The 55,750-nt window shown below is 33.9% G+C and overlaps 10 protein-coding genes and 1 long non-coding RNA gene across 29 annotated transcripts; 5 read left to right on the top strand and 6 right to left on the bottom strand.

The window, feature by feature from the left end:
- Positions 1-3,173: 3,173 nt before the first annotated feature.
- On the top strand, positions 3,174-4,495 carry LOC110653983 (uncharacterized). 11 transcript variants are annotated; one of them, XM_021809803.2, is made up of 4 exons: positions 3,174-3,367; positions 3,558-3,635; positions 3,794-3,949; positions 4,263-4,495. In XM_021809803.2, exons 1-3 carry the CDS (start codon positions 3,229-3,231, stop codon positions 3,937-3,939), a joined length of 363 nt encoding a protein of 120 aa, XP_021665495.2. In that variant the 5' UTR covers positions 3,174-3,228; the 3' UTR covers positions 3,940-3,949; positions 4,263-4,495. The 11 variants fall into 11 exon arrangements, with proteins under 11 accessions (XP_021665495.2, XP_058002051.1, XP_021665492.2 ...); XM_058146068.1 differs by having other exon boundaries at positions 3,558-3,659; XM_021809800.2 differs by having other exon boundaries at positions 3,558-3,659; positions 3,791-3,949.
- A 1,858-nt stretch (positions 4,496-6,353) lies between these two features.
- Positions 6,354-11,511, bottom strand: LOC110654071 (probable boron transporter 7). The gene is made up of 14 exons (XM_021809945.2): positions 11,306-11,511; positions 10,486-10,739; positions 10,321-10,403; positions 10,021-10,213; positions 9,777-9,915; positions 9,512-9,677; positions 9,257-9,423; positions 8,834-9,007; positions 8,634-8,729; positions 8,435-8,551; positions 7,957-8,276; positions 7,532-7,811; positions 6,909-7,049; positions 6,354-6,797 (listed from the first exon to the last, which is right to left on the bottom strand). The coding sequence occupies exons 2-14, from the start codon at positions 10,587-10,589 to the stop codon at positions 6,762-6,764; spliced, it is 2,016 nt and encodes a 671-aa protein (XP_021665637.2). The 5' UTR covers positions 10,590-10,739; positions 11,306-11,511; the 3' UTR covers positions 6,354-6,761.
- A 2,428-nt stretch (positions 11,512-13,939) lies between these two features.
- LOC131179347 (uncharacterized) lies at positions 13,940-15,206 on the top strand. The gene is made up of 2 exons (XR_009148368.1): positions 13,940-14,371; positions 14,941-15,206. It is a non-coding gene; the product is annotated as an uncharacterized LOC131179347 (long non-coding RNA).
- A 6,599-nt stretch (positions 15,207-21,805) lies between these two features.
- On the bottom strand, positions 21,806-28,403 carry LOC110654072 (probable 1-deoxy-D-xylulose-5-phosphate synthase, chloroplastic). 5 transcript variants are annotated; one of them, XR_002494675.2, is made up of 11 exons: positions 27,927-28,400; positions 26,988-27,107; positions 26,731-26,895; positions 26,412-26,562; positions 25,477-25,745; positions 24,985-25,267; positions 24,200-24,492; positions 23,750-24,028; positions 22,950-23,234; positions 22,456-22,669; positions 21,806-22,358 (listed from the first exon to the last, which is right to left on the bottom strand). XR_002494675.2 is itself a non-coding variant. In XM_021809946.2 (10 exons), the coding sequence occupies exons 1-10, from the start codon at positions 28,065-28,067 to the stop codon at positions 22,520-22,522; spliced, it is 2,136 nt and encodes a 711-aa protein (XP_021665638.2). In that variant the 5' UTR covers positions 28,068-28,400; the 3' UTR covers positions 22,365-22,519. The 5 variants fall into 5 exon arrangements, 4 of the variants coding, with proteins under 4 accessions (XP_021665638.2, XP_021665639.2, XP_058002047.1 ...); XM_021809946.2 differs by lacking the exon at positions 21,806-22,358 and having other exon boundaries at positions 22,365-22,669; XM_021809947.2 differs by lacking the exons at positions 21,806-22,358; positions 27,927-28,400 and having other exon boundaries at positions 22,365-22,669; positions 26,731-26,911.
- A 353-nt stretch (positions 28,404-28,756) lies between these two features.
- LOC110654073 (EG45-like domain containing protein) lies at positions 28,757-32,204 on the top strand. Of its 3 annotated transcripts, none has more exons than XM_021809948.2 (4): positions 28,757-29,652; positions 31,413-31,540; positions 31,629-31,929; positions 32,039-32,204. In XM_021809948.2, exons 2-4 carry the CDS (start codon positions 31,420-31,422, stop codon positions 32,043-32,045), a joined length of 429 nt encoding a protein of 142 aa, XP_021665640.2. In that variant the 5' UTR covers positions 28,757-29,652; positions 31,413-31,419; the 3' UTR covers positions 32,046-32,204. The 3 variants fall into 3 exon arrangements, with proteins under 3 accessions (XP_021665640.2, XP_021665641.2, XP_058002050.1); XM_021809949.2 differs by having other exon boundaries at positions 31,387-31,540; XM_058146067.1 differs by lacking the exon at positions 28,757-29,652 and adding an exon at positions 29,774-29,903.
- A 1,748-nt stretch (positions 32,205-33,952) lies between these two features.
- On the bottom strand, positions 33,953-38,077 carry LOC110653970 (26S proteasome regulatory subunit 8 homolog A-like). Its single transcript, XM_058146371.1, has 10 exons — positions 37,996-38,077; positions 37,751-37,900; positions 37,534-37,643; positions 37,226-37,453; positions 37,015-37,077; positions 36,662-36,825; positions 36,270-36,414; positions 36,056-36,154; positions 35,684-35,794; positions 33,953-34,253 (listed from the first exon to the last, which is right to left on the bottom strand). The coding sequence occupies exons 1-10, from the start codon at positions 38,075-38,077 to the stop codon at positions 34,095-34,097; spliced, it is 1,311 nt and encodes a 436-aa protein (XP_058002354.1). The 3' UTR covers positions 33,953-34,094.
- Positions 38,078-38,191: 114 nt separating this feature from the next.
- Positions 38,192-40,163, top strand: LOC110654076 (probable histone H2A variant 3). Its single transcript, XM_021809951.2, has 2 exons — positions 38,192-38,476; positions 39,598-40,163. The coding sequence occupies exons 1-2, from the start codon at positions 38,369-38,371 to the stop codon at positions 39,892-39,894; spliced, it is 405 nt and encodes a 134-aa protein (XP_021665643.2). The 5' UTR covers positions 38,192-38,368; the 3' UTR covers positions 39,895-40,163.
- A 422-nt stretch (positions 40,164-40,585) lies between these two features.
- On the bottom strand, positions 40,586-43,284 carry LOC110654075 (3-ketoacyl-CoA synthase 11). Its single transcript, XM_021809950.2, has 2 exons — positions 42,791-43,284; positions 40,586-42,527 (listed from the first exon to the last, which is right to left on the bottom strand). Exon 2 carries the CDS (start codon positions 42,364-42,366, stop codon positions 40,828-40,830), a length of 1,539 nt encoding a protein of 512 aa, XP_021665642.2. The 5' UTR covers positions 42,367-42,527; positions 42,791-43,284; the 3' UTR covers positions 40,586-40,827.
- Positions 43,285-46,310: 3,026 nt separating this feature from the next.
- On the top strand, positions 46,311-49,489 carry LOC110654077 (uncharacterized). Of its 3 annotated transcripts, none has more exons than XM_021809954.2 (7): positions 46,314-46,718; positions 47,066-47,108; positions 47,212-47,292; positions 48,104-48,166; positions 48,251-48,346; positions 48,529-48,606; positions 49,212-49,489. In XM_021809954.2, the coding sequence occupies exons 1-7, from the start codon at positions 46,567-46,569 to the stop codon at positions 49,296-49,298; spliced, it is 600 nt and encodes a 199-aa protein (XP_021665646.2). In that variant the 5' UTR covers positions 46,314-46,566; the 3' UTR covers positions 49,299-49,489. The 3 variants fall into 3 exon arrangements, with proteins under 3 accessions (XP_021665647.2, XP_021665646.2, XP_021665645.2); XM_021809953.2 differs by having other exon boundaries at positions 46,431-46,718; positions 47,212-47,304; XM_021809955.2 differs by lacking the exon at positions 48,104-48,166 and having other exon boundaries at positions 46,311-46,718; positions 47,212-47,304.
- Positions 49,490-49,884: 395 nt separating this feature from the next.
- On the bottom strand, positions 49,885-52,023 carry LOC110654078 (uncharacterized). The gene is made up of 3 exons (XM_021809956.2): positions 51,758-52,023; positions 50,776-50,898; positions 49,885-50,384 (listed from the first exon to the last, which is right to left on the bottom strand). The coding sequence occupies exons 1-3, from the start codon at positions 51,909-51,911 to the stop codon at positions 50,170-50,172; spliced, it is 492 nt and encodes a 163-aa protein (XP_021665648.2). The 5' UTR covers positions 51,912-52,023; the 3' UTR covers positions 49,885-50,169.
- A 1,312-nt stretch (positions 52,024-53,335) lies between these two features.
- LOC110654079 (V-type proton ATPase subunit c''1) lies at positions 53,336-55,382 on the bottom strand. Its single transcript, XM_021809957.2, has 4 exons — positions 55,070-55,382; positions 54,897-54,974; positions 53,850-54,020; positions 53,336-53,739 (listed from the first exon to the last, which is right to left on the bottom strand). Exons 1-4 carry the CDS (start codon positions 55,195-55,197, stop codon positions 53,568-53,570), a joined length of 549 nt encoding a protein of 182 aa, XP_021665649.2. The 5' UTR covers positions 55,198-55,382; the 3' UTR covers positions 53,336-53,567.
- Between the last annotated feature and the right edge of the window lie 368 nt (positions 55,383-55,750).

Raw genomic sequence — 55,750 nt, 5'->3', positions numbered from 1 at the left:
AGAGGACCATGTTAAAAAATTTGTTCTACACGGGAATTCTGCGGACTCTGTTTGGATATAAAAAAAAGGAAGAAAAAAATAAATAAAAAAAAATAAATTATAATTAGAACATTTCCTTATTTTTCTTTAAATAAGGAAATGAGAGAAAATAACTCTTGTTATTTTCTCAACAAGAGCAAAAATAATAATAATAAAAAAAATATTTTTCATTTCTCACTCTTTATTTTCCTTCCCCCTAAAAGCTTTTCCAAACAAGGTGTTGGTGTTTCTGTGTTTCGGGCGCTGGTCTTTGCTATGTTTATCGGTTTTTTCTTGCCTTTTTGGGGAAATGGGGAGCTCCTCCTCCTCTCTACTTGGGTATGAGCTTAACTCTCCCCTCGCTGGGGGGAAGGCGTTGTTTATAGTTAGTTTGGTAGCTATATAGTTAGTGTGAAAACCATATATCCAGCTGTCTCCTTGACAGTCCATCAATTGCCACGTTTACATGCGCAACCTAAAAAACTGTGCCTCGTGTTTCGATGTGCAATCACCGATGCTCTACATAAATTAGAACTTTGCATGATTTACGGTAATCTGATTTGAATTGAAATATTGAATTAATTTGAGTTAAAATTAGAAAAAATTGTTATAGTAAGAATTGAGTCGAATTAAATTAAAGAAATTATTTTATCTTTTTAGTTTGATTTTAATTTTTTTATTAAGAATCGAACTTAAATTAAATTGAAATCAAACTCAAAAATTAATTCTATACATATATTTTATAATTTTAATAAAATTATATATATTATACACATTAAAATAATTATATATATAATTTAATTTATTATTAATTATAAGTATATAACCCAATATTAATTTTTATTATTTTTAATTATAAATATATTAAATTACTTTATAATCATTAATTATCTTAATAAATTACATTTTCATCACGTAGCATATTTTTTTTGTTAAACATTATATAATTGAAAAATATATATAATATAGCATAATATATTTATTAAAGTATATGTTATGAAGTGATTTAATTAATATATGTGTGATTTTATGAGATTAATTTATGACCTACTCAAAATGTCAATGATGCGATCCAAATAAAATATTTTGTGAGGTATGTAGTCATAATGAAGAGTATGAGCTAAAATAATATTTAAGAGTCAACGTTAATAATTGAATCTGCTAAATTTAATATTACATTAGTTATCTTATTTTTAATCTGAAAAAATTCTAATTATAATTTACAAAATTTTTATAAACAACATTTACTATATTAAATTAAATTTATTTTAATACTTCTTATTCTGAATTAAAATTTAAATTAGTAAAATTTGTATATTGTCCAATTAAATTTTAATTTTAAATATTTGATTGAAAATATAATAAAAATTTTATTTAAAGCAAAAAATATAATTTTGTACTCTTGGTTTAGGATACATTAATTTTAACTCATATTATAATTATTGATTTGCTATTATTTTATAATTTGGATGAAAATATTATACAACTTATTATGTGTAGGATCGAACGCTTAACACCATACCAAATGTTTAAGCTTTTAGCAGAGGTGTAACTCTAAACCCTTATAGTATAACAGTCTAAGCGCCATAGGTCGAAAGAATCTGGGCAGGATACTAGTTCACTGAACTATCCCCACTTATTGCCAACAATTCACTCCCAGTACTTGCCAGGGATTCAAACTATTACTTTGGTTGTGGAACTAATTGTAAAATCGAACGTTTACCATCGTACTAAAAGTTTAAATTTTTAGCAGAGGCACAACTCTAATCTTTTATTGTATAACAGTCTAAGCTCCATGGGTCACAGGGACCTGGGCAAAATGTTGGTTCACTGAATTATCCCTACTGGGTGCCAACATTATAGATATTTGATATTGTCTTGTATTTTATGTGAGAATTTTTAGTTTAATTTTAGTATTTCTCTTGAATAAGTTGTTATATTTATGCTAATTTATTAATATTTTATTTTGATATTAGTATTGCTATTTTAATATTATTGCTATTATTTTTATTGATATTTTGATATTAGAAATATTAATTGTTTTTATTCTTTTAAAAGGAATATAATGATACTATAATTTTAAGTGTAAAAACCGATATAGCTGAATTAAGTCATAATCAAAATTGGAACTGAAAATTGAATCGAACCAAAATTGAAAGCACATAAAACCAAACCGAAACTAGAACCGAAATTTAATTTATCTTTTAGTTCTAAAAAATGAAATAACCAAAGTTTGGTTCTAAATCTAGTTCTTACAAAAAACCAAATCGGAATCAAAATCGCACAGTCCTATTATAAATCCTCCTCTGACTAGAAATTATATAGTAAAATAGTAATTTCATATAGGATTTCCTATATGAAATGACAATTCAATGGTGAGTATATACACACACACATATACATACACACATACAGGTGAGTACTAAAATCTATAATTACCTTGTTTTTTTTAAATAATAATCATACATTTACTTATGTGCCTATTTATTATTATGTGAGAATTGTTAGTTTAATTTTCGTATTTCTCTTAAATAAGTTGTTACATTTATGTTATTTTATTAATATTTTATTTTAATATTACTATTACTATTTTAATATTATTGCTATTATTTTTATTGATATTATAAATATTAATTGTTTTTATTCTTTTAAAAATAATATAATAATACTATAATTTTGAGTGTAGAAATCGATAACTGAATCGAATCAGAATCAAAATTAAAACTAAAAGCACATGGAACCGAACCGAACCGAAATTAGAACCAAAATTTTATTCTTCTTTTGGTTCTAAAAATTGAAAAAACTAAAGTTCGATTCTAGTTCTGATTATTATAAAGAATCGAATCGAAATCGAGACACAGTTCTAATAAAAATTCCCTTCTGACTAAAAATTATATAGTAAAATAGTGAGTATATATATATATATATAATTATATAGTAAAATAGTGAGTATATATATATATATATTTTAAAATCTATAATTGCCTTGTAATTTTTTTAAATAATAATTATACATTTATTCATGTGTCTATTCATTATTTATATCATTTCATATCATGTTAACATAGAATACTATATAATTTCTTCCTCCTGACGTGACCGTCCACAGTATGGATTTGCTGTCAATTTCCAACTTTAGGTGCAGTAGAAATTTTTGTAAGACATGCATTTGTGATTGCCCTTCTCTGTATTTGCAGGTCTCATTCCAACATGGGATCTCTCGAAGCTAAGCTTTCTCTTGTCCTTCTATGGCGACCTCTCTTCCTCTTCTTATTGGTAATGTCACGGCTTCTCTCTTCTTCTCACGGTGACGTAGGAACTGCTGCTCAATATAGCCCCTCGTATTTAAGTAAGCACCCTTTTACCTTTTCTTCCTGCTTAGATTTTGTTTGCTGTATAGCGCCACCACCAGCGATGGTCTTTGAACCATCTCGATCTCAATTAAGATTTCATTTTGATCAAGTCTGGTTTTGATCAAATTCTTGGGGCAAAGGGTGATAACGATCTATGCATATTCCTTGTATTTTTTATTGTAGCAGCGGCAAGGCCTACTGCTGGGGATGAGATTGGCAAGACCACTTTAGGTTCCAGCAAGGCGACCTCTATAGAGGGCAAAGGTGGAGAATCGACTTCACATCCAAGTACCTGCACGGTCCTTCCTTCTCGCTTACATTTTGTTTGATTTCAGTTTCTATTCGATTTTGATTATGTCTGGATTTGATCAAATTCTTGGAGCAAGGTGATAATGATCTTTGCATATTCCTTGTGGCAGCAGCCAGGCCTACTGCTGGGGATGAGATTGGCAAGACCACTTTAGTTTCCAACAAGGCGGCCTCTATTGAGAGCAAAGGCGAAGAATGGACTTCACATCCAAATCCATGTACGACACTTCCTATCTTCGATCCTAACCATTGCCACTGAATTAGCAAAAGTAAGTATGAGCAAATCATATTATTCATAGCCCTGAACATTCTTTATTAATTCTTGCATATATATATATAGCTTTTTTCCTTGTGTTCTTTCTCTTATTCTTTTAATCGTTAGCTCCGTGCATAAATGAGCTATAACGATTCACGGCAGCATTATGTCATTAGTTATTTTTTGAACCAGATAAAATGGATATATACACACACTCACCCTCCAAAAAAAAAAAAAAAATCAACCCATGGAGACGTTTTTGCATGGGATTGTCTTTTTCTTGTTCATACCTTAATATTATTTTCTTTATTTTCTTTCTGATGCAGGAAGAAAAAAGTTGAAGAAGAAGAAGAACAAGAAGAAGAAGAATAGAAAATTCGCGAAGAATTTGTTGTCTAACAAAAAGAGAAAGCTAATGACTTAATTAGTGATTTCCCTCTTCCTTAAAAGTTTAATATAATTTATATAAAAAATTATGTTAAAATTTATATGTGTTATGGATAATTATGGTATCACAAGGATAAAAAGAAAAGAGATGAAGAAAGATGTTTTCTAGTTATACTATAACTATTCTTTAATTGATTCCTACAAATCTTAATCTTTGCATGTGTCAATGTCTCTGTTGAGTTCTTGGCTTGGAATAACACTTGCCGAAAAGGTCCCTTTCAATTAACCAACAACACTGCAGTTTAAGTCAAGAGAATCCAACGGCAGTTTGTGAAAAAGCTTTGAAATTCATTCATGGAGTACAAGAGTTTATATAAACTATTAGAAGAGTAAGCCATGAAATCAGTGTGGCCTTGTAATATGCTTTTTCAGCAATTTAAGAAAAAATGGACGAGAGTCCATATCGGTTGGTGCTCCTCTTCGTGCTTGCCTCCGGGTGTCGCCTGATCAACAAAAGGTGCAAAATGCTTTATTCCCTTTTGCTGGTCATGTCAAGTCAACAAAGGTGGCTAAGTGGCCACCGCCTGAGGCAAATGGCACTATGGCCATGTGATGCCAGGCGCCAGGCGGTAGCACACGAAACAAATTGGCAAGTTGTCCTCTTCATTTTCTATAAATATGTTCGCCTTCCCAAAAAAAAAAAAAAAAAAAAAAAATTCTATGAATATGTGAATTTTGTTTCGTTTTGTACAGAGCTTGGTGATGGAGCTTGGCTAAGAAACCTCATTAGCTAGAGAAGATTTTTTTTGGGATATTTTTTTCTCTAAGTTTTAAAGAAAGTATTATTTCAGTAGTTTGAAACAGTCTCACTTTACCTCTCAATTTTAATTAAAAAAAATTAGAATAAAAGAGTGTGTTATATAAACACTTTGACAATGTCTAAAATGATACTAATTAACATGAATCAATTGCCTAATATTTATTTTATATATGTATCATGTAATTTTTTTTGGTTTATTAGAAATTTTTTTTTTAATTTTTAGGATATTCACATTTGTAATCTAAATTTCTATTTGATTGATAAAATAATTTATTGATTTAAACTTTATATTTAAATATTTTTATTTATTATATAAAAATATGTTTATAACATAAAATTAAGAAGGTCAAGTGTGACAAGGCTTTCTCTCTCTCTATATATATATAATTTAAGAATAAATTTATATATTCAGCCTTTCTTGTTTTAGTAAATTCAACTTAATTCTCTATTTTTCTCCAACCATTGCCACTAGTTGGAGTGTAATGGTAGCTTAGTTGAAAACTAACGAGAGCTTTTAGGATTGAATCTAATGGAATCTTCTGGCTGTTATTGGATTGGAAGGTGATCCTTTTCCTGCAAACTCTAAACATTTTCATTTAGGCATTGCTTCAATGGGGTAAATTCCAAGCCGAGGTTCTTGAGCTTTTGGTTTGAGAATTTGGAAGGTTAACACCTGCAATAATCATTTCTTTCCTTACAAATTCTATATAGGTATAATGATTATTTCTATTGAAAATCTAATGGAACATAATGGCTGCACATTATCAATTGTCAATCCTCAGTTATCAAACTAAAGAATATTCTAATGACTTTTCTAATCCTTCAACAAAGTAATTAGTCTTAACAAATCAACTTTAACTTAATGGTATTTAATTATTTTAAAAATTATAAAATTTTAAATTTAATTCTTAATTAAAATCAAATAAATAAAACAAAAATAAAGAACTTTGCGTGTAAAGGAACAGGGTAGTTAAGAAACACCTTCAAGCTTCACACTTGTGGGAAATTCTAGAAATGAAATATTCCTGGAAATCTATGTTTGATCCTGTTACAGGTATGTTAGAGCTACCATTGTAAAAATCACCTTTTTAAATATATTAATAAGAGATTATTGAAAATTAATTAAAAAATAAAATTAATGTCTGGACATAATAATACTTTCAACATTTAAAATGATTTTTTTTTTTTGAAGTGTTTTTTTACAGTGAAATTCAATGCCAAACTAGCTAACCTTCTTCTGTTTATCATTTCCCTTTCCTCCATCTGATTCTTTCTTCCCCATTATTGGTAGGGAAATTTTCGAGCAGAGGATAGAAAAGGGCAATTACAACAAGCTATTAATCATCTAAATGCTCTTAACCTAATCAGAAAACTTGAAAAAGATTTTAAATTTAAAAGCTCTTCCTTCTATCCCTTTGTCTCGATATCCTTATTTTCTCAGCTCTCTTTCCAAAATTGCCCTTCTATATTTGTATGAATTATATTTGATCATGTATGCTTCAGTACTTCCTTGCAGGGTCTTTTTGTTTTAAACCCAATTTTCCTCTCAAGCAGAGGATATAATGATAACCATCTTCACTGTAATGAGGAGATCCTTCCATATCCTAATTGCAAGGTCTCATTGTCTTCGACCAGCATCATCCTGTGGATGTACCTGTCAAGCCAGCTATATTCTGTCATTACCTTCTTCTCTTTATTTATTTTTTGTTTTTGTGAAAAAGAAAAGAAGGTAAAACATAAAGTAGGGGATAACTATATCTCTTGCCTGAGATATTTTGTCTTCCTTGAAGCTTAAAGTTCTAAGCTTCAGCTCGCCTCTGTGGGTTGTCATTTCGTCCAGTATCTCAGCATCATAGAAATCATCTTCATCACTTACTTCATTCCTCATATCAGTTGGTTCTCCCTCCTGCACCATGTTATGATGTGCATGAATATAAAAAAGCAAATGGATTTCAAACAAAGCTATAACACCAACAAAATTTACTGCTAGAGTACCACTTTTGGTCTATTTCACAATTGCAGAAAAGGGTATTTCCTGGAGCTCATTCCTAACCAAATAATTTTATGTTTCAAACTAAGCTAGAAAGCCAAGAAAATTTACTGTTAAAATCTTATTTTTAGTCCATTTTACAAGCAGAAAATGGTATTTCCTGGAGCTCATTCTAATAAAATAATTTCTCCTCTAACTATCATCAGCTTCAAAGTCAAAGGAAATTTTTCTAAAAAAAAAAAAAAGAAAAAACTATATGGAATCTAATCATCAGACAACTGATATGGCTTCTAAATAAAGTATTCATCATTTATTAGTAGTCCATTTTTTTCTCTCTTTCCTTGTTATTATTGTTAGAAGCCCCTTACTGTGCCTTTGATTAGGATAAAAGACATTACCTTGAGCTTAAGACTCCGACTTCGTTTTGGCGTACCAGCAATTTCTTCATACTCAGCTGCATCCAGTTCTTGAAGATAACGAGGATGGAACACCTTAGGAAAGATAGAGTGCCTTATGCCAATGAGAAAGAAGAATGGCAGTGGGAACAATACTCCGCCAATAGGTATCCACGTCACCCCAAAACAAATCAAAAGATATACAAATTGGAAGAGTGTAAATATAGCAATGTGCTTGAATGGCACCAACTCCACGAATGAAGCATGAACACCTTCCAAAACTCTGCCCAACATAATTCACAAAAAAGATAAGAAAATAAAATTAAGATTGCAAACATTTTAATCCTTAGACAATGCATGATTTACCATATGTCATACCACTTGTCAATAAACAAAAGTTTTCTATAACTCTAAGGCGTGCAACTTACTTGTAACGCCGATTTGGGGGAACGAAGAGCAGTAACATCCTCTCCCAAAACTGATTCCCTGGGAGACTATCAATTGCCATGTAGGCAAAGTAACCCCAGAGAACTGATGTAGGTATTTTTTTTATTATAGGCAGAGCACATGTTGATAATCCAACTAACAGTGATTGTAATAGGTTACTCAATCTCTGCTCATTAACTCGTACAGGCAAGTAAGCATCAATGTGTCTATCAGGATCAAAATTTTCTTTTGCATCACCTCTATCATCAGTTTTCATTACAGCTTCTTTCAAGTCCGCCAACTCTTTATCTACTGAAGCAGTCTGCAGGAAATCCATGTTAAAAATAGTTTAGGAGAAAAGTTCAACTCTTTATAATTATCAGATGATTTTTTTTCTTCTTCATCTTTTATTAGTTTCAATAACACATTAACATGCTAAAATATATTTCTTAGCAAGCTTTGCAAAATTAAGGCACTTACAGGTGGAGCTGTGTCCATTTCTATAAACACAGCTTGCATCCTTCCATAAATTTCTGAGTTGCTTGCTTTCCGCTCAATGCATTCCTTGGCGCTTTGTACCATCTTTTTTCGAATCAACTGCAAATCATACTTCTACCATTTAATAATTGAAACTAATATTTAATCAATTCTCTTGAGAGAGAGAAAACTTGCACTACACCTGCTTCTTAAGAACTGCAAGGCTCTTAGTGTGCATTGGTGATTGGGGAAGAACACCATTTGAAGGAGGGAGTCCAAGCAAGCCACAAATTAAAGTCTAAAATCAAGAAAGCAAGCAAAATGTGAGTGTAAAGTCTAGATAAGCTACAAATGAGAAAAACTTACAAGGAAAAACACAATGTCCAAGAATCGGTCAGATACCATGAATCCAAGCAACAGAACATCATAATGGTAAGCTGATGGATTCTTGAGATTGAACTCCTTTTGTTGTGCCATCTGTGAAGCTACACTGTGGTCAAAAAAGTATAGACCCGCTATCATAATGGCCGGTATAATTGCAGCAAAGATGTAAACCACTGGAACCTTCCCCATATCCTGCAATTTGAATTATATATCTAGTTGAGGCAAATAACATCATTTCAAGTTTTCAACCCACTTAGTCAAATATAGAGAGATTAACCAAGACTATGACAGATGATTATGCTCACAAAAAACCCACATAACTCATGAACAGATAAGCTAAAACCCCAACAGTGAATTCTATATATAGGCTTCAACATCAACATAAAAGAGACAGCAAATCCTCTGCAAAGAAATTTCTAAAAATTAAGGAGTTAACCTTACCTTGATTACAGTCCAATGATAGGCTGATATAGAATCCCAAAGAAGTGGACAATGTAGCCTCCTAGGAACTCCAGCAGGAACTTTGCTGGGTACACTATAAGTCATTAGGGTCCACAACAAGACCATTATGGGAACCCCATAGTCAGCAATAAAACTTCGGAGCCACCCTGTAAAAAATTGAATAAAAGATGAAGAATCCTAAAGCAAACATTTCTTTTGTTAAGGCATCAACATGCACAACTTCAATTCTTTTACCTGTGCCATATCGCCATGACCTTGCCTGTCTGCTTTTAAGGGCAGTGACGAGCAAACCAAATGAGAAAATAATTGCAAGCAATCCATTTGCGTACAGCCAGTGGAATTGGTATTTTTCTAATTGGAGATTCTCATGTTTGGGAATATTAAATTCACTAACAAGTCCCTGTGTTTCAAAAGTAAAGATAGTGAATCCTATTATTCAACTCGACACAGTTGGTCCACTATGAAAATGTATGCCAAAATCGCCTAGAACAACCAGTACCTTGATAGCCTCTTGAAAGAAAAGAACTGTGATCAGCATTCCAAAAAGCTCCCCAGCAATTCTTGTAAATTTAGTGATGATGTTGCCGGCATTAAAAATTGCAAGCAGAAAAAGCATAAGTGCAGTCCAAACACAAACCCTGCAGAAAATGTAAAATAACAATGAATAAGTACCTATGCTGTCCTAGATAAATATTAAAAAAAAAAATCTTAAATATGCAAAGGAGAAAGAGAAATTCCCTTACCAACCAGCCCAGGCCAAGTACAATTTCTGGCCTAACTCTGCTTTTCCTTTGCTGAACTTGTACAAATATGTATACATTATAACAGTGGGTTCAGCAACTCCTAATATCAACAATGGCTGGCCGCCAAAAATTGAGTGGATTATTCCGCAAATAGCAGTAGAAACTAAGGTTTCCACAGTACTCAGACTTCCATCTGAAAATTGACAAACATAGTCTTCAGGCTATGACTTCACACAGTTGCATACTCGCATTAGAGTAACTTTCACCTCTTTAATAAATCCAATTTCTAACATAAATTACCTGTGTCTCTACTCAGCTGCTCTCCAAAGGCAATGACGGGAAGTGCAGAAGCAAAGAAGATATAAGTAGTTGGAGCCAATATCCTGACATCCGAAAAAAAAAAGACAATGAATCAAATATCAAATGGGAACCTTGAAAAGAAATATTAGAAATACGGTGATTTACCTGATGCCTGAACGAAGTGCACTGATCCAATCTTCCTTATAGCACGCAGTTCTCCCTCTCACGTCGTTGATTATCCCCTTGAATGGAGACCTCAAATTCTCCATTCCTGAAGCCAAGAAAGTGTGTATGTTTGGTTCGTTAACTTCTCTCGTTGAAAACGAGTTGAGAAACCCCTTATATATGGCTAGAGTCGTCAGCTTGTAGATTCCACAGGGAAAGTGGAGGAAACGAAAAATGGAGGTGCCTTGGTAAATCTACACCAAATAGAAGGATGTGATACCATTAGTGTTTCGAACTGTGGTTTAAATATTTCTCCTACGTTTAACAGTTTAAGAACGAGGGAATTTCTATGTTTAGGAGGGAGGAAAAGTTTTCCCGAGAAAAGCTCTGCTCAGGAAAAATTTTCCTGTGCATAATACACAGGTATTGCTGGGACTGATAACAAAAACACAGAAAATAAACAATCATGGAACGTAACTGGAAAATTAAAAAGAAAAAAAATCATCTTATTATTCCTGGAAAATATGTAAGGAAAAAAAAAATCTCAATCTCCACATATCCGTTTTCAAGATTCTCGATTTTCTCGTCAACCAAACAGAACAACGACCAATTAAAGAAGCGAGTATTCCATCCATGCACGTAGAACTATCTCCGGCCATTTCCACATGAATATGAATTCAACTCATAATAATGATCAAACATATGATTTCAACTCATAATAATGATCAAACAAACACAACCAAATGGCTTTCGCAATCACATTGAAACATTCATAGAAAAAAGAATCAAAGCAAATAGAAGCACATTTTGTTAATCTCACCTACAGTACCCTGAAGATCAAATGAAGAAAAATTTGAGAAACTGCCAGCGCCGGACGAGTAATGGGAGGGTGACCGGAGATGTCAGAGTGTTCCAGTACTCTGAAGTGATCAAGCCTCGTTTGGTTCTCTTTCTCTTTTTCTCACTGTTTCTCTTCTCTCCTCAAAAGATGAGAGAGACTGAGAGAGATAGGCGTAGCCAAGCCAAGCCGAGACAAGGGCAGAAGGGTTTTGGAGGAGCGGGTTTTATGGGCAACCAATGGAATAAACGTCGGGTCTGATGGAATCTCAAGATTCGCTTACGTGGTGACTTGTGATTGGACAAATCGGCGAGTCTCCTCGCGGACCCGTGTCCTTAGCGTCCCTTTAAGAGGGTAAATAAATAAAAAAATCGTGAGGAATTAATGTCGGAGTGAGTGATAGTATACGAAATCAGCCATGGAATTGATGGGGTTTAGGTAATCTTGAGCGTAGAATTTAGGATAAAGCATCAAAGTAATACTATTAATCATTTACAATAATAGACAATAAATAATAAATTTATAAAAAATTTAATAATTAAATAAACACTAATTATATATGTCTAATATTTTTTATTTATTTAATTATAAAATTTGAGGTAACAAAAATCTCTTAAAAGGAAAATAAAAATAATTAAATAAAAAAATAAAATTAAATACTTGATATAAAAAATAATAATTACTGTAATTATAAAATATAATAATTTTTATATGGTAAGTTTTACATAGTAGAATTAATAAAAATCTATTCATATGAGATAAATTCTGGTTACTTTATATAAATAGATAAATTTATAAAAAATTAATAACTAAACAAATATTAATTAAATATATCTAATATTTTTAATCATTTAATTATAGAATTAGGTAAATGACAATAAAATAAAGATACTTAGTAAAAAGAGAATTAAATAAAAAAATTAAATAGAATTAATAATTTAAATAAACAATCTATTTTTTTATTTAAAAGAAATTCAAGCCATTGAATAATAGAAATGAAGAGTTACAAAGTAGAAGGCAATCATATTCCTTTCACACCATAAAAATAATTAATTTTAAATAAAAAAAGATTAAAAGTCAAGACCTTCCCAATAAATATATTTAAAAAATCAAATTACCTCTTGATTGAGACATAAATGGATTTAAATAAAAATGTGTCTAATTTAATAATTTTTTTGTTTTCATATATAAAAATTAATTTATAAATGCAAAATTTGAATCAATATTCAATAATCATGAATCATGATCCCTAATCTAACCATCAATAGATTAAAGATAAATTATTATTTCATCATTAAATTTTATCATTGTTAATATTTTTAATCTTTTATTAAAAAAAAAATTAAAACATTACTAAAATTTTATTTTATCAAACACTTTATTCTTTTTTTAATTATATTTTAATATATTTTATTAATCAGAATAATTTAAAATTTTTCCATTAATTATGTATTCATCATATTATGTTGAAATTAAGAAATTAATTTACTCTAAATAAAATACAAAGGATAATGTAACATCCCGAAATTTTAAATTTTATGAGCATTTTTAGTATTTTAATTTTATTAAATTTTTGGAATTTTTTTGAGATTTTTCGGATTTTAAAAATCGGGTTCGATTTTCCGAAAATATAAACTTTGATGATTTTTAAAAATTAATTTAAAGACCACGTGGCAAAACTAAAAATATATTTGGAGTCTACGTATTTTTCTGAGTTTTCTGAAATTTTTTCGGAATTTTTGGACCTCGTTTTCGGTCCCGAGGCAGAGTAAAAATTCAAAATTTTGTATTCTGAATCGAACCGGCCGAATCGAACCTGACCGATCGGACCGATCGAGTCGGACCGGCCTTTTTCCTTCTTCCCTTTTTCTTCCCCGCGCGCATCGTCCCTCTCCCTTTTCTCTCTCTTTTCTCTCTCCTCCCCACCCCGGTAGGCCGGCCGCCTGACCCTCCCGGTAGTGCGCCTAAACGGCCGAAAAAGCAGCGAACGCCCCTGCGCTCGCGCATCGCTTCAGCTTCCCCGGCCAAATCCGGCCGATCCGGCCACCAATTGGACAGGGTCTTGTGTCAAAAATCATCTACTCGGCGAGAGCTTTCCACAGACACCAAGAACGCCGAAATCCATCGAGCGGTTTGTCCGATTTTTGCTCGGGAAGATTTTAGCCCATTTCGACTTTTGGGCTAGATTTCTCGAAAACCGTGAATCCCACGAGAAAACCGAGGCTACCAGCACGCTCCACTCGTCGAGAGCTTCGCGGCGACATAAATTTTGAATTTTTTCGACACCTTTTTCGATGGGTCCCACGGAACTTCGCAGTGTTTATCCGAGCATTAAATGAGCTTAGAAAATTCTGAAAAATTTATGTACTAACCCCCGTGTTATGGGCTTCGTGTAGGTATCCTCGATTCACGGAAATTCGACGATTGGCCAAGATGCAAAATTCCGGCGAACGGACGTTCTGGAAAAGTCTCGAATTGGACCGAGGTTTTGGCTAGCCCCATTGTCGAGCGTCGGCGCGTTCGAAGTCGAGAATCGGCAAAGGTAAACCCGAACCTTGCTTTTTCGTAATTTTCTAGTGCTTAAATAGGATTAAAAATCCATAAAATATTCGTGGTAGCTTAGAAAATTACGATTCTTTTTGCAATAGCTTAGTAATATTGCTAAGGACCGCGGGGCAAAGTTTTATAATTTTTAGAGCTTGTTTGGGCAGTTTTTGCAAAAATGATCAATAATAAGGACTAAATTGAAATTTTTGCGTATTGTGACGATGATTGATTTGATGGGCCCAGGAGGGGCTGTGTGATATGATTGAGTTGTGGATGTATGGATTGTGAGTATAGAAGTGTATTTTGAGCCCTTTCGCAGGTTGGGTAGGTCCTAGGTATAGGGGAGACTCTGCCGGATTTTCGGCACGACTTAGGACGTATTGGTCTTTTTCTTTGTTTGTATTGAGTCAGATTGTATTAAATAATTGTAATATAATTGTCAGGTGAGCCGGGACAGCCTTCTTCCTCCGCCCAGCCGCCACAGTGATTGTCGTCAAGTTTGTGAGTAAAATATTAATTTTAATTGTAATTTCGATATTATTATATGTTCAACATGCCCATGCATCACTTATATGCATATATTTATGTAGTTAAACTCTAGGCACGATTTATGTTGCATTCATAACTGTTGATGTGCCATGGATGTTGTTGTGGTAATTTGGAGCAGTGTGCGTGCGTTGGCGTGCGTGTGATGTGGTGTGGACTATGGATAGGACGGGTAGTCACGGCTTGAGTTCTTCGCTGGGAACCCGATCCTTGAGGGTAGTCACGGCTTGAGTTCTTATTTGGGACCCTCGATTTGGTTTATTGCGAAAGTCCGGCTTGAGTTCTTCGGCACGAGTTGGATTTAAGAGAGCTGTATAGGGGATCAGCTCCCATATGTTATGATTGATGCTACAGGGTGCGTGAGTGCTCCAAATTACCTTTTGATGTTATGATGTGAAAATGATGTTGATGTTGCATTTCACTCTACAGGGTGCATTAGTTTTAGATAGTTATAGAGATTATGATTAAAATTGATATTTTACTCTCTGAGTCGAACGCTCACTCCTGTTCAAAAATTTTTACAGGCCACAGGAGGATATTTTGTTCTGGGTTAACCTGCTTTTCTACTTCGCAGGTTGTTTATCAATATTTGTGTAATTTTATTTACTCCTAGAATTTCCGCATGTGTTAGCAGTAATTATTTGAATTTGGTCTGTAATATTATTATCATGTTGGACCTGTAAACTTAATATTCTATGTCTGTTGATGGATTGGATGAGGGAGCTGAGCTCCCATTTCTTTTATGATGCTATGAGTATGTGGAGGGTGAGCTGAGCTCCCCAATTGACTATATATTGTGTTTACAGGTCGGGTGAGTCGAAAACTCCCCGTTGGAAAGTCCATTTTATGGCCGGACTCTGTCCGTTTGTTTTCTTGAAATTGGGCCCAAATGGGCCTTAGAGTTGGGTTAATGAACAGTTAGGCTTACTACGGGCCTCGGGGGCTTTAAGCTGGCCCAGGTCCTAGTGTCGGTCCGGCCCATAGGTTGGGTCGTGACAAATGTGGTATCAGAGCTTAGGCTCCAGATTCTTAGGGAATGTCTGTCTAAAATGTTGAGAAGAGTCTAATAGGAGTCACATGCGGAAAAAATAGGGTTCACATTCGTCTTGCATTGTCATCTTTGCTTCTAGTTTCTGCTCCATATATTGTGTGTAAATATGAGTCTATAGAGCTGTGTAATGCACAGTTTTGAATTTTGTGGGCTAATGCTGTTGAATTTCAGGAAAATGCGTAAAAGCAGGAGAGCTGCCACTGCACCAGAGCCAGATGTGCCTGACGAGGTGTCGGCACAGGATGAGGCGCCTGCCCCGAGGAGGCGGGGTAGGAGGCCTAGAGCTGCTCAAGTAGAGGAGCAGCCACCCCCAGTACAGGATCAGTCCTTTATGGCACAGGGTCCCATGGACCTAATGGCGACTACTCTGGTAGTGCAGAGAACCATCGACATGATGGCGCAGTATATGGTCCACCCTCCACAGCAGCAGCAGTCCACCGCACCAAGAGGGGAACCTTATAAACAGATAATTAATTTCAAGAAGTTGGTGCCTGGTACTTATGATGTGTCAGATGATGCATATCGGTTTTTGGATTCCTGCATGTAACACCCCAAAGTTCGGTAATGCGTTCTGCTGCTCCGGTGAGCAGTGTTGTCCAGACAGCTAGGATGCCTAGAACTGTACCTCAATATGAGTGAGGAGGCATAAAATAATGAAATACAAGAAAAGAAAATACAAGAAAAACAAAGGAAAAATAATAGCAAAGAAATGTAACCAAGTTAAGCGAGCCGAGAACCCTAGCGATGGGTGATCAGGAAGTCACGGCGTGGACCGTTGACTAGCTACGGATGCGAGGAACCCTGAAAAATATTTTTAGGACTCCAATAAATATTTATTGAAGTATAAATATCATTAGAAATATCAAAGAAAAATTAAATAATTAGTACAAAGAAAAGTGAGAAATCGAAAATCGGACAAAACCCGGTAATACCGAAAAATCGGGAACGTAACCCGAACAGGGGCATTATGGTCATTTGACACCCCGAATTGTCTTTTGACCTAAATGTCCATTAAAAATAAATAGTATTACACTTAGAAAATAAAAGGAAAAATTAATTTAGTGGTACCTAAAGTAAATAGCTAAAATCATGGGTTAAATGTGGAATAAATGAACAATTACCTTATTATATGATTACTTTGAGTGAGTGGGCCACTATAGGATAAATTAAACATAAAATGGGCAGGTGTAGGTTCATTAAACAATCTGCAATTCATCTTCCTCAATTGAAAAGTCCCATTGCCGTGAATGAAACTCTCAAACCTCTCCCATGGCCACCCACCTTCAAACCATTACAACTCCATGATCAAGCCTCCTTTTCCCACACCTATCTTCATGAAAGTTTGTCTACACATCATAAGGAAGAGATTGATACCAAATTTGAGAAGTTTGGTGAAGGTTTAGCAAGTTACAATTAAAGATAAGTTTGCATTTTTGAGAATTTCTTTGTTAAAGTTTATGTTCATGTTATGGGTGTTAGTTTGGTGAAGGAAAATTTTGAGTTTGAAGGGTTATTCTTGTTTTCATTTTGGACAGCCATGAGTCACGTTTTTGATGAGATATTTGTGCATATAATTGATGAGAAATGGTGTTGATCATGATGAATTAGTAACCTAGTGAATTATTTCATGTTTATATGGTGATTTATGCACTTGGATGGGAATTGGTAAATTGGATGGCACTTTGATGTTGAAGAATGGTTTGCGGTAGCTTGGGGACACTTGAGTAATGGTATATATTGAAGGAAGTGTGGGCAGAATATTGACCTAGAAGGTTGATGAGATGTATGTAGATTGATATTGTAAAGTGTATGTAAAATTTGTAATGGTTAGGTGTGTTTGTAATGGTAATTAGAAATTGTAATTATGAATGATATTTGGTGTGTTGAGGGTAATGGTAATCTGCCCAAAATAATGTTAATGTAAAGTAGATAATGCTTTTGGTAATGTACCAAAACAGATTGGTAGGGTATGGAAGTAAACTTTGCAAGTTAAATGTGTGTTTGAAGTGGGGTGTGAAAGGCATAGTGAGGGCAGTGTACATTTTAGCCTATAACCTTAAATGTGTAATCTCAATTGGTATGAGACCAATTTGAGGTGAAACTAGGCACAAAATGTGCTAACTTTCATTGAGAAACCATGCCAAAATTCTGCTTGCAAGGTGACCTAAAAAAATGACCAATTCGGATTAGGTGCAATTAGGACCTGAAAAATGACCAATTGGGCAGTAGTGAGTGTTTAGGCCATAACTCACTCAAACCAGGTCCAATTGACCTGAAATTTTGACCAAGAATAGTTAAGACCCATACCTACAAGTCTTATGAAGACACCAAAGCCCAGAAATGACCATAAGCAAGTCAAACAACTTGCACAAGTTCGGGTCCAAAAACTGGCCGAACCAGAGTTGACCAAATTGACCTAAAATTGACCTAAAATGGTACCATTTGACCAGCAATAGTATAATGACCATAACTTGGTCTACTTAACTCGGATTGACCTGAAATTTTGCCCCGCGTGCAATAAGACCTAGATCTACAAGTTTGTAGTTTCGACCGAGACCCGAAAACCGAGGGAACTAGATCGTCCGGTTAGGTCAAACCAGTATCCCGGAATCCAGCAATTTGCACTAAAATGCACTAAACAAGGAAATGACTTTGGTAAAACGTACCAAACCTAAAACCCTATCGAATGTGACATATTAACGACACTAAGACCTAATTTACCTAAAACGCATCGAGGGTCGGTATATTAGGTGATTAAGCAAATAATAGCTTTCAGTGCATTATTTACCAAACACTATCGATAGAGACAGTTTAATTTAGTACTGAAACACTTCAAATTGTGTTTCTCAGTTACCAAAGACTCAGGAAAAGGGAAGGAAACACTGAGTCCAGACCAGGAGACAAGTATCAAAGGTTTGTGCACAACTAGTTTTTAACTGATTTTGTTTGAATATTTCATATGACTAAATGACATACTTTTCTTATGTATTATGTTTAACAAGCATTGGATTTTTTTCAATTATTATTGAAAATTGTTATAGTATGTATGAATTTAGTCTTGTGAAATGGTATTTCCACAATTATTAAGCATTGTTATGGATTGAATAAATTATGTTTCGGAAAATTGTGATATAACATGTTTTGAATTGTGATGGTAATTTTCATGGAAAAATGTAAATTTATGATTTGAATTGTGATGAGCATAAAAATTATTGGATATTGGAATTGAATTTGAATCGAATTATATTGTGATTTATGCTCACTAAAAGGATTGTGATATTGTTTTATATCTCACTATAGATGCTTGACTAGGTTATTACCCGTCTCTCTCATTTATTGAGAAGACAATGGAGTGAGTTGTGTTTTGATTACCATGGTACGTGCACAGGCTTAGATTTTCCTCTGATTTGAGGTTAGATCTAAGTTTATTTTATCGTTATGGCCCTTGCGGAAGATTCATTATTGTGATGGTACTGTGCACGATGATTCGACCTCCCCGACCATAGGGAGTTAGAATCGATTCGACCTCCCGACCATAGGGAGTTAGAATCACATCGAATATGGCCCTTCGGATTAGTCTTGCATAGTTAGTGAGATAAAGATTGATTTTTGAGATACATAATGACTTTTGAGATACGATGATTTTTGAGTTACATAATGATTTTTGAGATCTGTAATGGCTTTTGAATGGTGATTTCAATTATGGTTTATGTATAATTGATTTTGTTGGAATTACTTAAATGGATATTCATGATTTGATACATTGAATTTTGTGATCAAAGTCATTTAGACAAATTATTTACATTATTGGCAATGAATATTTTGAGTTGTGGAATTTGATAAGTATTCAGATTTCCAAATTATTTACTGTAAATTTTATCAATATATTGTATTATGTTTTAAATTATAGTTGTGCACCATCGAAGTTCACCACTCAATGATAGCTTTGTATGTCGTCGCAGTAAGAAGAGCATAGATGATAAGTAAATTTCGTTGAAGATATATTCGGATCACCTGGGTATATCATAGGTATACCCATGTACATAGATTTTGATGTAAGCATGTAATAATATGTATGTAAATTATTTGAGCAGTTGTATATAAAACTCTTGTAAAATATTTTGGTATGTAATTAAATGTAAATTATTGTAAATGTAAATTTGGGATTTCAATTATCTGAATAGTTTGTAATATAAATTTTGAGTCTTGAAATGAATGAGATATTTCTTTATGATGGGATTAGTTTGAAAATGAATTGATTATGTATTGAGAATTGAATTGTGAATTGAATTGAAGTTACTGAAGTTGTATTTGAGAAAACATATTGAGAGCATTTTTCTTTTGCAGGATTGAAGAACTGTTTTCTCAAAATACAGCCGGCACTTTGCCGAAATTTTGAAAAAAATTTTATAACACCAGATTTTAATCGATGATTTAAATTGCACGAAAATTGTTTTAAAATCCCTTGTAGTATATCTAATGGGTTATCGGTAGGCGAAGTACGATAATTCATTAGGTGTACTACGGGATCATGTTACATCTTACAGAGGAGTAGGGTGTGACACTGCAGACAGGCAGGAACAGAATTACAGTTGACTGATGGAATACTGATAGAGTGTATGCAGCACGTCATGGGGCCTATGCCTAGACAATGGATGAATGACTACGTGTTACCCCGGATGGAGGGTTTGACATGGGCTCAGTTTGTGGAACTTTTTATCAATCAATTTGTGCCAGAAAGCTTCAGAGATCAGAAGCAGTGGGCCTTTGAGGCCTTAAGACAAAATGGCAGGTCTGTAGATGAATATGCTACAGAATTTCTGGAATTGAGCAGATATGCCTTTTTCCATTAATTACACATTCATCATATTATGTTGAAATTAATAAATTAATTTACTCTAAATAAAATACAAAGGATAAATCCAAAAATCTTGTTAAATAAGAAAAAAAAAATGGAGAAATGCAATTTTTTTTTTTTAAAGAAGACAAAAGAGAGAAATGAGAAGGAAATGATAGTGTGAAAATGAATACCAAACACCAAAATCACATGCAAGGCAAAAGCAGAATTCCCAACTAACACATGACAAAGTACTACACATTTGTTTTCATTTTCCATATCCATTGTGTTCTCAGGACATCATGAGCTGTCAATTTCTAAATTTCTCCACATTCTTGTATTTCTCACTTCCTTAGGCATAATACTAATAAAAGAAAACAAGAACCAACTCAAATTATTATTATTATTATTATTATTATTAGATTTCACACTTTAATTTTATAAAAAAAAGTTCGTGAAATTTTAAAATTTTAAAACGTGACATGATATATTTTAAATTTTAAAGATATCTTTAAAATTTTTAAATTAAAGAATATGAATTTTAGTCGTATTAACATAATAATCTATTGATTAAAATCTAAAAGGTATCTTAATCATACTAAGTGTGTCATGTGATGTTTAAAAATTTAAAATTCTATAAGAATGATTGGACAATACTACAATCTTTATCCAATATATATATATATATATATAAGGCCTCAAATTTTAATGTGATCTATTATATTAATTCAGATTCACTACTAGATTTAAAATATTTTATAATTAATTTTAACTTATATAAAACTGGAACTCACTAAAATTTAAATGACTCATCAAATTAAAAATTAACATAATTTCTCTATCAAAAATTGATATATTTAAATTTAGTTTGGTAAATTTAAATTTTAATTTAAAAATTAAATGACTAAAATTAAAATTTCTAAAAAATTAATATTCCGATCTAAAATTTATATATTAACTCAAAATTTTTTCTACATTATTATCTTAAAGTAATTTGAATTAACTATCAATAATTTGAATTCTTAGCAACCCAAAATGTTATTGTCTAATTTAATCCAATGGCTAGAAGTATGTGATTTACCTAATTAGAGATTGAGCCTCATTATAAATTAAAGGAAAAAATACAAAAAATTATTTTGTGGTTTCGCGCTTGAATACAAGGAATAACTGAGTTTTCATATGTTAGCAATATAATCAAAACCGTTAATTATTATTAAATGATAATGATATGATGAACATATGACACTAATATGGCAATATGTTAGCACAACGTGTTTGCAACATAAGTATCACGTTTACTTATTTATCGTGTCAATGTTATTTAATGATAATTAATGATTTAAACTACATTTATTCACGGATGAAAATATAGAATATCAAATTGACAAATTAAACCATAATACCTCAGGTGTCAGATAGCAAAATTACTTAGTTTTTTTTTTAATTTTTTTCCCTAAATTAAAATCGCTTGAATTGAACTCTTCTACCAACTCTATTGCTGTATTCATGAGAGCGCACCCACAATAAATTAAAAATTAAAAATTCATGATTAATTTTTACGCTATTTAATGGTGCAAGGCACGTGCAAGATGAGCTCCAAAATCTATTCAACATCAGACTTGGGATTCTTTGTCGTTTTGGTGCTATCCACAGGCTGACATTAATTAAAAATGCTATCACAGGCTAATATTAATTAAAAAGCTGGCAATTCAAGGTGTGTGCATGGCTGGAGATGGAATTTAGTTGGGTAGGTGAGGAAGTCCAGTCCATTCTCCAATTCCATCAAAGGAAATTGGTCATAATCAAGTAGCTGTAGCTTTCAAGAAGAGATCTGCCTAGGATATGACAGTCACTACACATGCCCTGTAAGTTTTCTGATCTTGGATTGCTTCACGTAAAGTAGGAAAAGATTATTTCACAAAACCGTGTTGAGGACCTTTCACCACGCTGCCTGTTGCGTGGAAATTCTGTTAGCTTTTGGGTCTCTGTTAGATTGGTTTGGGCCGTTCTTTTCTTGTATCATCCTCATGTAGTCCTGCCTTTGTAATGAGATTCTTGCATTTAAAAAGAAAATTCAGATTGCAGGGTTAATCATTACAATCATTACAAGCCAGATATAATGTTAATTTCACATATGAACTAATTACTTACAAAAATCAGTGAAACAATGAAGGCTCAACATCTTAAGCGATAATAGCAGAGAAAATATAGATTTCTAACACATTAAAAGGAGAGCTTCGCGGGTGCGACCAAGCAGTCTTAGTACTGTTGCAGCAATATGGTGTCCAGTCAGCCCAGCAAGAGTAAGCTGTTCCTTTGGCAATGCGTGTTCGATATAGCTGTCTGGTAAAACGATAGGTCGCCACTGGAGAAATAGTAAAGATTGATATTAAGATACAAGAAACTGACTGTAACTAAGAGCTATCATCACTAAATATTTTATCAGGATATCTAAAATTGAAACTTGCACTGTACTTCATATGTTATATGTGATATAGTTGTATAAATCCACTGTAGTCTACTTGTTTTTGAAATGCACTATAGTCTACTTGTTTACGCAGATATCCCATGCGTTGGTATATGTCTATATATCATATATAGGAAAATAAACTAACTAATAAGTTCTGTGGGAGTAAAAGTATTACTTTAACTCTACCATCAAGTTGTCCATCAAGAGCCATGAACTGTGCAACATGGGATCCAAATCCTCCAACAGAGCCTTCCTCAACTGTGACCAGAAATGCATGATTTTCACATAGTTGTCTGAGAAGCTTCATGTCGAGAGGCTTGCAGAATCTTGCATCAGCAACAGTTACCTCAATGCCAAGCTTTGAAAGAAGGTGCCGAGCTTTGAGGCAGTTCTGAACCATTGCCCCATACCCAAGCAAAGCAACATCTTTACCCTCTATGAGAACTTTTCCCTTTCCAACCTGATCTACAGAAAACAGCAGTCAAACAAAAGGTACAAGCACAATGCTCAAACTCAGAATTTCAAAATATGCATCAAGAAGTCATTAGAAAAAGAAAGAAAAAGAAGATAGAGAATCGAATTATAAAAACCAAAAAAGGTTTCAAAGTTCAAATAAAATTTGAAGGAAAAAAAAAATAAAGAACAAGAGAGGATGTGATAAACTATGCCAAAGAAATTAAATGTACAGCTTTTGAGGCAGATATGTTGCAAACTCATTTCTGCCCAACACAATATGTTACGCACGATACCACGACATGACCAAATGAGTGTGTCAGGTAGCATACTAGCATGTACAAGAAGAAAATAAGAGCAAAAGAATCAAGAAGAACAAGAATGAATAATGATTTCAAGCATTAAAAAATTGAGACTGGCAACAAGTGATACACTTTTTCTAAGCAACAAATCTAGATGTTTCTTCAAAGTTAATGTCAGCAGAAAGGAAGTGTGGAATAGAAAGGATGATAACAGGATTACCTCAATTGGAATTCCACTGCGCACATAATGATCTGTCCCAATAATGGCACCCCTTGGATAACGGAAGCAGACTGGACGATCATCAATGTTAACTGCAGTAGCCACCATGTCCACAAGCTCATCCTCATCGGATGGTGCCATAACAATCATGTTTGGTAAGCATGACATGAATGTTATATCAAATGCCCCACACTGCATAGGACCATCAGACCCTACCAATCCTGCACTTGTAATGACAAAACGAACTGGAATCCTCTGTCGATCAACATCATGAACCACCTGTAGAAGCCGCAAAGGAAAATATCCTAGAAAAATTAAAATAGTTATTCCACAATTGAAGTCAACATGTATAATTACTAGTAATACAATAACCCACAGTGTCTAGACATAATGCTTGCACACAATACCACACTTGCAGATAAGACTTGTACACAGAAAAAGATAGAGAACCTGGTCATATGCTCTCTGTAGAAAGGCAGAAGGAATTATGCAAAATGGCTTCAACCCCCCACAAGATAAACCAGCAGAAAATGTAACCGCATGCTGCTCAGCCATTCCCACATCAAAAAACCTATCTGGAAATCTCTCCATAATTAGTTGAAAAGCTTTTTCCATTTCCATTCCTGCATGAACAGTCACAATATCTTTGTCCTTCTCTGCCTCCATGACCAAAGCCTCCGCAAAGCAATCACTATATGTTCTAGTATGAATACTATAGAGAGAAGATTCAGACACAAATGAACCTGCAAAAGTGATGAGTGAAGGAAATTTCATTTATAAGACAAGGAAAATGGCTTCAACAACTATCTATTGCATGTTGGGTCGTGGTTGTGCAATAGTGATATGTTTTGGAGTTGCTATAGGTTGAAAATGTAATCCCAAAGATATGCTTGCTGTATATTGTGTATATTTAGACTGATGATGTATGTTGAAGATGGAACACGTTAGAAGTGTTTTGCGCATGTTACAAGTGTTTTAGGCTTGTTACGGGATTTGGGAGCCTTAAGCTAAGCCAAATCCTAGCACTAGTCATAACCCCCAAGGTTTAGGTCATGACAGATAGTAGAATAATACCCAAATGAGTTGACTTCTACCATAAAATAGAGGATCCTATGGAGGCGTTGGTCATGCACTAGAATATCCCTATATCAATGATATATTAAATGTGCACACAAGCATAAGTTAGTGATCTCCGAAACAAACACAAGTGAGACGAAGCATTAGGAGTGAAATACCATCCTGCAGGTTCTGCAATGCCTCACTCTTTTGCTTATCTTCTGGTTTTCGATTTTCTTCTGTTATTACATGTACCAAGACAGGACCCATAGAATCCAGAGATGCCACTTCTTGTAGAACACAAACTAGGTCTTCAATGTTGTGTCCATCAACAGGGCCTATGTAATACAAACCGAGCTCTTCAAAGAGAGTTGCTCCTAGAGGACCCATCATACCACGTGCATACTCATCAACTTTGGCTGCTAATTCATGCATACCCATACCAATCCTTTTGGTAACACCCTTGTCAGAGGAAGGGGGGAGGAAAAAACTCAGAATTCACTTTCAAGATGATAAAAAAATATTAAGTATGCATTACAGCAGCAAACCTTTTCAAAACTTATAATATTAACTCTAAAATTGCATTGTTCACTTTCAAAACTTTTTCACTACCTCATAGAAACATAGTTGAAGTTCAGTCAAGCAAGTAAAAAGAGAACTGTAGAGACTACCTTTGCAACTTCTCTAAGCTTCCGGAATGATTTATTTGACTGGAGCTTGCTTAGGGTGCTAGATAGAGCATTGATCGAAGTCTTGGGACCCTCTTCAATCTTTGGATGCAAAGAGTGATGGCTGTCATTTAAAATGACTATCATATTTGAGTCCAGATAGCCTGCATTGCTCATCGCTTCATAGACCTGACCAGCCATAGTTGTCCCGTTGCTGATGACTGTAACAACACGTTCCCGTTTCTCTTTCATATCACGTGCAACTGCCATCCCTGATGAGAAGGCAATTAGATTTGAATTTCAAAGTTTAACTTTAACCATAAAAAGAAACACACACATAGGATTTTTTTGATTTAAGTAACTTGAGAAGTTTATTTCATATGCTAACAGCACAGCAGACTGTTAGGGACTCAATCATAGGCCTACCTCTAGTGTTTGGCAGCAGCGAGAGAGAGGAGAAACAAATGGAAGACGAAGGAAAGCAGGGAAGGAAGGACAAGAAGAGGAAGAGAAGAAGAGTTTTGGGAATTGGAATAGAGATAAAGAGAAAGAGGAGAGAGATTCAAGAAAGAATATCCCAGTATTATTTCCGCAAAAATATCCAACACAACTAGAATTTCTACTCTTCATATTTGCTAGCTAGATTTTTGGAACATCTGTAACTAACCAGCTAGATGAAAATTTCAGTAGTTTCGGCTACTTAGCCAATATATAGAGAATTTATGAAAAATGAAAATCAACCAACTATACTGCAACTTATTTCATCTGCTATCCCTCAGTTCCCAACACAGATATAAAAGTCATCACACAAGAATATTTTATTTTTGGATATAAGATTGGTCACAAAAAATTCTAGGCAGGGAATTTGCCATGAGGAAGGGCAAAATAGAATATTATAATTCAAATAAGCGTAAGGAGATGACATAAAGAAGTCTTACCAAGCCCAGCAGAAATACTATTGCATCCATGCCCTGCCCCAAATGGATCATATTCGCTCTCAGACCGAGATGTAAAGCCAGAAAGACCATTCTTTTGTTTCAGTGTATGCATAAGGGACCGTCTACCTGTGAGAATTTTATGCGCATATGTCTGCCAAACAATGTATAGAAAATTAATGTAAAGGTGTAGAGATACTGTCTTATAAGTAATTAGGTTTCCATGAAAGTCCAATTGCTTGGTATTTCACTGATCCGTAAATAAATAAACATAGAAGCAAGTACACCATGATTCAGTCAGTCTCTTTTTTCTGCTAATTACCTGTTCCCCAACATCCCATAGTATCTTGTCCACTGGTGCATGAAAAACATGATGAATGGCAACGGTGAGTTCCACCACTGCTAAACTGGTCTTAATAGATTTTTGAGTCCTTGACATTATAGAAGACAATTCTGCTCGTATTTCATTAGCCAGCTCTTTCAGTTCCTGCACAAACCTATCTCTAGTAATTACAGAACTTGAGAACTTAAAGACTGTAAAACATGTCAAAGAAAAATAAATAAAGCTCATGAACTAACCTTAGGGGTCAAATTCTTCAAGTGGATAGGGTTTTCAACCACATCAAGTATTGGTGTAGAAACTTTCTCCCAAAAGATATCATCAAGATCAGGTACTGAACATATTCGACTGACAAATCCCTAAACCAAACACCACCCCAAAAAAAAAAAAAAAAAAAATCAGATATACCTGCCCATTAAACAACTATTGCCACCACCTCTACTTTATTCAAGGCATTATCAGCTTCTAACAAATCTAGATAATCTGGATATTTTCTCTCAAGTGTCACAAACTTAATACATTTATTTGCAACTGAATCATCTTGAACATGTCCAGTAAACTTGTCAATTACTAAAGCTACGAACTCAAAATTCTCTAATAGTGTTACAGACCAATGAATAGTTTACTTGAAATACGAGAACTTCGAAACAATTTTTGAAGGATTATTACTAGTTTTTTAAGTTACTCCATAAAGAAAAATATTGGATTAATCAAGTTTGATATTCCACTATTAGATACAATTGAAACTACAGTGCCTAGTTTCAGAGTGTCAATTATGATCCCAATAGCCTCAGCTAACTAAACATGCACATGCACACATCAAGCATTGGACCAGTTCAGAATTATTATCGTCCATTTGGGTTTCTGAGGCAGTAAGTCGTATAAAACATTCAATAGCACAAGAGTATATGCTGAAAATGTAAAACAAATGAAGCTTTAGAAGGCTAAAGGCACAAAATCTGTCTTTAATTGCATTTCTTGCCCACAAAACAAAGATGAAATTATTATTATTATTTTTCTTTGTCAAAGAGATGAAATGAAATTTGAAGCCTTTAACTGTGGTATCTACCATCAAACAAAAAATTATCAACTTAACAAAGTAGAAGACCTACAAAAGTCAGCAAACAATAGACTAATGGTGCATATTTAAAAAAGAAGAAGAAATTTTTTCTACACACCTTGGAATTGTTGATGGCAGCAATTCTTGAAAATCCCACTTTATAAGGAAACTTGGAGCTTGAAATATCCAACTTGTGACCAAAATTTCCATAGGAATGTGCAGTGATTCCATATGGGTACTGAGTAGTAGCAGTTCCCATCAGTTCACACAGAGACCCAGCTACTCAAAATTTAGTGTGATTCAAAATAAATGATTTAGGAGCTCATCAGCAAAAGAAAAATTCAATATTTGAAGGGTTCAATGTGGAATTCTTGCCCCCCTAAAAAAAAAAGGCAAATCATAAAAAACTACTAAAGTATATAATTTACACAATTTGCATATAAGACAGAAGAAAACTTGCAGAATACATGACAGAAGATAAGCTCCCACAACAACCCAGAGATGAAAAAAAAAAAAAATCACTAAAATCGAGGCAGGAAGCCGGAGAAGAGACGATTAGACAAAGGAAGAATAATTTTGAGAGACGGTAGTATCTTTGTCAGAAAAAATAATAATAAAAATAAAAAATAAATAAAAATTATATAGCAAAACATTGGGCTGTTGTGGACTTGGCTTGGGTCCTTGTTTTGTAAAACTCTACAATATGGTAATTCTTTTTTTTTTTTTTTATCACCTGTGAAGAAATTACATTTCCAGGCCCATAGGGCAACAAAAGATTACATAAAGCAGGCTCCGGCAGCCAAACAGAACTAAACAAGCAAGAGGCCAACAAATGACAACAATCTCAGATGAAATACAGCCCAAGTCCATACAGCAAATTAAGCCCCAAATACAAAAAAAAATAAAAATAAAAAAAACTCAAGAAAGGGAAGGGCCAAGCAAAGGAAGCGAAAACCCGTCACAGCACAAGCCCATACCCAGCCGAAAACAAATCTCAAGCAAAGGCAGCAACAGAGGTGGCCAAAGCAGAGGGTGGAATAGGTAGAGGAGCAAGGCCTTGCAATCTTTGATAACCTTGGGTCAGCCAATGACATGTATATCCAGCGGACTCATCTGCTCACTACACCCTCTGACCAAGCCAGAAGACGCTCATCTAACACAAGCTTCAATGTGTTCTCACCACTATCAACGAACATGCAAAAACATCCACAACACAAAAACTTTGTACACCGAACTCAAGAGAGGGAGAGCTAACCCCAAGCCAGCCAAAGAAGTAGGGACAACGCTGTCAAAGGGCAGGGGAAGCAAGCAGACGCAAACTCGGCGAATCCGAGAGGAAATAACCGTAATTAGATAAATGATTTCAATTTTAAGGGTTAGGGATTCAGAATCAGATCTTTGATTCGGTTTCAGTTTGAATTTAGTTCAATTTCGATCTGGTTCAATTTAATTCAAACTGATTTGATCTGGTTCAATTTATTTTAATTGAAATGATTCCAAGTTTATTTTACAAGCTCTTATCTATTATTAGAGAATGAAGCAATATCTAGCTTACAAGGAAACATTTATCTTCCTTAATAACGAAGAGCTGGATGCTTGGCTTATTGGCAACCAATTTAGGGTTTTTAATTGCTGCAAAATTGCTTTCTATTTTAAGCGTTTTAGTTAAAGAAACAAATTAAACGCCCCAATTACCTTTCCAAAGTTAGAATTTTTATAACCTCCATTGATTTATTGATATACCAGAATTAGGCATTTGCCATCTCTCTCTCTCTATATATATCTCTCTGTTCATTCTCAGAATTAAGCTCAATCAAACATTCTCAGAAATCCATTTCCATCAGGTACTCTATCTTGCTTTTCTGTATTGTTTTTAATTTTTCTTTTGTATTACTGTTAATTACTAATCAATATATCACCCAATATCATATGTATAAAAAGGAAATTTAATGTTTTTCTCATACCCAATGTCTTAATTAACAAGAAGCTTAAAAGTATGAGATTAAAAAAAAAAAAAATAGCAGGTTTGATACCTATATACACAGAGGATGAATTGGGGTTGCAAGTGGGGGCTTGGCCCCCCCTCCAAACATTTGTAAGGGTTTTTTAGTAGATGTAAAAAATTTAATCTTTTGTTAATTGATTTCTTAAATTTTTTTTATTGACTTATTTAAATATCTAGAAAAAAAGTTTAGCTCTCAAATTTTCTATTAATTTCTAATAATTTATAATTTATTTATTATGATTTAAATTAAAATATCATAATCATTTAATTGTTATGTTGATGTATTATGATTGGCCAAGTATATATATATATATATATACATACATGTGTATGTGTATGCGCACGTGCGCGTCCGCCCATTAAGAAAAAGATAAATTATTTTTTATCAGCATGTTATGCTACAATTAATACTTGGGTTTTTATATTTTAAAAAGTATATGAAAACTTTTATGAGTTTTGATTTTATCATATTTTTTTTTATTTTTTTATTATTAGTATGGTAAATTATAATTTTATTTCTGAGTTTTACTATTATGAACACTTTCTTCTCTAAGTTTTATTTATTATTAAAACTAATCCTTTATTGACCATTTTATATTTCTTAACTAATCATTAAATTGATAAAAATGAATAGAGAAATAATTGGTTATCTTTAGAGACTATCTCTCTAAAAATAGAGAGAGAATGCATATTCTTTTTGTTTTTTTTTTTTAAGAAAAAAGAGTGTATATATAGACTGATCCCACACTTGATAAGAATATTATGCCTTATATATTTACACATATTTATAAGCATTCCACCACACCTATGTTGAGGCTAAAATTTAGAATGCTTCAATGAATGAGATTAATTAGAGGTATATATGCCATCTCACTAAAAGGTCAGAATTCAAAACCAAGGTCTCTTAGGTTTGAACCAACCCCTTGGGAGCAAAAAAGTGCAGCTTGTTAATATAATTGGCTACCCTAAAAAGGCTAGTTTGAAAAACCCTTCTCTCGTAGTAATAATCTCTCTCATAATCACAAATCATTAGAATTTAGAATTTTCCATAAAAAACAAGTGCACATAGCAATCTCCCACTCTCACCCCTTGTTAGTGGTATAATTATAATGAGGGATAGAGACGCATGCATTTACGAGGACGGCAACACCGCGTCTTATTCAGCACCGGAATTAGATACCCATTGCCGACTTCATGGTAGTTAACCCATGTCCTGATTTTATAGTAATACTCAAAAACACCTTCCCTATATTAACATTTTCACTTTGGATTCACATGCCCGTCCATCTGTATTCCAAAATTAATTCGATATTTTAACAAGGCTAAATATAATATTGAAAAAAGAATACATAGCCTAGCTTAATTTCTTGGCAAAAAACATATTAATTATTTATTTGGGAAATCCAAATTCGTTATAATTATAAAAGTTACTCTTGATTTTGTAATTTAAACCAATAATTTAATGAAATACTGGTTTACAGTTATTACAATTTCATTTGCTGGAACCTGATTTTGACTATTGAGCATCCTTTTCATATTGTATCCAACGCAATATTTTATAGCAAATACGTAGAGGTTGGTTTGATTTCCTTATTGCAGGAAGAAAATGCCTAAAGCTCTTCACCAACTCTCTCCATATCTATTCCTCTTCTTATCATTAGCAAGCCTTTGTCATCTCTCATATGGTGATGTTGGCACTGCTGCCCACTACAGTCCTCCATATTTACGTAAGTACTGATATTCATATTTATACATAAACAATTAACTTCCATAACTGAAATTTGAATTTGTTCCCTCCTCTTTATTATAATGCAGCAACTGCTTGTTATGGGAATGATGCGTCGCAGTTCCCATCAAACAACCTGTTCGCTGCGGCCTCAGAGGGAATATGGGACAATGGGGCGGCCTGTGGGAGACAGTACTTGGTGAGGTGCATTAGTGCAGTTGTTCCTAGAACTTGTAATCCAGGGGAGACTATTAGGATTAAGATAGTTGATAGAGCAGCAAGCTCTGTTTCTAGACCATCATCCAATGGTGCAACCATTATCCTTTCTGATACTGCATTTGCTAAGATTGCTAACCCTTCTGCATCTTCTGTTAACATAGAATATCAGCAGTAAGTTTTTCCCTTCTTTCCTTTGTACATTTCTTCATTTTTTCTTTATAATTTTCTTGGCTTTTATGCACATTTCTTTCTTCTTTCTTTTTTTCCTTTTCTTTCACAGGTTCTGAATCTTGATGGTGCAGAAAGAGCATTGGTTTCAAGAACTTGAAGGGCAATTTAATCTTTCTGTTTATGTTTGATTAAGCTACTAATTAATTAGTAATCTATAAAATTAAAGATTGTACTTTTCAGCATTCTAAATAAATATATATAGCTAATTTATTTTATATATATTGTTCTCTAAAGAATTCAGGACCTTTATTTTTCCATTCTAAAAAAGTTTTAACTTAAACGATGCTAAAATAGTCTCTAAATTATAAGACTTCAATTTCAAATGACAATGAAGCTAAATCTATGAGTAATCTTGAAAATATAAAGATAAAAAAATGAATATAAGTGGTTGAATTGTAACATTAATTTGATTAATTATTTTAATATATAAAATAATTTAATTATTCATATAAGCCCAGAATGAAATGAATTAAATTATAATTTGATTAACACTCTCTTTAAATATAACAAAATCAATCCAAAACAAGAAAGAATGTATAAGGGGTGTTTGATTTAGCTTATTAAAGTTAGCTTATAAGCTTTTTAATATTTATAAGCCAATATATAAGTTTATAAATATTTAAAATTTTAAACAATTATAATTTAAGTGTTCATAAGTGACTGATAATTAGGTTTTAGTAAAAAAAGCAGCTTATAAGTATATTCATTATTGAAATTATTAAAAATGATATTTAAAAAAATATATAGAAAAATTTTAAAAATTAAATGAGAGTAATATAGTAAAATACTGATCAAACTAATTTAAAAGTATAAGCTTATAAGTATCAAAAAGAATAATTAGTCATCAGAATATTTTTTCTAAAAAATATTATAAATAAATAGATAAACTTTTTAGTTTTAGAGCTTATAAATTAGTTCACCAGCTTAAAAATTAAAAGAGTGTTTATCTTATCTTATAAAAATTAACATATAATAATTTAAATTTATAAGTATTTAAAATTTTAAACGTATTTAATAAAAAAATTTATAAGTATATTTATTATTAAAATAATTAAAAAAGATATTAAATTTGATTTGTGATAAAATTTTAAAAATTAAATAAAATAATATGATAAAATACTTAACCAATTAGCTTATAAATATAAAAATAAAAAGTTAATCTCTCTTAACTTAAGTTTTTTAAATTATAAATATAACTTATAAACTAAAAAAATTATAAATAAATAAATAAATTTATTTTCAAAACTTATAAAATTTTTAAAAATAAAAAATTATTAGATACATTTAATATATATATATATTATTTCTCATAATTATATAAGATTTATTTTTTATATTATAAAAAATATTTATTTTTTTATAAAAAAAAATAATTTTTTAATACTTCTAATAAACCTAATAATTTGTAGTCAAACACAGCTCATAACGAACACAAATCCAGAAACACTTTTCAATTTTCATCTCTGGCCGGGCATTAGCGGCCATCTGGATAGATAATGATTGATGGGTCAAAATTGGCACAATCTATGCCACAAATTATGACATTAAAAGAAGCAAAATAACGGCGCTAACGACTGCAATATTGGCAGTACAAAGACGAGCATTTCCTCTAACCGCGTATCCTTCTATATTAATCCATAATTAGCGGCCACTAATTATGGAACTTAATCCAATTTTTTTTTCTTTTTTTGCTAAATTTGAATCTGAGGATTATTTATATATGAAAAATATTTTATATTTTTCATAAAAATATTTCCATTGCTGGTTATACTTTTCCAAGCCTTCAGTCAGTAAAACATAGGATCTGCTTAAGGCCATGTAATGAAGATGCACATTAGTGTGAACATCTACTCAAAGTCAAATGATTTAAATTCTTATCCATCTGATTCTCCGAATTAAATTTGTTGAAGAAAAGAATGCGCCTTTATGTGTCATCTTTCAACAGTTTGAACGGATGATGGGGGATTTTGAACAAGTGCTTAATCTTTTCACATTTACGCACCAAGTAGACTCAAATTCTTGATCCTTCAGAAGAAGATGAAATTAATGTAGCAGAACTTCCAATTTGCAAAACCTGAAACAAACCATTGAATTGACTGAAAATTTTACTTCCAAATCTGTTGCAGGGAAATGTTTTCCTCCTTTTCAGTGTTTTTCTTCTCTTCCATCTTTTTCACTTTTTCCACTGCCATATCGAAATCCTCCTGTGTTACATGAGGCCTCCTTTCCCTCAGGGCAAACATTCCAGCTTCAGTGCAGACTGCCTGAAATAGAAAATCACTGTGATATATATTTGGTTATTCCAAGGAAAAAGTGCCTTAGAATGGAGATCAATGACTCTAATACCAGTGACACAAAACGGTAGCATGGTAAGGATCGGAACTAGGGGTGGCCACGATCCGGTTTTGAACTGGAACTGAATTGGAACCGGTTCAATCAAAATCGGAACTGACTTCGAATCGGACCAAAACTGTCTTTCTGCGGTTTGGTTCAGGTTCATATTTTTTAAGAACCGTGAACCGGCGGTTCTGAACCTGATTGAACCGACGATTTCAAATCAAATTAAATCGGTGATTTAAATATAAAAAAATTCAATAAATATGTTATCTCACTCCTAATTCATTTATATATATCATTAATTCTTTACACAATTATTCTCTGTATTTTCTTTAATTCTTAATATTTTTTCAATTTTTCTCAAATTTTCTAAATAATTATTTTCTACACTCATTTTAATTTCCAATACTCTCTCAATTTTCTTACTTTATTATTTTATATACTTACTAAAATTTTTAATACTATCTCAATTACTTTGTTATTACTTTAAATTCTCAATAAAATTTCCAATACCTTCTATTTTTAATTTTTTTTCTCTTTTATATTTTTTAATTATCAATTATTATATAATTAAAAAAAAAGGCAAGTAATAGAACTAGAAAGTTTTATTCCTCTAAATCCTAAAGGGATATTTAGGCAAAATTAAGTTCATACACTTTTTGCTAATTTCTTTTAAAAAAATTAATTTCATCTCTAATTTTTTATTCAGGTTCAAGTCTTTATTTATTAAATTTTTCTTAAAGATAAATTATTTTCTTTTTTTTTTTCTTATTTTATTTTGATTGAAAGATTTCTAAGAAAAATTAAAATATTTTTATAAATATAACTTAAATTTTGAATCAATAAAATTTTTCTCTAATTTTTTTTGTCTAAACTACCCTTAAACCATCCCTAAACCACTTCCAAACCGTCCTCCAAACTATCTTGAACCGTTTTTTTTCGAACCGCCCCTCAAACCGTTTTAAACCGGGACTCAAACCGGAACCGGCGGTTCAGGAACCGTCTTTCAAACCGTCCCCTGATGGTTTGATTCAAGTTCATGATTTTATTGAACTTAAACTGACTGACGGTTCTTGAACCGTGGCCACCCCTAATCGGAACAGGATTAAATCTTCAAATAAATAGTACGTCGATCCTTTACTATGCTACATGCTACGTTAGCCAGAAATAATTAACCACCAAAAAAAAAGAGCATATATATATATATATATATATATATATATATATATATATATATATATATATATATAGATGAATGATTCAGCTTCTCTGTAGTGATGATCTTTCAGCCAACTGTATGGACTGCAGCAGTAGTCATCAGAAAAATGGCAGTTAAAGCTCAAGAAGGGAAACAAACCTTAAGCATTGCACCAGAAGCACCATGCGTCTTCTCTGCTATCCTCTTCAGATCAATCCCACGCATCAAATTCATTTTCCTTGTGTGAATTTTCAAAATATCCACGCGAGACTGAAAGACAGAGAGAGAGATAGACAGAAGAACAGCATAAATTTACTGGGATATTTTCTTAGAATTAGAGGAAATTGAAGAACTGACTGCATTCTTATGCAATTGTGTCAATCAAAACAGCACGATCTTTGAGTTTTCTGAATTTATTATCCGTTATCTTGGACCTTGAGGGATTGTTTCAATCAAAATAGCTTGTATTTGGTTACCTGTTTGTTGAATCACTATGCTACCAAGGATATATGAATAAATATAGTTAAATACCTTCTCACTGGGATTTGGGAATTCAATCTTCCTGTCAATACGTCCAGACCTAAGGAGGGCTGGATCCAATATATCAATACGGTTTGTAGCCATCAAAACCTGCAAAAACCAGTTCCCTTTGAAGATTCAATATATATATATATGGAAATACAATCTCCTAATTTAATAGCATCAATACACCAACAATTTCAACAGTACTAAGATGAATAAGCACTTTGATCTCATTTGATTCTTCAAATCCATCCAGTTGACTTAGTAGCTCCGACATAGTCCGCTGCACTTCACTATTATTTGATAGTGCTCGAGCAGATCCTATACTGTCAATTTCATCTATGAAGATGATTGATTGAGCAAATTTCCTGTTAAGAGCCGTAACAGTCAAATGGAATTCAAATAGAGACAAAAGTGTTTTTTTTTTCAGTTCATACTCCGACAAAGGCTCAAATTCGAGATCAACAGTTTTAGAGATACTTCAATGACTCTGCTAAATCACATTGGCAGAGTCCTTATTTATTTATACTAGGGCAAGGACCAAATTCTAAGGAGTTTCATATCAAAATGTGACTCACTTGAGATAAACCAAGCCATGTAATTAATTAGACAAACCTGGCCAAAAGAAAAATTTCTCTGACCAGCCGAGCCCCTTCACCAATGTGCTTCTGAGCTAACTCAGACCCAGAACATTTTATAAAACTACAGTTAGCATGATGAGCAACTGCCCTAGCAACCAGTGTTTTTCCATTACCAGGTGGCCCATATAGAATTACTCCCTGTCAATAATGGAGAAATCAAACTCTAATGTAAGATTACTTATGGAAACGTAACTCCATTTCCTCAAAAGATGTTGAACATATACTAAAGCATACACAGAAAAATGTATCAATATTATCAGGCCAAGATTTGGTCAATAGCTTTTGCACTGCTGAACATGAGATATCATTACAATGCAAGAAAATTACCTTGGGTTGAGTTATCCCAATACCCTCAAACAGTTCAGGATGCTTAATTGGGAACTCGAAGACCTGGGAATATTATAACATAACAACAAATCCCACTCTTCAAGATTTTGTTTTATTCACTATAGATGTACAAGAAGATAGATTTTTAGATTCTTGAATATACAGGACAACAACCATCAGAGGATGTAAATCTTGGGACAGGTGGGTTTACCTCCCTGAGCTCTTTGATTTGCTTGTCAAGGCCACCAATCATATCGTAAGTGGTATCAGGAACTTTCTTAACTTTCATAAGCTTTACTGAGGGATCCACTTTATTAGGAAGTATCTCGTGGATCACATAGGTGCCAGGACGAAGAGCAACTCGAGTTGATGGAGTGAGCTTTGTAATATCAATGCCCTCACCAATTTCCACAACTAATTTCTCAATAGTTGGATTAATCTGAAAGGAGAAATTTTGCATTACAAATTACAAGCCAAATAATAACATCGCAAGATTGCTTGAAAAGGGAAGATTATTACCTTCACCATCACCTTACATTTACCCGCATCTTTGAGAACTTTGATGACTTCTCCAACATAAGAACTCCGTTCTTCAGAAACAGACCGCATCTCTCCTTTAAGCATTTTCACTGACGAAAGGGGAGGGAGCATTAGAAAGAAAGAAGAAAGACTGGGGGCTACAGTATTTCTTGTTTATCAAGAATGTACATTCTAGAAACAGTATCTATAGTCTCACCTTGAGTGCCGAGATCGTAGCATTGGACCATAATGCTTTCCAATTCAAGGTTCTTGTGGAGGAGCTGGAGTTCCAGCTCCTGGATTTTCCGCAGGTAATATTGCTTGGTCGCCTCCCCCATTTGGAGTTGTTGCTTGGGATTTTCTTGATTTGATCACTATGCTTGTGGTTTTATTTCTTGCTTGCTTGTTGCTGCATGCACATTCCTCCTGTTTCATGGGTTCCCAGGGGACTCCGTAACCAACCATAGGCCACGTCATCAGTGGCGGGAGAGAGCTTGGGCCCAGGGCCCAATATCCAAATCAGATAAGGCAAACTCAATTCCATTATTACCCATAAATACAAAATGCAAGGATTCAGATTTGGAGGGTATTTAACGCCATGGAAGCGAAGGCAAAGAAGTAATTTTAATAAGCTATCGAGGATATTTAACTATACTTCCTTCTGTATAAATTGATGTTCTTGCCTGCTTGGCTTTGCGTATTCTGGTGTCTCTGCTTCTACTTTCTATCGCATCTCAAAATCTGAAAAATCTCATAAAGAAGAGTTAGTTAAGCTCGATCTCTCTCTCTCTTGTTATACAAAAAGGAGGAGGAGGAGGAGGAGGAGGAGGAGGAGATGTCAGGGAAAGGAGCCAAAGGATTGATAACGGGAAAAAACCCAGCTCAAAGCAAAGAAAAAGATAAGAAGAAACCCATCTCTCGCTCCTCTCGCGCTGGTCTTCAGGTTGCCTTATGAGTTCCATATCTTCTCAATTGCTTTCCATTTTTTTAATGTTAATATGTGCATTTAGCTCTTTTTGGGCTTTTGGGTTTCATTAGGTGTTTGTTCTGTTAGGGGTATTGGTTTTCCTTATGCTCCCTGTTCTTTTAGGAGTTATCTAATGTGTTTAATGAATTGGATTGAAGTCTTCTAGTTAAAGCTTTCTAATTTATCGAGAGATAAATAACGGGTGATGATTTTCTATTACAATTCGATCATCTGTTTGGGTTTGTTTTGCAGGGAAATTGTAGTTAGGAAAATCTAAATGATGCTTGATTTTCTTTATTTTTCTTAATTTCTCATGTTTGCGAATCAATGACTTGGGAATTGGTATGAGAGCTTTTATTGGGATGGGATCAAAGTACTAGCAGCTTTGAGCCTTGTCGCAGAAAGTGTTCCTATAGTCCTTTTGTAGGGGTCGATGGAATGATATATCACATTTACAGTTCAAAGGCTATAGTTTTAAGATGCTATTCTATATATTGAGTCTGTATCCTCATACTCGACCGAATAAAATCCTACAACTACCATGATATATATATATTTTTTTTATTAAAAAATCAATCTGAATGGTGTGGATGCCTTCTAATGTGCATTGGCGTGCAATTGATGAAGAAGTTTTGTCAGATTAGGAAAAGTATAAATATGATATTAAATAAAGTCTCATTGTTCAATAGTTGAGTTTCATGACACATCTTTGTTGTTATATTTATAAGCAAGCTCCTATGATTGCTTTTGGTTTTCTTAATCCCATTGCTTATATTACATACCTCTGAATCCAAACTCTTTTAGCTTTAGCCTTCAAATTCTTCATGAATACAGCCTTTATCCTGTAGTGTTGTGGTAGGAATTTCATTTCATTGGAATGTTCTCTTAGAATTTTATCTTGGACCATGCATAGTTGGCACATATGCTACTGCCTACCTGGCATATTTTTTTGGTGGATTTTTATTTTTTATTTGTGTGTGTGTGTGTGTGTGCATGTTGGGGCTGTTGGTTTCGTATGGCACAGGTATTTTGTGATATTTATGATCTTCTTGCCAAGTTGTCTCCATTTTATCTTTACCCTGCATCCATCCTTGCAGTTTCCTGTTGGCCGAATCCATCGTCTTCTGAAATCTAGGGTAACAGCACATGGAAGAGTTGGTGCAACAGCAGCTGTGTACTCTGCTGCTATCTTGGAGTACCTTACAGCAGAAGTGTTGGAGCTGGCTGGTAATGCAAGCAAGGATCTGAAGGTGAAACGTATAACACCCAGGCATTTGCAGCTAGCAATTCGTGGTGATGAAGAACTTGACACCCTTATCAAAGGTACCATAGCTGGAGGTGGTGTGATCCCTCACATTCACAAGTCTCTAATCAACAAGTTGTCCAAGGAGTAAAACTATTGCAGTCCATTTTTTTTATTGATTCGGTCATGGGATGGATTGATGTACATTGTCTAGTACATTGTTGGTGATAATTGGCCTCTCTTTTGGTTGATGGCTAGTCTCTTTTTATGTGGTTTGTAAGTTGTAACCAAAAAATTTGTGGTCTCACGACTCACCAGTAAATTTTTGCATGTTCTTTTCATGTGGCAATGCTGTAGAATGCACATAAATTTGCCTGGATATGTGTTTAATATCGATCCATTCGTTTTAATTTCCTGTTATGCTCTTCTTCATGTCAAGTTACTCGTTTATTTTTCATTGTTGGTTGAAAATGTATAAAGGTAGCTCTGAACTTTATAACCGCAAAGTTTTGTATCTCCTGGCATCTTTGGGGAAGGGTATAAGAAATAGCACTGTCCTGAGGTTTCTTATAATTCACTGATGTATGCTGTTGTATGTATACAAAATTCAAACATGGATCTTAATCTTCTTCAGCAGCTAAATTTTACAACTAATGAAGGTTTTCCCAATTCTCTCAAAGTTCATTGTTAAAAATATTACATAACGAGGTCTACCTGAAGTATTGTTTGCTTTGGGATGAATAGCGTATAAAGTTAAAAGTGACATAACAGAATATGCTAGGGGGGTCGATGTCCGACGCTGAATGACAATGGACAGTGCCAAAGAGATGACAGTGTCTCAGTAAAGAAAAATGAAATGCCTGGTAATCACATTCTTGCTAACTTGAGGACAATACAGCCTAATTCCAAGTCATTACCTCATTCTAAATCACTCATAGCTTAAAAAGGAAAACCAATATAGTTAACAAGTCCTAAATGATTTTGCAGTAAAAGCAGACAAAAAAGATTCATCACTCAAAGAAATTTGCTTCCATCACCAGAAGCCCCTGCCCTGCAGAGAAATGAGAAACCACTGCTAGCATTTCTATATGGCTGAAACCTTAGGAACATCCACTGGGAACAGGTGTATCTCATCTATCCATGGGTTCCTCTCCTCAGATGTGTCTATGGTCCGCAGAGCTTTCCAAACTGCACTGTTACATTTGAATCCAGACCCAAAGGCTATCTGCCAGATTCTGTCCCCCCTTTTCATCCTTCCTTTGGCTTCTGTATAAGCCAATTCGTACCAAAGAGAGCTGCTTGAAGTATTACCAAATCGATATAGTGTCATTCTTGAAGGTTCCATATGCCAATCAGAAAGCTGCAGGTTTTTCTCCAATTCATCCAGCACAGCTCTTCCACCAGCATGGATACAGAAATGCTCAAATGCGAATTTGAAATCTGGGATGTATGGCTTAATCTTCATATTGAAAAGTTTCTTCACCACCAGTGTGGCAAAGAAGAGAAGCTGTTCAGACATTGGCAAAACAAGAGGGCCCAAGGTAGTGATATTAGTCTTTAAAGCCTCGCCAGCTACTCCCATCAAATCCTTGGACAATGAAACTCCAATGCGCCCAGTAGAATCCTCTCTTTGAGTAACACAAGAGAAGCACTTATCATCAGCACCCTTATGAGTCCTAACAGTGTGGACCAATCGGTACTTGGAACGCCACCCCTCAGACCTTTTATTTGAAAGCAAAATGGCAGCACCTCCCATTCTAAACAAGCAATTCGAAAGGAGCATTGACCTGTCATTCCCAAAGTACCAATTCAAAGTGATGTTTTCCGTGCTAATGACCAATGCATAAGAATTAGGATGCACTTGAAGAAGATCTTTAGCAAGATCAATGGATATCAAACCAGCACTGCAACCCATGCCACCCAGATTATAACTAATTATATTCCCTCGGAGCTTATAATGATTAATGATCATAGCAGATAAAGAGGGAGTTGGATTAAACAAGCTACAATTCACAATCAAAATCCCAATATCTTTCGGTTTCACAGATGTTTTCTCAAACAATTGATCAACTGCACCAAACATCACAGCCTCAGCCTCCTTCCGCGCCTCTGCCATACATGGATTTGGAGGAACTCTGAGAACAGCCTCAGGGAGATAAGTTGACTCTCCAAGCCCAGACCTTTCAAGAATCTTCCTTTGAAACTCAAGACTTTGCTCAGTAAAAGAACCAGTTAACTGAGACCTTTCCATAAAAATCTGCCTAGTACATTTTCTCAAATCATCAGGCTTATAACAGGAAAAATCCACAAGGTAAACAGGGCGAGGGCGAGTGAGTAAATAAAGGGTCAACAAAAACACAAGGAGGGTTGAACACAGGATCACAGATATGAGATTGAATTTGAGATGATCCCAGAGATCATGAACATGTTGGATAGAGAATGTAGATAAGTGTGCAGAGACAATAACAACAAGAGGCGATAAAAACAGATACATTCCATGGGTGATAAGGTAATGGTAACCAAGCTTTACGTATTTAAGCTTCACAGATTGTTTAAAATCTGGGAGTTTTCGAGAGGACGACGAAGGAACCAACGGTGGTGATTTGGGATTTAAACCAGACATTGTTACTTTTTCTTTTTTCCTTCGCCCAAGAAGTAGTGCTGATCAGATTAATTAGAGTTTGGGTCTTATTAGGATTTTCAAGGTCTAACAGGAAAAGGGGTTTTCCCAAAAGATTTTTCCTTCATCAAATCATACAACAGACTACAAGAACCTTAACATCCCTGCAAAAACGAGAGACCCATTATCATATTATGATAAAATTTCTTCCACATTATGAGAAAGCACCAAAAAACAAAAAAAGAAAATTAATCTGAGATCTATTAGAAATTGTTTTATTAGGAGAAAAGAAACGGACAGAGTATTCATGGAGCTGTAAGATAATTTTCCAGTAGAAAAACAGAGTCAGATAACCAATAGAGGAACATGAATTTTAAAAAGAGAACCAGAGAGAGCAAAAGACAGAGAAAAAAAAAAAAAAGCTTACCTTGAATGAGAAATGTGAGCAGAAAGCATTGTCCATGTTGAGAAAGAGAAGAACTCGACAGAGACTGAGAGAGGGAGAACGTTTTAACGTTCTTCGGTGGTCTTAAAACTCTTTAATCTTAAGCCTCTCACGCTGGAGGAACCAGTCCAATTAAGGTAACACCAATCAGATGTTTACTTGTCATAATTCTAGCATTTATTATTATTAGGAACCAACAAAGCATTAACCATGCACGGAAAATAAATATTTTCTTAAAAAAAGGAAAAAAAAAGTTTTCTTTTTATGTCGAACTGGCCCTTAAACCTAACAAGGCATACGAAAGAATGGTTTGAGCCATTCGTTGTGGCCTATGACAGCAGGTGGACCATGGTCCGTGTTTGTCGTAAGCATCAGCTATGGCGCCCCCTGCCAAAAACAAGTACAGTGCCTCTGCAACTAAGAGTAAGGGGTTAGAGAGAAAGAGGAGCAATGGCCCTCCCAGTTAGGTGTTCCCAGTTGGAGGTTTGTTGAATAGGTCCACTCCACCACCACCACCACGACCACCACCCTCTCAAAACCACTAAACCAATTTCCAGTTAATACTAGCATTTGCGTAATTTTGAATGGACGCTTCACAATTCACATGCAGGACGTACAATCTTTTTTATGATGAAAGCTGTGGAAGTACCCTTCGTTTCTTAAATAACTTTCCAGATTTGAAAGCCAGTCAATGGAACTTTATGTGAGGACCATCTCCAAGCCCATTTTAAAACTTGCCCGCCATTCCTGTAATTAGAAGCATAGATGAGTCGTTTTATTAGAAAATTAACTTTATTTTAATAAATTCGAGATCGAGTAATTTTAGGATTATAATTAATGTTTTATAATTATAAATAACTATTTTTCTTAAATAATTATTTAATTTTAATTATTAAAAATTATAATATAATTTTAATTCAAGAAAATTATTATTTTTCACTTGAAAAATAATTAGAAAACAATTTTTTTTATAAAGGAAAAAAGTGAAACTGTTTTTTAAATCTTTATTAAAATTTGAAAAACTAAAAAACTAATTTTTTAATTTTTTATCTATTCAGAAAATTATCACATTTGAATATTAAACTCTATTTTCCCAATTTTCTTAAAAAAAAAATTTCAAAAAATTGCCACAATTACTGCTATATTACTGCAACTCGATCATGAACGTTGAAAATGGATATATTCATCTTTCGGATTTGTAAATTTTCTAAATAAAAAATATGAGAATGTAAATTCAAATTTTAGATATGAATTCTTAGATATGCTATGTAAATAAAATAAAAGATATAAAATTATGCAACAAAATAATTAAATAGATAAATTATACACTTATTTTATGTTAATATTTTTTATTATAAAATTTTCAAATTAGAATTAGCAAAATTGAATATTACCATTCAACTACAGCAATAAAAAAAATTGTCTATAAAAAAATAAAAAATTAAAATCTCTAAAGTTTGTGCTAAATTTTTAAACTAAAGTCAAATTTTGAGTTTTAAATTTTTAAAATTGATTCGAGCTTGAATTTGGCACGATTAGCCATTTTATCATCCTCCAAGCAGGCCATAACTTAAGATGATCAAGGTCTCATCCAATTATCTCCCAGCAAAAATCTAATGATACACAGATCAAAATTTCAGCTTAAGAATCAAATATAATTGCAAAAAAGTAATAACTGTAGTGGAGAAACTGAGGCCAAGAGGTAATTTGCAAGTTGCTTCTGATTGCAAAGTGCTGCTGGACTTCCATGTTATCATTGATTGTCTTTTGTTAATGCCAATTCAGAAGCTATTGCAATATGATCGCTGCCCATTTCATGAAAGATACAACCAGCAACATATACCTTCAGAAAACTGAACCAGTGCATTGCAGAAAAAGTTTCGTGCTTAAAGGCATTCACTTGAGTATCAGCCACACAGTTCCATGTTTTCAAGTAATAGTTTAATGAAGTTCCATGTTAAACTAACTGTTCCTCCAAGTCCAGGAATTGCATGCTTAGTCTCAGAAGAAAAATGTCCTTTGTAAGGAAAACTTTAACTACTTGATTAGCTTTGTCAAGAAGTGAAATACTTGTTCAATAGATGCATATACAAATTTCATCTTCCATAAAAATCAAACATTTCCATCACAAACATCATCATCAAGCACCTAAGATATCTAATATACTAAAGTTGGTGGCACTCCACGCTGTTTTTTAGTGCATTATACTCGCAGAATTTCAAAGTTTTGCCCATAAGATTTGTAAGATACATGCATGAACAGTTTCCTAAGTTTACAGCATTTTAACATTTTGCCCTTCTCATTCGTAAGGGCAGAAGAAGACAGAATTCAATCAGTGTTTTCACTCGCATACCCTCCTGCATTAGCGTCCCAACTTTCTTTCTTTTCGTGATTTGTACAGTGTTTTCCCCTTGCTGCCCCTCATAGAGTAGAGTGCTCAGTTTGCTTCATCTCCCCAGATACGGTAAAAGATACACATTTAATACTGTCAGGATTGATATCATTCTTGCTTACTTAACTATGCGTTATCTGCGACGTGTATCGAATAGAGAGAAACAAAATCATCACATTTATGAGAAAGATATGGCATTACATGTAAAATCCATAAAAGATATTATATTATATATTGTATTAAATGAGGTACGGCTGAAGTCTTTAGATTACTTTGTTGTTTGCTTGTTTTGCGGTGGCATAGCTGCTTCTAAAAGCTTCCTGCAATTATCTCTCATCCTAAATGCTCTTCCTTCCAGTTTTTACTTCCTTTTCTTATACCATTTATGTGAGCTTTTGCTTGCCTATAGATAAGCATTTTGTTTCTCTGCCTTATGCAGAGACCCGCAAGAATGAAGAACTATTACTGTAAAATTAAAAAAGAAAAGACTTATCATGCAAGGTAAGAAATTATAGCCGTTCCGTTGTTCTTTTGATCTCTGATTTTTTAGCTCCTGGATCAACTAAGTCATCAGTAATTTGGGGCTCAAAAGCCGAACATGCAAGATGTTGGCAACGTGCTGATACTATTCCATCTTTGCAGCGATTTGTTAGTTGTATGGAGCATTATTTTAAAAAGGTTGAGAGAGAAATTAACGGAATTGAGGACCAATCAATAAAGTTGGAGAATTTGCTTTTTAAGAGTTCATTATCTGGGTTATAATAACCCATGAATTCACAACAAAAATAGCAAAAATACAAAGAATTCCACTTAAAGCTAAGCTGAGTACTCACCAGAAGTGCGAGTCTCCGGTCGCAAATAGCTAGTCTCTTCCGCCGCTGCACCTATATACGGCAAAAGGACGCCAAGCTTACTACACAGCACCCATAGCGAGTCATACATACTTGTATATAGTTGGAGAGAGAGAGAGAGAGAGAGAGAGAGAGAGTACGGAAGAGCGAGAAGACATGGAAGCAGGTTCGGTGGCCGTAGCAGCGAGGAATTGAAGAGGACAGCAGAACGCTTCATCGACATTGAGTCTGGCACAACAAGAACGGTGCGAAGTGGGAACTCGCTTTGTAATACGCTTGCTGCACGGCGTGTCGTTCATCTTGTTTAACCCTATTAAACCGACAAGTCATTTTAAGAAATGATGTATCTAAAGCGTAGGTTTTCTTCCATTTTCTTACCGCACGATATCAAGAAAACATCATCGGACGGTTCAAAACAAATAAGAGACTCCAAGCAAACCCCATCCTGGGACTTCCGCGTTCCATAGACGAGAAACTTCCACACAGTGAGTGGAGATTGCTTGAGGTTGGAAACGATGTCGTTCTCTTGCTGTCTTTCAACCCCGCAGTTTCTCCCTCTCTTATCCAAATCCAAGCCCTTCAACGGTGATAGCAAGCCGGCGTCCGTCTCAGTCAGCTCTCGATTGAGAGCTTCCGCCGATGTACCTGATTATCTCTCTACTGATTGGTATGCTAATTTAGCTTCCCTATTTCTGATCTTACATCTGATTGCTCTAGCTCGATCGCTTCTGTTTCTACCTCATGGGTTCCCGTCAAATTCTTATATTCGATGAATATTATTATCGATTTCATGTGCAACTATCCTAAGTAATCTTGAAATTACTCATCTCTTGGGTTATTTGAGATTAAGAAATCAACTCGTAATCAGGTGATAATTTTAACCGAATTTTTTGGTATTTTTTGGTATTGTAGACAGGAAAATATGATCTTTTTACCTTGTTGATTGTCAAGTGGGAAGGAATATTTGTTTATGAAATGCAAATATTTACTTGCATTTTTTTTTTCGTACTACAGGCTTGAATCTCGTCGGAAGAGACCTTTTGGCCCAAGGCTAAATGTAACTTTCTGACCATGCAATTTAGCACTTGAAGTCACTATTTTATTATTAGTATTATTATTTTATGGATAGTATGTCAATCTATGTTAAATTCTCGTTGTAGTTTAGTGCAGAAGAAGCTGTACAGCACCAGCTTGATGCATTGAAGTACAACGATCAACCACGTCCAGATTATGGAATCGAGGTTATGTACAGGGTAACTCTAAATCCCAGTCCATGACGCTTCTTTAATATTATTCTTTTTCGTTGTTGTCTTTTCGTTACTGATGATGTTAAAGATTGGCCTCCCTTTGGTGGTGGTGGTTCTTTGTTTTGGGGGGGGGTGGGGGTGGTGGTGTGGGTGTAAGACCAGGACTGCTCCCGGTGGTGGTGAGGTCCTCCAATGCCCGAGTACTCAGCGTTAGGAAGATTTGATATAACACAGAGCTTAACCCACCTATCCAACCCTTCTCCCAAAAAGAAAAACACTGCCATTTTGTCTGTACTGTGGCTTTACATGCATCAGAGAAGAGAGTGGGGGTGGGGGTGGGGGTAGGGGTGGTGTTGGGGGACCAGGACTGCTCCCGGTGGTGGCGAGGTCCTCCAATGCCTGAGTACTCAACATTAGAAAATGGCGTATGCACAGAAAGTTGAAAAGAGTAGAGATTACAGAGAGCTTAACCCACCCACCCCTTCTCCCAGAAAGGGGAAAAAAAAATGTCTTTACTGTGGATTTGCATGCATGAGAGAGAGAGAGAGAGAGAGGAGAGAGGGGGACCAGGACTGCTTCCAGTGGTGTTGAGGTCCTTAAATGCCTGAGTACTCAGCATTAGTAAGTGGCATATGCACAGAAAGTTGAAAGAGTAGAGATAAAAGAAAGCGTAACCCATCCCTTCTCCCAAAAAGGAAAAAAAAAAGCACTTGTCTTTACATGCATCACCGGGGGGTATTGTTATATATATACACTTTCAGCACATTGAACAAAATGTGACTGCTGTTGTCTGTGGCCACGACAGTTTGCTGGATTTGACCCATTTGAGAGATCAACTTATTTTGGACCCTTCTTTGATTTGGGGCAGGTCAGTGAATGTAGATGTTTTTAACTTTTCTTTTTCATTGAATGCCATATTTCTTATATCTATCATTTGCCATCTTAATTGCAGTTCGAAAGATTTAGGCGGATTTTTCACCATTCAACCTATCGAGTTTTGCTTGGGCACAAAGAAAGAAAAATCCTAAGCAGTTTGTTGGTGAAAGAGGTTTGATATTTTCTTTTTCATCACTTTGTAATTAAATGATATTTTAATTTTCAAGTGAGCTCACAAATGAATGCATATATCTATCAAAGAAAAACTATATGAGTCTTAACTCCTCTCATATGGAACACGATTTCCTTCTCTCCAAATTAACTATTTTTGATATGTATATTATTGTGGAACAGAATAGATTCAAGCAGCGAGTTTGGATACGAGGAAATCGCCCAGAGGAGGAAGAAATATTTCAATTTACCATGGTCCAGGTAATCAAACCTTTTGTTTGAGATTTTCATCTTACATATGGAGATAAAATGGGATCAGCATTTATTTTAATAGACTGAAAGATAGCATTCTATCACGAATGATTAAAACAATCGTAGGCCATAGTGAATATTTTATTAATTAATATTATGGAGTATTTTATATTGACTATAATCTTTAGAGTTGCAGTACTTGTAATGACACTTGTGTGGTGGAAAAATTTGAGATTCATTATTAAGAAACTGAATGAAAGTTCTTGAATGTTTGCATATAAAATTGGAAGTGGTTCTAATTCTTAATTCTAACTGTATTCTTCTAGAGCCATGCTTCATTCAAGGCTGGTCATTAGTTTTATTGCTAAGCTGGTGAGCTCTATAATATTTATGTACAAGTTTTGAGGGGATCAAATTTGTTGAACTAGATTATCTTTGTTTAAATCTAGCTATCCATTCAGTCAAAATACTGTATGGATTTTTGAACATTATGGCTTCTTTTGATGTTTTTTATTTCAACAATAGCATGTAGGAAGCCTGTTTTTCACAGCTAAATACTCAAATTCAGTGTACTTGCCATGTCAATACATTTGATGTCTGGCTTGTTATTGCAGAAAGTTGGTGGTTCATGGGATGGTTATTGGCTGACAGAGTCTCTTTTAAATGATGGAGATGCTTTTGCTGGTGGTCTAGCCTACTAACTGCAAACACAGTTGGGAAGAAGATGAACTATTTGCGGTCATACTGAAGAATTTCATTGTTTGCGTGCTTAGCCTCAGAATTGTGTACATATTGTAGTAAACTGATATCATTATGAGCCCAATTAATTGCTGTAAATTAAAGCTGTATGTATTATTCCATAGGATAAGGTATCAATATTTGCTTCGCGTTATTGTTATCTTCTGGCTGGTTTCTCTCGCACCTCACAGAATCTGGTTTTTACATCTCTTAGTCAATAATGTGCATTCCTGTGGAGCAAGGCAATCTTCCCTGCTCAAAAAACAAGCTCTGAAATTCTTGAAGAATTGCCTACACATCAGTTATTGAAGGCTCCATCTGACAGTTAGTATCCATTGACAATTGAACAATTTAAGCTTCCCATCATCCAATCTCACATACGCAAAGCGCTTTAAGATTTCTAGAAGTTTGCTCAAGTTGGGGATTTTATTTTTTTTTTTCACATGCTCATAAAGAGCAATCCTTCTAGTTGGGTGATGGGTCTCATTCTTGAGAGCATTTCACTGTCTAGCTGATCAACATAATGTGCAAGCAGAAGCCATAAAGCCATGGAGAAATTAAAGAGCAAATAATTTCAACTGCCCAAAATTCACAAACAAAATCTTAGCAGACAGCAAGATCCCTCTTCCGATATCAATAGAATACAAACTTTCAAAATGTTTATAAACTATTAAATGATTTATAGGTCATTGGTCTAACAGACCATTATAGGAACTGTTAGAAGTCATTTCACCAATCAGATTATGATGTCCCCCGTGCAAGTAATCCCAAGTTCAGCCCAATAAACCGCATGAAAAACCAACGATTGCCAACTTCACTGTGAACTTTGCAACATCATTTATTCGTCTGACAAGTGATGAATTTGGTAAGAACATAGCAGTCAGGTGGTGTAATGTTTGTGTAATAGTGCTGGATGGTATCTGTGATTTCAAATCCAAATTTCTTATAAAACTTGATGGCATCCTCATTGTTTGTCTGCACATGCAAGTAAATCTCTGAAATATTTTGCTTGGAGCAGAGATCAAGAACATGATTCAACAGCCTTGTACCTGCGCAACCAGACATTCTATTAGTATTGTTTTTTCGCCAAAACTTTCTATCACAAGCCTTGACCCTACGCTCAAAGATGATTTTATAAACAACAGTACTTTTCAGCAAAGGGATTTGGAACCGTTCTTCATGTATGGTTCTATAGAATAGAGTTCATGATAACTTTGTACTTCTGACTTTAGAAAGTGGCTCTACTGCTAACAAGTTGCAAAGCCTAAAAGGCAAATGGGAATTAGAAAATGAAGGCCTGGAATCATCTTATAAATAAAGGAATTTGAATTTCTGGAAAGAACTTATTCACGTTCAAGGAGTAGGTTTTTTGCTAAAGAAATTTATAAGAGAGCTTGCATGTCACTGAATGATTTATACAAGTGGTTCAACTCTACTCACCAATGCCTAGGCCTCGGTATGGTGCTAAAACACCTAATGTCATGATGTAAACACGAAAAGCCCCTCCTTCCTTCTTCTCCAGCCGGCATGCAATTGCACCAACACAGATGTCACTGTAATATGCTGAACATAAAGTAAAATGAAAGTTGTCAGAAAACTTAATATTCTTATTGGAATGATGCTCCCCAGAATACATTATTGTTGCTGGAACCAATAAAACCCCAAGACAAGGAAAACATGGCCTCCTTATATGCTATGTATACATGTTTATCTATGTGGTATTCCATGTCTGCATGATATGGAGGCACCACAGATTATAAGCACCATAATACGTAGTTCTGAGCATCAATCCACTGAAGTATCAACAAGGGATATAAAAGATGTTTTGCACAGTTTTGGACATAAATTTGAAGTGCTCAAACTGCTTTGAACAGATATTGCATGAAAAAATTAGTACTACACTGAAATGGAAACAGATACAATGTCAAACAACTGTGTACAATGGAAACAAGGGTGCAATACTCCATGGTGCAAAACCAAATGTTTGAAAAATGAATTGCCAAGAATAAGGAACTTGAGATAATGAGTAACAATCCAATACAATATGGGATACAGATAGAAGAAAAATTGAAGCACATTGATATTTTCTAGTCTTGAATGCAACAACAAGAAACCTTAAAAATTAATACTAATTTGGGTGGACAAGTCTTCATTCTAACTTGCATTTTTGCTTCTTAATCCACATTCAATCTCACACACTTTTGCCAACTAGACAGATTTTCTCAATGAAGGGACTATTCATATTATCACGCCTCAAGCATAACAATCCAAAAAAGCATGGCAAAACCAAAATCCTTAAATCAACAGCAAAATCCAAGAAAACAACACAAACATATAAAATTATAAGAACAAGAAAAACCCAAGAGCGGATTCATGTTGTTGAAAGTAAAAAGCAAGAAAAGAAAATAGAGAAGGTAGAAACCAAGTTTAGTGAAATCCCCGGAAGCGAGGGCATCAGCATAATATTTGTCGTTGTAGCGAACGGGGAATAGTGCAGTATTTAGCTTCTTGAGTTGCATCACGTTCTTATCCCTCACTCCGTCCAGAGATATCGACACCTCACGCCCTGCCCCCATTTTCTTTATCTCTTCACTCTACCTAGTATGTGTGCTAAAGGGTATGCAAGACGCACTTAGCGTGGCGTATGTGTGTGTGTATATATATATATATATATATATATATATATATATATATCAGACGGGAGACGAAGAGAAGAAAGCAATTTGGGAATTGCCGAATTGGGGTTTCTCTCTCTCAGTAGCTTTCCAGTTGATTCGCCTTTAAAAAGTCTTGGTCTTTTTCTTTTTTTTTTTTTTAATTATTATTTAATCTCAATTCTTTTAACAAAATTAAAAGGTGTTTAGATTGAGTATTAATTTTTTATTTTTAATTTAAAATATATTTTTTAAAATTAAATTAAAAATAAATTTAATAAAATTATTTAAAAATAACTTAATTTAAATATTTCGTTGAAAGATATTTAAAAAATAATTTAATTTATTAAAATTATGAAAAAATATATAATTAAGCATTGCCTATGATAATATTGATATTTTTATAAATTATTAAAATAATATAATTTTTTATTTTATGAGTAATTTTAAAATAATAACTTACAATTTATTTTAAATTATTTTTTAATTTATAAATTAAATAAAATATTAATTTATTTATAATTTTTTATTTATAAATAAATTTTATCAATTTATAAGTCAAATGAAAAGTTTTTTTAATTATTTATTTTTTATATTTTAATATCTTTATTAACTATTAAAAATGTTAATATAAAGCACTTTTTTAAGTTACGGTTAAAAAGTTATTTTTTAAAAAAAATAAAATTATTTTAAATATTATTTAGGAAACATTTTAAAAAATTATTTAACTATTTTAGAATTTATATAATTAAAAGATGTTAAATTTAATTTAAAATTAAAATAAATAATAACATTAAATCACCAATAGACAAGCTGGCCATGATTTGGTATCGAACCAATTTTGGGTGGTTATAATTCATAGTTAAACTTGACTTTAATTAAATCAAATCGTTAAGTTCAGTTATTAGTTTTGAATAGATTTAATTCAAATTCCAATGAGGTGGGTGAAATCACAAAGACTTACTTTAAATTTTAGGTTAACTTAATCCATAAAATCATTGATTGATCACGAATTCGCCAGTTGTAATCAAATATCAGCACAATTTTGAGAAACGTTTTCCATTTCAATATGCCAAGAAGTCAACTTGATTTGTGATTTGGCTATATTTTTCTGTTGATTGCTTTTTAGTTAAAAGCAAGCAACATAATGAATTCTTCAACATTAGCAGTCTAGACAGGTAGAAATGGATCTCAATGCCTTTTATTACTTGTAACCGTTAAGCTAAACATCTTCCTTTTGCAACTCTACAAGGTCAAAATCAACAATCAGGAGGCATCTAGCCATCCCCAACTCGAAACATCTCATGCAAACGACTACAACAACATAGTCTGATACAAGCCGGAGATTAAACGACCATCCTTCAAATTGCACCAATACTTCTTTGCTCAAGATCTTATTTTTCAGTTGGGTAAATGCAGTCTACGACTAAAATCAAAAGAAGATAGCATCTCATTTCCATATCAGTTTTTACATGCCTAACAAGAAATATTAAAAGAATAAAATACAGTCTATTTGGCATTGCATAACAAATATGCACTCCGTCACGATTGATTTTCGTGTTCTGGAAAGAACAACAATCACGCTGTTTTTGCAGGCCATGTCGCTTGAGCTGACATAATTATTCCAACGATCACTCCAAACAACCCAAGCGCACTACCAAAGATCTCAATCACAAGAATTTTCACAAAGAGTGAGGAGTTTTGAGCATCAGACAGTGCACAGCTGCTGCCAATTATTCCTACACACAGCCTGTTTCCAAAATACAAATCATGACAAGCTACATAGATATCATAAATACAGAAATATTACCTGTTAATATCAAATAGTTCATTAGAAGATGTATAAGGATCAGGACATACCCACAGACAAGGTTAGCAAAGCCTACAATGATCCCAGAGGCAAATATTGCATATCCAGCTCTAAGGGACTCTGGAGCATATATCTGTGCAGCAGGAACACTCTCTAGTTTTGTTTGTAGAATAATCGCCACAATAACACCATATATAGCAACAGCTTCACAAAAGATTACACTGAGAAAAGTAGGCCATTGAATCAGATTACCATTTAACATCACTTGTATTCCAAAATCTAAAATATATAAAATGCTAAAGAAGATGAAATTAAAGTCAACATTATTGCCAGTTAGAAAACATCATAATCAGAATAAACACATACTTTGTGGCTGCAATGCTGCAGATAGAAATATGAGCATCCAACTAAAACTATCAGAAAAATTGAAACGACAACATGGTATGAGGATGATCTAGCTTCCAAGTAATGAAAAGGCAAGTTAGATACTAAGCCTATAAACTTAAATAAAAAGGCAAGTTAGATACTAAGCCTATAAACTTAAATAAAAAGGCATGTTGGATACTAAGCCTATAAAATTATCAATAAGCATACAACTCAAGAGGTCTAGTATAATAGAAAGAGACATCACTTTTTGAATTCTTAACTCTCCCAAATCCTTCACACTCCCAAAAACTTTGCCGATTCTTTCATCCTTAAAGTTGTGAAACAGTTCAAGCTAAATGGGTTCTGAAAAATCAAATTTACTAGATTGAGATTTTTGCTTCCTAGTCCCTTCACATCATCACTGAGTATAATAAACGGTGTCCAATTCAGCTCATTTCTTCTGGATTATCTTCTACTTCCACAGTCCAAAAGATCATCGTATTCAATAGACCGTGCAGTACGGATGAATCTTTGAAACGAGATTATAAATATCAGGTGTGACAATAATGGATTATAAAATAAAGCATCAGGGAACCTGACGTTAAATCAATTGAACATAAAATTCGAAATCTTAACACCTAGGGTTACAGGGACAAAAAGCAGACGAAGACACCATGGCCAGACCCAATGATGGTATTCAACAAGGATTGAGAAAACCTGAGGCCTGTTACCTGATCAGATTTTTAGAAGTAATGCGAGGAGCCTTGATCGCAGCTCCAATCAAACTGCTTCCAGTTATGTAAATTCCCCTATCAATGCCAATCATATAAACAGATCATTTAGAGAAGATCAAAATTAACACGTATAGATACAAAGGAATGTGTAAACGAGTTTAAGAGAGTACCAGGCAGCGCCGAGAACAGAGACGCCGATAGCAATGGCGATGCCAACGGCGGAGAATGTGTAAGGAGAAATCTTTACCAACGCGCGCGACCAGGAGCTCGGATCTCCCACCATGGCGGACCCTGACATTATCTTCTTCTTTGCTTCTGGTTTCTGCTTCTCCTCGTTGATGCGAATGTGATCCGATGGATCTGATTGAAGACTTCAGGTTTTCTCCGTTATAATTTCGCGATTATGCCCGAGGAAGAAAAGTGACGGTGCAGGGTTATAACACGTGCTGCTTGCTCGTACCACTTAGAGACACGTGTTAAAATAAAACGTAATTTTCCAAATGTGAGTTTTAAAAAGGAAAAGTTATTAAGAATAAAGGTCAATTGGTTCTTTATTTATTGGTACATCTAATTTAATTATTTTAATTTTTTTTATTTAATTTAATTTAAAATTTTTAATTTATATCTAATTTAATAATTAGATATAAATTAAAAATTTTAAATTAAATTAAAAAATTAAAAATTATTAAATTAAAATTTTCTAATAAATATAAAAAGTAAATTGAATTTTATTTTAAAATTAATATATAATTATGATATTTTAATAAAATTAACTATTTAATTTTTATTTTAAAAAATAAACGTCTCCATTTTCTTATAAATTTTCTGGTACTTTACATTAATTTTTTTTG

This window comes from Hevea brasiliensis, chromosome 4, assembly GCF_030052815.1.
Source record: "Hevea brasiliensis isolate MT/VB/25A 57/8 chromosome 4, ASM3005281v1, whole genome shotgun sequence".
In the NCBI taxonomy this organism is placed as follows: Eukaryota; Viridiplantae; Streptophyta; class Magnoliopsida; order Malpighiales; family Euphorbiaceae; genus Hevea; species Hevea brasiliensis.
This window is presented reverse-complemented; position numbering and strand designations above follow the sequence as displayed.

Coding starts and splice junctions, on each gene's coding strand:
- LOC110653983 (XM_021809798.2), top strand. CDS start 3,229: ATGGGATCTCTCGAAGCTAAGCTTTCTCTTGTCCTTCTATGGCGACCT. Junction 3,368..3,554: donor ATATAGCCCCTCGTATTTAA/GTAAGCACCCTT, acceptor TTTTTATTGTAG/CAGCGGCAAGGCCTACTGCT. Junction 3,660..3,790: donor AGAATCGACTTCACATCCAA/GTACCTGCACGG, acceptor TCCTTGTGGCAG/CAGCCAGGCCTACTGCTGGG.
- LOC110654071 (XM_021809945.2), bottom strand. CDS start 10,589: ATGGAGAATTTGAGGTCTCCATTCAAGGGGATAATCAACGACGTGAGA. Junction 10,214..10,320: donor GCAGCTGAGTAGAGACACAG/GTAATTTATGTT, acceptor GTCAATTTTCAG/ATGGAAGTCTGAGTACTGTG. Junction 9,008..9,256: donor ATCATTGGACTGTAATCAAG/GTAAGGTTAACT, acceptor TTCAAATTGCAG/GATATGGGGAAGGTTCCAGT.
- LOC110654072 (XM_021809946.2), bottom strand. CDS start 28,067: ATGGGAACTGCTACTACTCAGTACCCATATGGAATCACTGCACATTCC. Junction 24,493..24,984: donor ATTGCAGAACCTGCAGGATG/GTATTTCACTCC, acceptor TCACTTTTGCAG/GTTCATTTGTGTCTGAATCT. Junction 24,029..24,199: donor TACAGAGAGCATATGACCAG/GTTCTCTATCTT, acceptor CGGCTTCTACAG/GTGGTTCATGATGTTGATCG.
- LOC110654073 (XM_058146067.1), top strand. CDS start 29,857: ATGAATTGGGGTTGCAAGTGGGGGCTTGGCCCCCCCTCCAAACATTT. Junction 29,904..31,412: donor GGCCCCCCCTCCAAACATTT/GTAAGGGTTTTT, acceptor TCCTTATTGCAG/GAAGAAAATGCCTAAAGCTC. Junction 31,541..31,628: donor CTACAGTCCTCCATATTTAC/GTAAGTACTGAT, acceptor ATTATAATGCAG/CAACTGCTTGTTATGGGAAT.
- LOC110653970 (XM_058146371.1), bottom strand. CDS start 38,077: ATGGAATTGAGTTTGCCTTATCTGATTTGGATATTGGGCCCTGGGCCC. Junction 37,901..37,995: donor CACTGATGACGTGGCCTATG/GTTGGTTACGGA, acceptor CATAGTGATCAA/ATCAAGAAAATCCCAAGCAA. Junction 37,078..37,225: donor AAATCAAAGAGCTCAGGGAG/GTAAACCCACCT, acceptor TAATATTCCCAG/GTCTTCGAGTTCCCAATTAA.
- LOC110654076 (XM_021809951.2), top strand. CDS start 38,369: ATGTCAGGGAAAGGAGCCAAAGGATTGATAACGGGAAAAAACCCAGCT. Junction 38,477..39,597: donor CCTCTCGCGCTGGTCTTCAG/GTTGCCTTATGA, acceptor CCATCCTTGCAG/TTTCCTGTTGGCCGAATCCA.
- LOC110654075 (XM_021809950.2), bottom strand. CDS start 42,366: ATGTCTGGTTTAAATCCCAAATCACCACCGTTGGTTCCTTCGTCGTCC.
- LOC110654077 (XM_021809953.2), top strand. CDS start 46,567: ATGTCGTTCTCTTGCTGTCTTTCAACCCCGCAGTTTCTCCCTCTCTTA. Junction 46,719..47,065: donor GATTATCTCTCTACTGATTG/GTATGCTAATTT, acceptor TTCGTACTACAG/GCTTGAATCTCGTCGGAAGA. Junction 47,109..47,211: donor CTTTTGGCCCAAGGCTAAAT/GTAACTTTCTGA, acceptor TTCTCGTTGTAG/TTTAGTGCAGAAGAAGCTGT.
- LOC110654078 (XM_021809956.2), bottom strand. CDS start 51,911: ATGGGGGCAGGGCGTGAGGTGTCGATATCTCTGGACGGAGTGAGGGAT. Junction 50,899..51,757: donor CGGGGATTTCACTAAACTTG/GTTTCTACCTTC, acceptor CTTTATGTTCAG/CATATTACAGTGACATCTGT. Junction 50,385..50,775: donor ATACCGAGGCCTAGGCATTG/GTGAGTAGAGTT, acceptor CTGGTTGCGCAG/GTACAAGGCTGTTGAATCAT.
- LOC110654079 (XM_021809957.2), bottom strand. CDS start 55,197: ATGTCAGGGTCCGCCATGGTGGGAGATCCGAGCTCCTGGTCGCGCGCG. Junction 54,021..54,896: donor ACTTCTAAAAATCTGATCAG/GTAACAGGCCTC, acceptor TACTTTTCTCAG/TGTAATCTTTTGTGAAGCTG. Junction 53,740..53,849: donor TTTGCTAACCTTGTCTGTGG/GTATGTCCTGAT, acceptor TTTTGGAAACAG/GCTGTGTGTAGGAATAATTG.